Source organism: Sardina pilchardus, chromosome 24, assembly GCF_963854185.1.
Source record: "Sardina pilchardus chromosome 24, fSarPil1.1, whole genome shotgun sequence".
In the NCBI taxonomy this organism is placed as follows: Eukaryota; Metazoa; Chordata; class Actinopteri; order Clupeiformes; family Clupeidae; genus Sardina; species Sardina pilchardus.
Genome location: NC_085017.1, coordinates 1994378 through 2066466, shown reverse-complemented (window position 1 = coordinate 2066466; position 72089 = coordinate 1994378). Strand labels below are relative to the sequence as shown.

The following is a 72089-nucleotide window of genomic DNA, read 5'->3' as shown; positions in this document are numbered from 1 at the left end:
CGCAAGTGCAAACTCAAGTCAACTAAACTCAGTAGCATACAGTCAACATTATGTAGATTGCATTTGCATTCATTGATATTCTGTGTCACTTAAGGCTATAGGGTACTGTCAGTTTGAACAATTCACGTATTAATACATAATAAAGACGTTAAGCTTGTGTGTGAGAGTGTGTAGTGATAATGGTAATGGTTAAAATAAATTGTTTAAAAGGTTATTACACATTTTTCACGTCCATTGGTTTATCATTGAGACAGACTGTAGCTATAAGGGGGGAAAATACAGTAACTCATTAGATAATATTAGAAGTCAGTGAGTTTAGGATCTAAGTGGTGAGTAACAATAGCACACAAAGTGTACAAAGTAATTTTTATTTACACTGCCATTACTGCTGCACGATTGCCATCAGGTCAGATAGACATAACATAACACCGGTCCACGTCCAAGGTGTCAACTTTGGTTGTGATGAAGTTTTCCTGGCCAATGGGAGGTTTCACCCAGAATTCGTGATGAGCGTCACACTACAGAGGAAAGAGGCTTTTTGCATGCCGGTCGATGGTCTGCTGCGTCAACGGTAGCGTTCTGTCAGGAAGGAGACAGAGGCTCTGGTCGAAAAGGATGCACAGCAGTTTTTACTGTTTCAAACAGAGCCAGAATGTACACATAATGGGGCGAGGACATCATCAAAAGACCCAACAAATTCTGCATTTACTTGCAGGTTATGGACATTACATACACTACATTCTTCAGAGAAGGTTAACTGACAAACATGGGCTTATTAATTATTTAAACCTCACATTCCAGATCTACTGGTAGGTGAAAACATAACATAGCCTCCACATTGCATTTTTTTCTTCAAATGCCTCACAAACAAGGAAGGAGCGGATCGTTAAAGTTTATGTAGTCTTGTAAACCGAGGTAAGTTGTGTTGTGTAGAGGGGGGCTTTCAAAGTGGGTGCCGCGTAATGGTCCAAAACTTGGATCAATTAACATTTCTTTAAGCCATAATAATTATATAAATTAAAGTTTTCTTTGCAGCACAAACAACAATAGGCTACAGTTAAGACACTGAATGCTGAACCTAGATGCTTTCTATCGTGCGTGTGGCTCGTCTTTTCAGTTGCCGATTTGCTAAATCTTTATCACTTTAGCAGAGTCGCTCATTCTGGCCTGTAAATGGTTTAAGTAATGCTAAAGGCCAGATGCTGCAAAATAAATGGAAAAACTCCACTGGCCAGTTGGCATTGCACGCTGATCGCTATAACGTGAGATACGTGGAAGAGGACACATTTTCAGATAATTTTATTTGGCAAAGAACTAGACAACCATGCTACCGGAGATGAGATGAGTGTTGCATTGGGAAGCTCTAACTGTAAAACAAAATGATGCCTCCAGGCCTTGTTTTGAATTATGGCGTAAAAATAGTTAATTATAGTCAAGCCTAGCTTACGTTAAGTCACGTCCCCTTCAAACACAATGATTCACTATCCTCTGCAGTGAAATAGGTATCCCATATATCACAAGGTTAAATAAAATGCATGATGCACAAATGTTCAGGGGTGCCGTGAGCCAGAAAAGTTTTGTGAACCACAGCATGCTATCTTAGTTACAAAATCAGGTGATTACGGCACAACATTGCGTATTACTTACAGTGGAGAAGTTGAGCCTGCCAACTCTGCACGACCATGGAATGGGATAAACTTAAAACAGAGACAAATTTGACATTTTAACCGATGTAGTTTCAGAATTGAGCTACCACGACATTTGAGAATAGAATGACCAGGGCCCGACTTCCGTTTTCTGGAGTTGTGAAGTGAATTACTTCCGGGTTACATATCGAAAAATCTATTATTTTGGAATAGGATGAGTATGCCTACCTTTAAGTGGACATCGAGCTGGAGCTCATGTATTACACCATTTCTTAAAAGAGAAATGTTTAATTCATCGTAGTGTACAACATGGTCAAATCATAGCTAGGGTCACATACACAACAAACACTTGAGAATTACTTCCGTGTCATTGAAATATGGGCTGGGGTTGTATCTTTTAGGTTACTGTCTATGGTGTGAATAGATGACGTAGGCTAAATCAAAATCAGCACCAATCATTAGGTCAAGGAACGCAAATAAGCAACACCGGCAAATGACAGCAGGCTGTAGCGCTTCCTTTGCAAACATCATAAGTAATGACAAAGACGACACACTGGAATTTTTGCACATAAACATTACGTTTTGATCATAACTTCATAACTATCAGACGCCTTTGTCCAAGCGACATACAAATAAATAACAATATAAATTGAATTAGTGGACAATTACAAAATGGGGAGAATAGCAATATTATCAATAAAACTGTATAACACAATCATTTTAAGCACTAACCTAATGAGACATAAATCAATGAATATGAGAATAGCAATTAAAAATCAATCAATCAGATAACAATAACTATGGCATGGTAGGCTAAATAATAATACAAATATATAAATTCTATCAATGGACAAACTACAACAAAAACAATGCTATTATATAAACCATAACACACAAGAAACACTCAAAAGACTAAGTGCATATTAAACAATTATGCGATGTTAAATTGTTGTGTCCACACTGAATTTTAATAAAAAGTCATTTCATTACATCCACTTTACTCTCATATAATTATTATGGAGGACCTCCAGAAAATAACCATATGTGCCACTTTTGCATATATTTTAGTAAGATAAAAAACTAAAACATCTCGAGGTATAGGCCTATAGCAGACTGCCTCAAAGTGCATGAAAAGGCCACGAACCTCAAAGTGTTACAGTCTACATATTATGTCATTGTTTGTAAATGATCAATATGATTCAATGACACAGCATTTACATTTGTGCAGGTTGTTTAGGGTTCTTGACTTGCAATACTTAAGGTTTTTGCTATTTTTTTTTCATTCTATCCCACTGAACAGGTAGGGGCCAGCACGATCTACTTGACTGATGACAATAATGGAGCCATTTTCCCCCAGGAAAATAGCCATTTTCCTACGGGGAACTTACTAAATCGGGGCCATTACGAAGTAAATGGGGAGCCAGACAGTAGTGGCCCTGTGGCCCATACCCCCTCTGCTCCTGTCCCCTTCTCATTTGCCATACCTACCACCTCCACAACTGGCCAGAGAATGCCGCCACGGGCGTCTGGCTTCGGGCGGGCATTCCAAAGGTATGCTATTTTGTCATATTATGAAATCTGCTCTAAAGGTAGTTAAATAGCATTTTAATGTAGATATGTCAACACTCTGATCCATTCAGATCCATACATCTGGGGGAGGTGATGGGGAACCGCCTGGTCTCCTCCAAGACGGTGGTGATTAGATTTTCAGAGGCCGAGGCAAACTTGGAGGGAGTAACTGCCAAGGTGCGGGAAGCCCTTGGCAGTGAAGAGGACGTTGTCCTGACTGACAGTCAGGGCAACGCAATAGTGGAGTCGGAGGGGACTAGAAGTAAGTAGCTAAAGCCACTGGTGTCATTTATAATAATAACTAGATGTACCGCAAAGCGCTACACAATATGACCGCCGCTCAGTCCTGCACATTCTCTCCGCAAATATCAATCACGCTTGTGTTTCCATCGCCTACTCCATCCCTACTGCAACTTTTATGTATGTAAATGAGTGTGTGCATGTGTGCGCTTGCTTTTGTGTATGAGTGCTTCTCTGTCTAGTGTGAGTGTGTGTCTGCTTGTGTGTGTGTTTAATGTGTCTCTGAGTATATGTTCACTGTGTTCTCTGCCGTCACTGTCACTCCAATATCAGATAACACACACACACACACACACACACACACACTCACATGCGCACGTGTGCACACACACACACACACACATACACAGGCACACACTCACACACGCACACACACACACACACACACACACACAAACACACAGGCACACCCAGAGAGAGAGAGAGAGAAAGAGAGAACACACACAGAATACACACAAATAACACAGACACAGAGAGAGAGAGAGAGAGAGAGAGAGAGAGAGAAAGAAAGAGAACACACACAGAACATGCACATACACACATATACACACATGCAAACACACAGATGGGCACACAGAAACGCACCCACACACACAGGCTATAGTACATCACACACACATTCACTTCTCAGCTCCGGTGGTCTCACAAAATGTACTCAAAGATGTGTGTGTGCATGTGTGTGTGTGTGTGTGTGTGTAGGTGTGTGTAAGGGTGTATGTGTGCATGCGTGTGGGCGTGTTTGTGCATGTGTTTGTATAATGTTTTATGTACATGTGTGTATGTAGTGGTGCGTGTGTGTGTAGGTATGCGTGTGTGTGTGTGTATTTATGTGTGTGTGTGTGTGTGTGTGTGTGTGTGTGTGTGTGTGTGTGTGTGTGTGTGTGTGTGTTCCTGCATGTTTGTTGCACCCAGAGCAACCATTCTCTTTTAAAACATATTTGGAAACTAGTTGATTAAAGGTTTCTAATGGTGTCACTTATATGTTTCTAGGACAAAAACTAGCAGAGATTGAGATGTTTGGAACAGTTTTTGAAATCCCCAGGGGGGGATTTAGACTCCAGATAATACCACCATCTACTGGCCGATGGGTATACAGTCCTGAATGTACACATAAATCCATTTATTTTATAGCCCCCCATGGATGAAATTCCACAAAACTTGGCATACTCCCAGAGGGTGTCAGGTTAATCATACACATGAAATTTGGTGCAGTTCATAACATCTCATCTGAAGATAGGGGCAATTAAAGCAATATTACATTGCATTTTCAATTTTTACGATGGGGGGGCAAATCAAAAATGACTGGTTATAAGCTAAGTTGATGCAAGCTCTAGAGAACAACATACCATAAACATTTGATCATCCTCGGTGCCACGGTTCAGGTAGTTATGTAGGAAAAACTGTCATTTTTGGGCTTCGGGCGGGGGCAGCGCGGGGGTGGAGTGACCCCCGGGGACGAAACGAAAATTTTCCATAGAACTCTACTGGGGCTACATGCCCACCAAGTTTCATGCGCTCCGGTGTTACGGTGTCCCGGGAATCGTTGACGAAAAATGACGGGAAAAAAGAATAAAAAAAAAAATTAAAAAAAAACTTTGACAACAACTATATGACCGCTTCGCTAGCTACGCTAGCGGCGGTCATAATAATAATAGGGGAGACCGGGTATAGTTGTAACACAGGGATAGTTGTAACATCACCATTTCCACAGAACAGGAATACGATATTGGACATATGATCATATCAGCACGTCCACCACTCCACCACTATCCCACATGGTGATTTTTAAGCCTATAATGTCACCCGTTCTCAAAGGAAAAGGTGATGTTGGCATAATAAAGTGAACATTTTCACCACGGCTATATTTTTCTTAGTACTTTTACCATCATACAATCATACCCGGTCTCCCCCACACAAATATCAGTCAGTCAGCAGAATTAACTTACGTTTTCTCGTACTTCAGCCTCGCATTACTGGAGGCAAAATTCAAGAAAGGTGTTTGCCCTGACGGAGGAGGCTCTAGAGGAGTTTCAGCAAGGGCGGAGGGCAAAATCCAGGTATTCAACATCTTTCAACAGTTCTGCTTTTCTGTGACCAATCATACAGTTCGCAGCACTTATTTCCATGATATGCATTCTGTATTTTCAGTCGCAGAGGTGAAGACAGCTCTGCGGTTCTTGAGAGGGTGGAGGAGCTCAAGGCTGCAGCTGAAAGCCTACAAGGAGTCACCCAGGCCATACAGCAGTTGGCAGAAACGGCCAGGGCTAATCTGGCAAGACCTGCCTTGCCTCTGGCAATAGAGGCATTGACCTGCCTCGTCTGCAAAGGTATATGTGTAACACAAAATGCACTTACATTTTGCCTGTTCTAGTGTTGAGGTATTTCAATTGCACTGGTTTAATGCTTTAAAGAACTTGAATTATGAATGTGTTTTTTAAGAAAATCAAAAATGGTTAAATAATTTCACTTTTATTTACACATCTGCAGCTTTAATGGAGGACCCTATGTTTGCTGTATGCTGTGGGTCAATGGTAGGGTGCAGGGTCTGCACAGACCGATGGCTGGAGACAGCGGACACTTGTTTCAAGTGCAGGGCGGAGAATTTTACAGACCACCTCCACGCGGTGAGGGGCCTGTCCCCTGCACTGTCTTTTTTCAAAGACTTCGAGTGAATGTTTAATTTCTGTTCTTGTTCTGTCTTGTTTTGTTAGCTGTTATTTGCTGTTTGTTCACTGTTTGTTTTGTTATTAGCTGTTTGTTCTTGTTAGTTGTTCTGTTTTTTTAAGTAAAGATTTTTTAAACATTGTCCTGATACCATTTTGGAAGCATTTTCTTTCTCATTGTCTTCAGACTGAAGTTGAATCTTGACCTGTTCACATTAGGTCATTAATGTAGTAAGGGAAATGGGGCCTTTCTTAAGTTCAATAATTGCGAAATAGTAGTTAAATAGCATTTTACAGTTTTTTCTGAATGCTAAAGCACTAATCGTGATCCTTGTAGCACAATTTAACTATTAACACATACAGCAAAACCACTCACTGAGTTTGCAAAAACTAAAAGCACAAACACTGCTTTGAACTCAGTTTGCAATTAATTTTGTAACACACACTTTGCAAAACTGTAGGCACAATTCACTGCACAACACTCTTTTTGTGGAACTTTAAACACAACTCACTGCTTACACTCAATTACGAGCGAGAGGGAGAGGACGACAAGGAGAAGGAGCCCGGTGCCTTGGACAGGAGGACATTGCATGCAATGTACTGTAGATGAAATTTGTGGCCGTACCCAGAGAGATGTCATGATGTAGACAGATATGTCAACACTCTGATCCATTCACGTCCATTCATCTGGGTGAGGTGGTGTTAATTTTTTGTACTTTAAACCGTGTGTAGTATTTGCTTGCGAGCTTGTATGTAAACAACCATGAAACCGAATATGAAATATTGTGCTCTTGTCAGGTAGCGTCTTGAAACTTTCTCCTGTCAACTTAAAGTCCGATCAAACTTCATTCAAAGGTGGTCCATAATTCAAATGAAATAGTTTGCTAACGAAAAAGACCAAAACATTGGCCTCTAGAGATGTATTGAAGCGTTTTTTTTATTATTATTATTTTTTATGTATGACAGACCTGTCCGCAACATCGGAGATGTTTTGACCACAGTGCATTTGCTTAGGCCTATCATTCTATAAGTGCATAACCTATAGGGCCTATCCTGATCCTGGAAGTCACTTTGCTGCTGCTGAAGCTCATCTTGGCGGCAGACATCAATTCACGGATGGGTAGGCCTATTTTTTCCAGCGCGGGCACAAATATACCACTATCCGGGAATTTAGGCTAATTGATCACGTTAGTTGAAGATAAGCCATTCTATGCCATTGCATGGTTAAGGCTGAATTAAAATATCTAGTCACAGATAACATCAGTCCTATTAGAGCAGTAACAAGCTCCTCTGTTCCGCGATTAGGTCATAAAAAAAAGCAAGCTTAAAGGTTAACACTATAACTCACACTCTTAAAACGAATATGTTGGATAGCACAGATGATCTCAGCAACTGCTCGATCTACCTGAAGAGTTGTCTTGAGTTGCAGTACATTATAAAATAATAATGTGACCGGACCAATGGATGGTTGTCGACTACGCCACCCTGGATCTAGTGTCCAGGGACCCCAGACCAATATCAAGCATACAAATTACACCTTAAATTGCACAGGTCCAAATACAACAGGCAGAGACGTGAATTCCAGTACAATCAAACGTTTCTTTATTGAAAAAGACTGGTTAGGGGAGGGGAGAGGGAGTGTGATGTTTGTACTGAAAAGAACTGGCATGGGTTAGAAAGATATAAAAATATATTTTATTATTATTATTATTTTCTTACTGTACTGCATGCTATTGCAGCACAAAGACGTAAGTTGAAGGCTAACAATTGATCTTAAGACATGGACTGGGAATGCAGCACTAAATGAAAACAGAAAATTATACCGGCAGGTAGGGCTTACCTGGAGGGGGCAGCAGGCTATCTGAAGGGGGTGTCCACACGTGCACTCTCACTGCAGAAAAGTGTCACACCACTGTCACAGCAAGCCACCACCAGCACTCCTTAATACACTCAGTAATAGGTCTACACTCCAAGGTGAGATTCAAAAAGCCCACCACCAGGTGACTAGCTACCCCCGGCAAAGATAAACCACAGACCTGCCAAAAACATAAACTGATCAAAAGAAACAGCAGCAAACACGCATGCATAACATACGTAAGGGATGAAGAGAGCTGTTGAGATTACATGGGTAAACACCCTAGCAGCGATACATGCATGCAACATTCAATGAAAATAAAGCTTCACACGGCAAACAAAACCAAACAAAACAAACGAGCACACACAAACACACAAGCCGAAAGAAAGCACACAAGCAACCTAGACAGACACGCCAGGGAAATCCCAAGCAAGCACACGCAAGCACCACAAACCCAGAAAACCTACCGCAACGCGGAGGAGCTGTAGCGTAAACACAAGAAATTAACCTACTACTAACGCTATGGACAAGACAGCAGCGTGACCACACTAAACAGACAAGCGGGGCCGAGCCATGCCACCTGTAAGGGAAATAGTAAATCTTCAGATCTATCGTATATACAACAAAGCTGAAACAGCATTCAGGTTTCATACATACCAACACTCATGGCCATTGATCTATGCCGTGAAGGACACTATGCGAACACACCGGGCCGTATACATAGACAATGACAAACAAGACTCTGTGTAACTAGTTATGGGAGATAAGTATTTTGAACATGCATACCTGCAGAGGAGAGACAACTAGGGCTACGTGCCGGTCGGGTTCCATATGGCAAAGCCCGAGTGGGCTACAGGTGGAAAGGGGAAAGCGTTAATGCTTAAGCATAAATAACTTAAACTATTCAGCGGAATCTTGACATACCTTGCGATAGACTCCTGCATGAAACCCAGGGACAGATCGGGAAGGAGACAGAGGAAGGTGGTCTTCTTCTTCTTCTTCTTTAGTTTTTATTGGCGGTTGGCATCCAACTTGGTGCATTACCGCCACCAACTGTTGATTAGGTGTGGAGCTTCAATGTAGCTTTAGACGTTTATGTTTGTGTATTAAAAGGAAAGGAGAGAAAGGGGAGAGCAAAAACAAAAACAAAAACAAAAACAAAACAAAACAAAAAAGAAAAGTGAAATGAAAACTGTCTGCTAAATCCTCTCATACACTTTGGTTGACTTTAAAAATGTTATGAGTAAATTCCAGGCTGACGGTTTAACAGTTGAGAATGAAAGTAAATTTACCAGTGTAAGATTTGCATATCCAAGTGGTTTGATATTTTCTAACATGATGTTTCTTTCAGTGTGATATGATGGACATTCTAACAAAACATGCTCTACAGTTTCTCTTTGATTTTGATTGCATGATGTGCATTGACCAGTGTTATGTTTTCCTATTATGTTAAGATTATGATTAAGACTTGTGTGACCAAGTCTCAATCTAGTCACTACTGACTCTCCTTTCCTATTCAAACACCCCTGCCTTTTAGAGGGGACCTGCCTCTGAATGTTATGTAGAAACCTCCCCTTTGTGTTTGTGTTCCAATGTTCTTGCCACATTATATTAACTTTGGTTTTAATTATGGCTTTGATTTCACCTCGACTTAGAGGAACACTCAGGTTGTCTATATTTAGTTTGAGGGCTTTTTTGGCCAGACAGTCCACAACCTCATTACCTATTTCTGAATGTGAGGGAACCCACATAAAACATACAGATATATCCCTCTGATGAAGCCTGTATAAACTTTGAAATATATCATACAATATATCAGGTCTACAGGTAGATTTTAGATTTGAAATGCTAACTAATACTGCCATGGAGTCTGAACATATTACAAATTGTCTAGATCTAGCATCTTCAATCCACAGATGAGCTAACAAAATAGCTAACATTTCAACAGAGTAAACTGAAAGATGATCAGATGTTCTTTCCTTGATAGACTTATCAAACTGTGGAATATATACACCTGCTCCTGTCCTTCCAGTATCTGGATCTTTTGATCCATCTGTAAATATTTGAACCACACCATTGTATGTAGTATTTATATACTGTTGTACCATAAAACCAATCCCACCAAATTCATTATTCTTAGGTATATTAGAGATTTCAAAGTCCACTTTGGGCATGGGGAATAACCAAGGGGGAGTAATTGACAGTGCCACTGTGCAACTATGAGAAATTCTAGACAGACCCAATCTCTCAGCCTCATTATTACCAACCCATCCAAAGCTATTAAAATGTTTACGCCCATGCTCCCAACATTTATCTAAAATTGATTTGGCTGGATGGTCCAGTTTGTGTCCCTGTAAAGTTGACCAATATGTCATACTTAGCTGAGTACGCCGCAATGATAACGGCATTTCTCCAACCTCCACCTGTAACGCTGGAACTGGAGATGTCTTAAATGCCCCACAGCACAAACGTAATGCCTGTGCCTGAATCACATCAAGTTTGTGCAAATGTGTTTTAGCAGCAGATCCATATGCAATACATGCATAGTCTAAAGCTGACCTAATTAAGGCAGTGTAGATGTGTCTAAGAGATCTCATCCTTGCACCCCAGTTACTTCCTGAGAGGCATCTCATAACATTAATAGCCTTTTTGCATTTAATTATGACCTTCTGAATATGTTGTCCATAAGTCAACTTATGGTCCATCCATACTCCTAAAAATCTAAGACAAGGAACTTGCTTAACTGGTTGCCCATAAAGAGTAATCTGTATTTTAGGGTTAACCCTGTTTTTAGAAAAACATATTGCTTGAGTTTTGTCAATAGAAAAATGGAAGCCCCATTTATTACCCCATTGTTCCACAGTGTTTACAGCTGCTTGTAGTCTCTTTCCCACAAATGTAGCATTACGACCTCTTATCCACAGTGCCCCATCATCTGCATATAATGATCTGCCAATGCTAGCATCAACCCCTGAGAAAACATCATTAATCATAATATTAAAAAGGAGAGGGCTGCACACACTACCTTGGGGGGTTCCATTTTCTATATTATAGATACTAGAGTGAGATGTCCCAACTCTTACCTCAATACTCCTGTCCCTCATAAAATCCATCACCCAATTATACATTCTCCCTCCTACACCCATAGATTCTAATTTGATGAGAAGGCCATCTTTCCATAGCATGTCATATGCCTTTTCCACATCAAAAAATACTGCATTTACCAATTCCTTGTTGGCCTGAGCCTTCCTAATCTCATTCTCCAGGCATACAACAGGGCCCATAGTGGTCCTTCCTTTCCTGAAACCACTCTGATAACAGGTAATTAAATTCCCTTTTTCCATTACATATGTTAGTCTGTCTGTAACCATACGTTCCATAATTTTACACATATTGGAAGTTAAAGCAATAGGTCTATAACTAGTTACCTCACACTTATCCTTCCCAGGTTTTCCAATGGGAATAATGACTGAGTGCTTCCAAGCCAATGGTAATGTCCCTGATTCCCATATCTTATTAAATAATTTTAAAACTACAACCTGAGCTTCAGGGGTTAAACTTTCCACCATCTTATAACAAACTTCATCCTTTCCAGGAGATGTTGTTCTAACCCCAGCCAGAGCTCTTTTCAGTTCAAAAGGTGAAAAGGGAACATCTAATGTTCCATTAACATCAGTCCTTTCCTTATGAATGTTAGGATAAGCTGCCAGAGTTTCCTTCCTAGCTGCCCTTGCATCTGCAGTCAAATTATCATTACTATGAATTTTTACAAAGGTTCTTGCTAAAGCTTCTGCCTTATCTTTATTACTGATCATAATATCATTATTATACCTTATGGCTGGAATTGTGAACTCTCTTCTAATACCATTCATTTTCCTAATCATGCCCCACACAGCACTAATTTGAATTTCCCTTCCAATCTTATTACAAAAACGTTGCCACTGTTGTCGCTTAGCTTGTCTAATGACTCTTCTAACAACTGCTTGAGCTTTTTTATACTCCACCAAATCATTAAAACAGAATGTGGCTTTAACCTTCTTAAATGCTTTATTCCTAGCTTGTATTGCCTTTTTGCATTCATCAGACCACCAGGGAACCATTTTACATCGTCCTAATCCACTCCCTTTACCAATTACCCCTATTGCAGTAGAATGCATGACTTCTGTAATTTTTGCATTAAAAACATCCACACTATTGAAGCTGTTTGTATTTAATTCTTGCAACCTCTCACTACATGTCACATTATATGCTGCCCAATTAGCATTTTTTAATTTCCACCTAGGATAGCTTGCTTCCTCCAGTTGAACTGGCCCTACTCCAATTTCACAGATTATCGGGTAGTGATCACTACCTACTGTGGTATCCTCAAAAACATCCCATTTAGAGATGCTGGCTATTTGTTCAGACACTAAAGTGAGGTCTATAGATGATTCCAACCCTCTTGCTACATCTATTCTAGTCCCTCTTCCATCATTTAAGCATACCAACCCCTCATCTTCTAAAAATTCTTCCACTACACTACCATTGATATCTGTGTTTGTACTACCCCAGAGAGTACTGTGCGCATTAAAATCTCCACACCATACTGTTTTATTTGTTCCTTGACCATTTATATTATCAAATACCTCTTTACTTAGTCTCCCACATGGATTATAAAAATTCACTATCAATACATTTGTATTACCTACCCAAACCTCCACTACAATTGCCTCTGACTCTTTATTTATATTTATAATCCTGTAACCCAGTCCCTGCTGAATGAAGGTTGCTACACCACCTCCAGAACCAACTTGAGGAAGGTGGTCTTACCTACCAGTCTCCTTTATACTAAATCATGGCCTAGTACCGGGAACTGAATGAATGAACCTGTGTTTGCCCCGCCCCCCTCGTTAGTGGGGATCAGTTTGTAGGGGAAGCAGAAAGGGACAGACAGAGCAGGAATGCAACTGGCTACAATCATAATAATGATAATAATAATTACATTTACTCAATTAGCCTAGGCCTACTTATAAGTCGCTCTTAGCTACTTGCGATAGGGCGTAGTTGATTATGACGGAGAAAGGCTCAATGAATGTCTGTGCCGAATCATTTCAACAAGCAAATGCAACTGCATTAGTCATAATACAAGAAATGAACACAATCACAAGAACTTTTGTACGGCTATAACAATATTTAATAGGCTACATCGCTCCTCGTCTGGTGATGTCAATCAGACACTGCACTGCACTTTGGAAGTGCGTGTAGTTGCGGTTCACCACAGCTTGATGCAGAGCCTGCATATCAAATTGGGACCCGAAATGTCCCTCTGCCCATTGCCGGGTCTCAGCAGTGGGGAAGGGGTCTGTGGCAAACAGAGATTCTCGTCTCAGCGTCGCTCCTCCACCCATTTCCTGCTCATAAAGTTCAGCAGCTACACTGCCAAGGGGGAGAAGGTGCTCAGCCACTTTTTTTGAACACCCTTGCCCACAGAGGATGTTTGGGATGCCCTTCCCTGAGAAAGCGAGACAGGGAAATGTGTTGGTAATGGTCTAGCCTATTAAGTCAAGCAAATAAAAGCAAACAAAAAAATAAAAACCGCTAGAATTCAGTGTCAGACCTGGAATTCTGTGGGCATTCCATGACTCCACCACATTCTGCATGCCTATTCTGGCCACCTGTTGGGTCAAGCTTGAGACACAGAATTTGGAGAGGTTGTCGTCCATGTCCAGATCCTCCTGGTCGGTCATCTGGACCAGAGCGGTCTTCAGGGGGTAGTTGACCCGCTCGTTGACCTCAACCCACATCCGCTCAATCACATGGTTCTGTTGAAGTGAAAGGTCAACAGGGTTAACTTGCAACCCCCTGAGAGAAAAGATAGACTCTGATCTGTTGTATGTGTTGTTTAGCCTTACCCTTGTCGAGGGAGTTTGCAGGTATGGTTGCCTGTTCAGGTTATACCTATGGGCAGCCAGCTTCTCCTGAACATACAGGGTGAGGTAGAACTCCCGTCCACAATCGACCCTCACCTGATCCCACATGCCATATGAAATGACAGCAGGTCTGAGGAAAATAGATAAACAAAACTTACAGATTTAAAACTAACATATTAAACTTATAACACAAACATAATAATCTTCAAAAATATCATCACATTTAATGCATTGCTAAATGCACTTCACTGTCCAGAATTAATACTATTGCTTAGAAATTATTACTGAGGAAATGTAAGTGTTTGTGTATTTGTGTTTGTGTATTTGTTCACCTGTACACTTCCTCATATTTTTATGTTGTTTTTCATGGGCATAGTGCAGTGTCCCACCACCTTCTTGCTATACCCATCAATGGCCATCACATGGGTCACTCCAAACATGACCAGCTTCTCATTCTGGTCCATGTGAAGCTTATGACCCATGTACTCTGCATTGTATGGTACAGGGTTAAGGTTTCTGGACCCCTAGAGAAATTAAAGGGAAGTTATAAAGTTATAAAGTCAGTGACATTGCAATGAACAACAACTGAACAACAATTGTCAAGCAGCCGGGCTATTCTGAAATGCACAAAGCCTATATGACTCACTGCTTGTCGTGCTGCGTGATATGGCTGGTGGATCTTTTGCAACACTTTACCCACTCGGCCCTCAGAAGCTTTGACCCCTTTCGTGGCAAGGTATCCTGTCATCATCTTCCTGCCGAAAGATGGCCCATTCTGTAAAGGAAGGACATGTACGTTTACTGGAAGAAGGCTGTTAAGAGTGGGTCTCAAAACCGGATTATGATCATGCTTATTTTAGGCCCATATATTATTTCTTTTTTGATGCGCGCTATAAGCGTCCATCTCTCACGGGTGGAGTTTTGAACATTGCAAGGCCTATTTATGGTCAAATCTTCATCTTCTAGGCTAATCAAAAACCATCAGTAGGGCTAGACTATAACCTCCAGACATGGCAGATGGGATGCCAAACTGAATTGAAGATCTAGTAGAAAAAAAAAGTCCAAGCTATTTCAAATTAGATTATAGGCTACCACTGCTTGGTCAAATTTCCTATTGTGATGCGCTATTTGGAACGTGCATTATTTATGAAGTAGCCTAGTTCCCTTCTTTTGGGCTTATTAGAGGGGATGCATCCCCTCTATTGAAATCCGGTCGCTTCTTATTAGAGGGGATGCATCCCCTCTATTGAAATCCGGTCGCTTCTTATTATTACAGTGCATGAAAATGCACTGTACTGTTCTTCCTAGTCTTCTTATTATTACAGTGCATGAAAATGCACTGTACTGTTCTTCCTAGACTTCTTATTACAGTGCATGAAAATGCACTGTACTGTTCTTCCTATTCTTCTTATTATTACAGTGCATGAAAATGCACTGTACTGTTCTTCCTAGGCTTCTTCTTCTTATTATTCTTCTTCTAACGCACGCAAATCAGCTAGAACCGTTTAACGTAGAAACTTCATTCAAACTGCGTTACGTAGGTCTTACTTACGACATGTGTGCTATGACTTTTCAACTTTGTAACTTTTATACTTTTTAAACTATTAGTTAAAAACTATTACAATTTCCCCCATAGACTTAACATGGCTCATTATGACATCACGGCAGCAATTAGAATCTTACTCCAGCTGGTCAGCCACCTGGGCACCAACTGTCAGTTTCTCTCATGCTAGAGCATACAATCTCATACAAGTGCATACAATCGCTCTGAAGACTACATATTCTGTTCCCCTGTATCCTCTGCGCACAACAGTATCAAAATAAGTCCTCCTAATTCCATTCAACTTTATATCCATTCATCTTCTTCAAACCATTCACTCATCCACCCATTCTAAACAGTCTGCCTATCAACATCAATTAGACGCTCTACATTCAACTTTTAAACAATCTACTCTGTCTCAGGCTGGCTCTCTTAAGACTAGCCAGTTAAATTGATTACACCTGTATCTGTATCCACTACTCTCAGTAGAGAGCTGTGTCTCTCCATTCTACAAGAATATAAGGCACATTCCATCCAACATTCTATCCATTCATCTTCTTCAGACCATTCACTCATCCACCCATTAAACTGTCTATCAACATCTATTAAACAATCTGTCTATCAACATCCATTAAACTCTCTGTCTATCAACATTAATTAGACTATCTACATTCAACTTTTAAATTATTTACTCTGTCTCAGGCTTTAAGAGTACTCTGGCTCTCTTAAGACTAGCCAGTTAAATTGATTACACCTGTGTCAACTACTCTCAGAGAGCTGTAGTGTCTCTCTTAACAAGAATATAAGGCACATTCCATCCAACCTTCTATCCATTCATCTTCTTCAGACCATTCACTCATCCACCCATTAAACTGTCAATCAATATCTATTAAACAATCTGCCTATCAACATCCATTAAACAGTCTGTCTATCAACATTAATTAGACTATCTACATACAACTTTTAAAGTATTTACTGTGGGTCCCTCTCAAGCAGCGTTTATATGTCCTCCCTCGCTCCTCGATCCACAATGATCTACATAAAGAAAGATAGAAGAAGGGCTAGACTATCCCATTGTTGCCGCTCCATCATTCTTCATGTAGATCAGTGAGGAGCGAGAGAGGACGCGTAAACGCTATATGAGAGGCACCTTCTGTCTCAGGCTTTAAGCATACAATCTCATTAAGACTACAGATCCTGTTTCACTACGTCCTCTGTCCACAACTGTTTCAAAATAAAGGTCCTCACTGCAATAATACACTATTAAATCATTTAACCATTAAAAACTACTCAACTATTGAACTGTTCAACCATTCCAACTGTCAGTTATCATCCACTATGCCTCCAGTCAACTACATGAAACCTCCATGTACCTAGCAACCAACATAGCAACCATTAAAATTAAGTGTTTATGACCGTTTCCATAGCAACCAACATGATTATACTGCAGTAACTTCTTGTTTCCTGATAGTGGCCACCATGGATACCCTAGCAACAAATGTTTCAAAATAAAAGTCCTCACTAGCAAGTTAGCTAGTTAGCATGGTTAGCATTGTTAGCATTTTTAGTATAACTGCAAAAAATCATCAATTAAGTTAGCTAATCAACCTGGTTAGCATTGTTAGCAAATTTAGCATTGTTAGCATTTTTAGCATTACTGCTAGAAATCATCGGTTAAGTTAGCTAATCAACCTGGTTAGCATTGTTAGTAAAGTTAGCATTGCTAGCATAATAAGCATTTTTAACGTAACTGCTAGAAATCATTAGCTAAGTTAGCTAATCAACATTTTAACATGAATAGAAATCATTAGTTAAGTTAGAACTGGAACGTTTCATCTTTAAAACGTCTACCTTCACACTATCAACTCTCTGTAAACTATGCAACCACCATGTTTACCCTAGCTACACCTTAGTAACCATATCTACATTATCTATCTATTTTTGCATTTTCATGCACTGGTAATTCCTTGGAATTGCATTTCTAGTTATTATTAAACTTCTTCTTCTAACGCTCGCAATTCAGCTTCAACCGTTTAACGTAGAAACTTCATTCAAACTTTGTTGCGTAGGTCTTGCTTATGCCATATGTGCTTTATATTTTTCAACTTTGTAACTTTTATACTTTTTAAACTATTAGTTAAAAACTATCACCATTTCCCCCATAGACTTAACATTGCTCATTATGACATCACGGCAGCAATTAGAATGTTACCCCAGCTGGTCAGCCACCTGGGCACCAACTGTCAGTTTCTCTCAGGCTCCTCTCTGAAGACTACATATTCTGTTCCCCTGTATCCTCTGCGCACAACAGTATCAAAATAAGTCCTCCTAATTCCATCCAACTTTATATCCATTCATCTTCTTCAAACCATTCACTCATCCACCCATTCTAAACAGTCTGCCTATCAACAACATCAATTAGACGCTCTACATTGAACTTTTAAACAATCTACTCTGTCTCAGGCTGGCTCTCTTAAGACTAGCCAGTTAAATTGATTACACCTGTATCTGTATCCACTACTCTCAGTAGAGAGCTGTGTCTCTCCATTCTACAACAATATAAGGCACATTCCATCCAACATTCTATCCATTCATCTTCTTCAGACCATTCACTCATCCACCCATTAAACTGTCTATCAACATCTATTAAACAATCTGTCTATCAACATCCATTAAACTCTCTGTCTATCAACATTAATTAGACTATCTACATTCAACTTTTAAATTATTTACTCTGTCTCAGGCTTTAAGAGTATTCTGGCTCTCTTAAGACTAGCCAGTTAAATTGATTACACCTGTGTCAACTACTCTCAGAGAGCTGTATCAGTGTCTCTCTTAACAAGAATATAAGGCACATTCCATCCAACCTTCTATCCATTCATCTTCTTCAGACCATTCACTCATCCACCCATTAAACTGTCAATCAATATCTATTAAACAATCTGCCTATCAACATCCATTAAACATTCTATCTATCAACATTAATTAGACTATCTACATACAACTTTTAAAGTATTTACTGTGGGTCCCTCTCAAGCAGCGTTTATATGTCCTCCCTCGCTCCTTGATCCTCAATGATCTACATAAAGAAAGATAGAAGAAGGGCTAGACTATCCCATTGTTGCCGCTCCATCATTCTTTATGTAGATCAGTGAGGAGCGAGAGAGGACGCGTAGACGCTATGAGAGGCACCTTCTGTCTCAGGCTTTAAGCATACAATCTCATTAAGACTACAGATCCTGTTTCACTACTTCCTCTGTCCACAACTGTTTCAAAATAAAGGTCCTCACTGCAATAATACACTATTAAATCATTTAACCATTGAAACTACTCAACTATTGAACTGTTCAACCATTCCAACTGTCAGTTATCATCCACTATGCCTCCAGTCAACTACATGAAACCTCCATGTACCTAGCAACCAACATAGCAACCATTAAAATTAAGTGTTTATGACCGTTTCCATAGCAACCAACATGATTATACTGCAGTAACTTCTTGTTTCCTGATAGTGGCCACCATGGATACCCAAGCAACAAATGTTTCAAAATAAAAGTCCTCACTAGCAAGTTAGCTAGTTAGCATGGTTAGCATAGTTAGCATTGTTAGCATAGTTAGCATTTTTAACATAACTGCAAAAAAATCATCAACTAAGTTAGCTAATCAACCTGGTTAGCATTGTTAGCAAATTTAGCATTGTTAGCATAGTTAGCATTTTTAGCATTACTGCCAGAAATCATCGGTTAAGTTAGCTAATCAACCTGGTTAGCATTGTTAGCATAGTTAGCATTTTTAGCATTGCTGCTAGAAATCATTGGTTAAGTTAGCTAATCAACCTGGTTAGCATTGTTAGTAAAGTTAGCATTGCTAGCATAATTAGCATTTTTAGCGTAACTGCTAGAAATCATTAGCTAAGTTAGCTAATCAATATTTTAACATGAATAGAAATCATTAGTTAAGTTAGAACTGGAATGTTTCATCTTTAAACAGTCTACCTTCACACTATCAACTCTCTGTAAACTATGCAACCACCATGTTTACCCTAGCTACACCTTAGTAACCATATCTACATTATCTATCTATTTCTGCATTTTCATGCACTGGTAATTCCTTGGAATTGCATTTCTAGTTATTATTATTCCGCTTACCACTTTTTCTGACCGCAATTTCTCTTCAACCGTTTAACTTAGAAACTCCATTCAAACTTTGTAACGTAGGTATTCTAATGGATCGGGTTGCTATGACTTTTCAACTTTGTAACTTTTATACTTTTTGAACTATTAAATAAAAACTATTAAAATTTCCCCATAGACTTAACATTGGCCTCTATGACATCACAATCGGGTCGTTGAGCAATTAGAATCTTATGCCAGGTGGCCAGCCCCACCTGCAGCAGCCCTCTCTCTCTCAGGCTTTCAGCATACAATCTCTCTGTGAAGACTACATATCCTGTTAACTGTTTCCTCTGTCCACAACTGTTTCAAAATAAAAGTCCTCACTGCAATAATACACTATTAAATCATTTAACCACTGAAACTACTCAACTATTTAACTGTTCAACCATTTCAACTGTCAGTTATCATCAACTATGCCTCCAGTCAACTAAATGAATCCTACATGTACCTAGCAACCAACATAGCAACCATTAAAATTAAGCATTTTTGACAGTTTCCATAGCAACCAACATGATTATACTACAGTAACTTCTTGTTTCTTGATAGTGGGCACCATGGATACCCTAGCAACTACTGTTTCAAAATAAAAGTCCTCACTAGCAAGTTAGCATTGATAGCATGGTTAGCATTGTTAGCATTTTTAGCATAACTGCTAACAATGATTAGCTAAGTTAGCTAATCAACCTGGTTAGCATTGTTAGCATAGTTAGCAGTTTTAGCACAACTGCTAAAATGATTAGCTAAGTTAGCTAATCAACGTGGTTAGCATTGTTAACATAGTTAGCATTTTTAGCATTACTGCTAGAAATCATCAGCTAAGTTAACTTATCAACCTGGTTAGCATTGTTAGCATAGTTAACATTTTAGAATACCTGTTAGAAAGTATTAATTAAGTTAGAACAGGAATGTTTAAGCTTTAAAATGTCTACCTTAACACTATCAACTCTCTTTAAACTATGCAACCACCATGTTTACCCTAGCTACACCTTAGCAGCCATATCTACATTTTTTTGCATTTTCATGCACTGGTAATTCCTTGGAATTGCATTTCTAGTTTTCTTTATTATTATTCCGCTGACAGCTTTTTCTAACCGCAATTTCTCTTCAACCGTTTAACTTAGAAACTTCATTCAAACTTTGTAACGTAGGTATTCTAATAGATCGGGTTGCTATGATTTTTCAACTTTGTAACTTTTATACTTTTTGAACTATAAATTAAAAACTATTAAAAATGTCCCCATAGACTTAACATTGGCCTCTATGACATCACAATCAGGTCGTTGAGCAATTAGAATCTTATGCCAGGTGGCCAGCCCCACCTGCAGCAGCCCTCTCTCTCTCAGGCTTTAAGCATACAATCTCTCTGTGAAGACTACATATCCTGTTAACTGTTTCCTCTGTCCACAACTGTTTCAAAATAAAAGTCCTCACTGCAATAATACACTATTAAATCATTAAACCACTGAAACTACTCAACTATTTAACTGTTCAACCATTCCAACTGTCAGTTATCATCAACTATGCCTCCAGTCAACTAAATGAAACCTCCATGTACCTAGCAACCAACATAGCAACCATTTAAATTAAGCGTTTTTGACAGTTTCCATAGCAACCAACATGATAATACTACAGTAACTTCTTTATTCCTGATAGTGGGCACCATGGATACCCTAGCAACTACTGTTTCAAAATAAAAGTCCTCACTAGCAAGTTAGCATTGTTAGCATGGTTAGCATAGTTAGCATTGTTAACATAGTTAGCATTTTTAGCATAACTGCTAAAAATGATTAGCTAAGTTAGCTAATCAACCTGGTTAGCATTGTTAGCATTGTTAGCATTTTTAGCACAACTGCTAAAATGATTAGCTAAGTTAGCTAATCAACGTGGTTAGCATTGTTAACATAGTTAGCAATGTTAGCATAGTTAGCTGATGATTTCTAGCAGTAATGCTAAAAATGCTAAGTTAACTTATCAACCTGGTTAGCATTGTTAACATAGTTAACATTTTAGAATACCTGTTAGAAATTATTAGTTAAGTTAGAACAGGAATGTTTAAGCTTTAAAATGTCTACCTTAACACTATCAACTCTCTTGAAACTATGCAACCACCATGTTTACCCTAGCTACACCTTAGTAGCCATATCTAAATTTTTTTGCATTTTCATGCACTGGTAATTCCTTGGAATTGCATTTCTAGTTAGAGGGGATGCATCCCCTCTATTGAAATCCGGTCGCTTCTTATTATTATAATTATTATTATTATTCTTTTTACCTTTTTGTGCGCGCTATTCAGCCCGAACCGCTTAACGTACAAACTTGGTTGAAACACCGTTCTGTAGATCTTCCAAATATCTACTAGACAATCTATTTGACATTTTTGAGAAGTTTATACTTTTTGAGATATTTGTAATTAAAAGTGTATTTTTCCCCCATAGACTTTAATGGAGAATGTGATGTCATAATGAGCCAGAACTCTCAGTTCCCAGTCTAGTTAGAACACTGCCCTGTGAATCCAACTGTCACTTTTAATCAAAGATTCTAGAACAGAGTTCCACTTTAGAATGTTTGGCTTTAAGCATCTCTCTCTCTCCCTGAACTAAACATCCTATTGAAGTGTTTCCTGTGTGTCAAAATAAAAGTCTACCCAACAGATTGCATCCCCTCGTGTAATTCCTCGGGAATTGCATTTCTAGTTACAGTGCATGAAAATGCACTGTACTGTTATTCCAAGTCTTCTTATTATTATTAAACTTCTTCTTCTAACGCAGCCAATTCAGCTTCAACCGTTTAACGTAGAAACTTCATTCAAACGTTGTTGCGTAGGTCTTGCTTATGCCATGCCTGCTTTATATTTTTCAACTTTGTAACTTTTATACTTTTTAAACTATTAGTTAAAAACTATTACAATTTCCCCCATAGACTTAACATTGCTCATTATGACATCACGGCAGCAATTAGAATCTTACTCCAGCTGGTCAGCCACCTGGGCACCAACTGTCAGTTTCTCTCAGGCTTTACAATCTCTCTGAAGACTACATATTCTGTTCCCCTGTATCCTCTGCGCACAACAGAATCAAAATAAGTCCTCCTAATTCCATCCAACTTTATATCCATTCATCTTCTTCAAACCATTCACTCATCCACCCATTCTAAACAGTCTGCCTATCAACATCAATTAGACGCTCTACATTCAACTTTTAAACAATCTACTCTGTCTCAGGCTGGCTCTCTTAAGACTAGCCAGTTAAATTGATTACACCTGTATCTGTATCCACTACTCTCAGTAGAGAGCTGTCTCTCCATTCTACAAGAATATAAGGCACATTCCATCCAACATTCTATCCATTCATTTTCTTCAGACCATTCACTCATCCACCCATTAAACTGTCTATCAACATTTATTAAACAACCTGTCTATCAACATCCATTAAACTCTCTGTCTATCAACATTAATTAGACTATCTACATTCAACTTTTAAATTATTTACTCTGTCTAAGGCTTTAAGAGTACACTGTGGCTCTCTTAAGACTAGCCAGTTAAATTGATTACACCTGTATCAACTACTCTCAGATAGCTGTATCAGTGTCTCTCTTAACAAGAATATAAGGCACATTCCATCCAACCTTCTATCCATTCATCTTCTTCAGACCATTCACTCATCCACCCATTAAACTGTCAATCAATATCTATTAAACAATCTGCCTATCAACATCCATTAAACATTCTGTCTATCAACATTAATTAGACTATCTACATACAACTTTTAAAGTATTTACTGTGGGTCCCTCTCAAGCAGCGTTTATATGTCCTCCCTCGCTCCTCGATCCTCAATGATCTACATAAAGAAAGATAGAAGAAGGGCTAGACTATCCCATTGTTGCCGCTCCATCATTCTTTATGTAGATCAGTGAGGAGCGAGAGAGGACGCGTAAACGCTATATGAGAGGCACCTTCTGTCTCAGGCTTTAAGCATACAATCTCATTAAGACTACATATCCTGTTTCCTCTGTCCAAAACTGTTTCAAAATAAAAGTCCTCACTGCAATAATACACTATTAAATCATTTAACCATTGAAACTACTCAACTATTTAACTGTTCAACCATTCCAACTGTCAGTTATCATCAACTATGCCTCCAGTCAACTACATGAAACCTCCATGTACCTAGCAACCAACATAGCAACCATTGAAATTAAGCGTTTATGACCGTTTCCATAGCAACCAACATGATTATACTGCAGTAACTTCTTGTTTCCTGATAGTGGCCACCATGGATACCCTAGCAACAAATGTTTCAAAATAAAAGTCCTCACTAGCAAGTTAGCTAGTTACCATGGTTAGCATAGTTAGCATTGTTAGCATAGTTAGCATTTTTAGCATAACTGCTAGAAATGATTAGCTAAGTTAGCTAATCAACCTGGTTAGCATTGTTAGCAATTTTAGCATTGTTAGCATTTTTAGCATTATTGCTAGAAATCATCAGTTAAGTTAGCTAAACAACCTGGTTAGCCTTGTTACCATAGTTAGCATTGCTAGCATAGTTAGCATTTTTAACATAACTGCTAGAAATCATTAGCTAAGTTAGCTAATCAACCTGGTTAGCACTGTGAGCATAGTTAGCATAGTTAACATTTTTACCATAACTGCATGAAATCAGTAGCTAAGTTAACAATCAACCTGGTTATCATAGTTACCATAGTTATCATTTTAACAGGAATAGAAATCATAAGTTAAGTTAGAAGTGGAATGTTTCAGCTTTAAACTGTCTACCTTCACACTATCAACTCTCTGTAAACTATGCAACCACCATGTTTACCCTAGCTACACCTTTGTAACCATATCTACATTATCTATCTATTTTTGCATTTTCATGCACTGGTAATTCCTTGGAATTGCATTTCTAGTTCTTCTTCTAACGCACGCAATTCAGCTTGAACCGTTTAACGTAGAAACTTCATTCAAACTGTGTTACGTAGGTCTTGCTTATGCCATGTGTGCTTTGTATTTTTCAACTTTGTAACTTTTATACTTTTTAAACTATTAGTTAAAAACTATTACAATTCCCCCCATAGACTTAACATTGCTCATTATGACATCACGGCAGCAATTAGAATCTTACGCCAGGTGGCCGGCCACCTGGGCACCAACTGTCAGTTTCTCTCAGGTTTTAAGCATACAATCTCTCTGAAGACTACACATATCCTGTTAAACTGTTTCCTCTGTCCACAACTGTTTCAAAATAAAAGTCCTCACTGCAATAATACACTATTAAATCATTTAACCATTGAAACTACTCAACTATTGAACTGTTCAACCATTCCAACTGTCAGTTATCATCCACTATGCCTCCAGTCAACTACATGAAACCTCCATGTACCTAGCAACCAACATAGCAACCATTAAAATTAAGTGTTTATGACCATTTCCATAGCAACCAACATGATTATACTGCAGTAACTTCTTGTTTCCTGATAGTGGCCACCATGGATACCCTAACAACAAATGTTTCAAAATAAAAGTCCTCACTAGCAAGTTAGCTAGTTAGCATGGTTAGCATAGTTAGCATTGTTAGCATAGTTAGCATTTTTAACATAACTGCAAAAAATCATCAACTAAGTTAGCTAATCAACCTGGTTAGCATTGTTAGCATAGTTAGCATTTTTAGCATTACTGCTAGAAATCATCGGTTAAGTTAGCGAATCAACCTGGTTAGCATTGTTAGTAAAGTTAGCATTGCTAGCATAATTAGCATTTTTAGCGTAACTGCTAGAAATCATTAGCTAAGTTAGCTAATCAACATTTTAACATGAATAGAAATCATTAGTTAAGTTAGAACTGGAATGTTTCATCTTTAAACTGTCTACCTTCACACTATCAACTCTCTGTAAACTATGCAACCACCATGTTTATCCTAGCTACACCTTAGTAACCATATCTACATCATCTATCTATTTTTGCATTTTCATGCACTGGTAATTCCTTGGAATTGCATTTCTAGTTATTATTATTATTCTTTTTACCTTTTTGTGCGCGCTATTCAGCCCGAACCGCTTAACGTACAAACTTGGTTGAAACACCGTTCCGTAGATCTTCCAAATATCTACTAGACAATCTATTTGACATTTTTGAGAAGTTTATACTTTTTGAGATATTTGTAATTAAAAGTGTATTTTTCCCCCATAGACTTTAATGGAGAATGTGATGTCATAATGGGCCAGAACTCTCTGTTCCCAGTCTAGTTAGAACACTGCCCTGTGAATCCAACTGTCACTTTTAATCAAAGATTCTAGAACAGAGTTCCACTTTAGAATGTTTGCCATACAATCTGCATACAAAGCATACAATCTAGCTCTCCCTGAACTACACATCCTATTGAAGTGTTTCCTGTGTGTCAAAATAAAAGTCTACCCAACAGATTGCATCCCCTCGTGTAATTCCTTGGGAATTGCATTTCTAGTTACAGTGCATGGAAATGCACTGTATTGATATTCCTTCGTTTTTTCTTTTTATTATTACAGTGCATGGAAATGCACTGTATTGTTATTCCTAGGCTTTTTCTTTTTATTATTTTTATTTTTATTATTATTCTTCCAGGCCCTAATTTGACTCTAACCGCTTATTGTAGGAACTTGGTTCAAACTTTGTCACGTAGCTCTTGCATCAAAGATTCGGCCTATTACTTTTCATATTTCTACGACTTTTACTTTTTGAAATATTGAATAAAAACTAAACTTAATTTTGCCATAGACTTAACATTGGCTTTGTGACATCATAATTAGCTTTTAAAGAAATAGAATGGAATCAACTTTGCCAGTGTTCTCTCACTGACTTCAGCAACTTCAATGGAACTTCTTCTCTGTGTGTCTCTCCATTGAACTGGATAGCTCACTTGTCATCCCCACTTTCTTTCACTTCTTTTTCTTCACTTCCTCTCACTTTCTCTATCACTCTCTCTATTTCTCCCAACTTCAATAACTTTTCAAAACTATATTTAAAATAACACTTTTTATAGCAAAGCAACCACTATAATTACTTAGTAACAACCTAGCAACCACTTCCATAATGACACCCTGGCAACCACCTTAGCAACCAATGTGATTTCCCTAGCAACCAACGTGATTTCCCTAGCAACCAACCTAGTAACCACTTTTTATAGAATAGTAACCACTTTAATTAGCCTAGCAACACCTTAGTAATCACTTTAAGTAGCCTACCCTAACATAATCCTTGCAATAACTTTCCATGCACTGGTATTTCCTTCAGGAAATGCTTTTCTAGTTATTATTATTCTTCCAGGCCCTAATTTGACTTGAACCACTTATCGTAGGAACTTGGTTCAAACTTTGTCACGTAGCTCTTGCATCAAATTTTCAGTCTATTACTTTTCATACTTTTACGACTTTTACTTTTTGAGATACTAAATAAAAACTAAACTTAATTTTGCCATAGACTTAACATTGGCTTTGTGACATCATAATTAGCTTTTAAAGAAATAGAATGGAATCAACTTTGCCAGTGTTCTCTCACTGACTTCAGCAACTTCAATGGAACTTCTTCTCTGTGTGTCTCTCCATTGAACTGGATAGCTCACTTGTCATCCCCACTTTCTTTTGCTTCTTTTTCTTCACTTCCTCTCACTTTCTCTATCACTCTCTCTATTTCTCCCAATTTCAATACATTTTTTAAACTATTATTTAAAATAACACTTTTTATAGCAAAGCAACCACTATAATAACTTAGCAACAACCTAGCAACCACTTTCATAATGACACCCTGGAAACCACCTTAGCAACCGACATGATTTCCCTAGCAACCAATGTGATTTCCCTAGCAACCAACCTAGTAACCACTTTTTATAGAATAGTAACCACTTTATTTAGCCTAGCAACACCTTAATAATCACTTTAAGTACCCTAGCATAATCCTTGCAATGACTTTCCATGCACTGGTATTTCCTTCAGGAAATGCTTTTCTAGTTACAGTGCATGAAAATGCACTGTACTGTTCTTCCTCGGTCTTCTTCTTCTTCTTCTTCTTCTTCTTCTTATTATTCTTCTTCTAACGCACGCAAATCAGCTTCAACCGCTTAACGTAGAAACTCCATTCAAATTTTGTCGCGTAGGTCTTACTTACGCGATGTGGGCTTTGTATTTTTCAACTTTGTAACTTTTATACTTTTTAAACTATTAGTTAAAAACTATTACAATTTCCCCCATAGACTTAACATTGTTCATTATGACATCACGGCAGCAATTAGAATCTTACGCCAGGTGGCCGGCCACCTGGGCACCAACTGTCAGTTTCTCTGGCTTTAAGCATAGGCCTACAGTCTCTCAGAAGACTACACATATCCTGTTAAACTGTTTCCTCTGTCCACAAATGTTTCAAAATAAAAGTCCTCAATGCAATAATACACTATTAAATCATTTAACCATTGAAACTACTCAACTTTTGAACTGTTCAACCATTCCAACTGTCAGTTATCATCCACTATGCCTCCAGTCAACTACATGAAACCTCCATGTACCTAGCAACCAACATAGCAACCATTAAAATTAAGTGTTAATGACCGTTTCCATAGCAACCAACATGATTATACTGCAGTAACTTCTTGTTTCTTGATAGTGGCCACCATGGATACCCTAGCAACAAATGTTTCAAAATAAAAGTCCTCACTAGCAAGTTAGCTAGTTAGCATGGTTAGCATTGTTAGCATAGTTAGCATTTTTAGCATAACTGCAAAAAATCATCAACTAAGTTAGCTAATCAACCTGGTTAGCATTGTTAGCAAATTTAGAATAGTTAGCATTTTTAGCATTACTGCTAGAAATCATCGGTTAAGTTAGCTAATCAACCTGGTTAGCATTGTTAATAAAGTTAGCATTGCTAGCCTAATTAGCATTTTTAGCGTAACTGCTAGAAATCATTAGCTAAGTTAGCTAATCAACATTTTAACATGAATAGAAATCATTAGTTCAGTTAGAACTGGAATGTTTCAGCTTTAAACTGTCTACCTTCACACTATCAACTCTCTGTAAACTACGCAACCACCATGTTTACCCTAGCTACACCTTAGTAACCATATCTACATTATCTATCTTTTTTTGCATTTTCATGCACTGGTAATTCCTTGGAATTGCATTTCTAGTTATTATAGTGCATGAAAATGCACTATATTGTTCTTCCTAGGCTTTTTCTTATTACAGTGCATGAAAATGCACTGTACTGTTCTTCCTAGGCTTTTTTACAGTGCATGAAAATGCACTGTACTGTTATTCCAAGTCTTCTTATTACAGTGCATGAAAATGCACTGTACTGTTATTCCAAGTCTTCTTATTATTATTATTAAACTTCTTCTTCTAACGCAGCCAATTCAGCTTCAACCGTTTAACGTAGAAACTTCATTCAAACGTTGTTGCGTAGGTCTTGCTTATGCCATGCCTGCTTTGTATTTTTTAACTTTGTAACTTTTATACTTTTTAAACTATTACTTAAAAACTATTACCATTTCCCCCATAGACTTAACATTGCTCATTATGACATCACGGCAGCAATTAGAATCTTAGGCCAGGTGGCCGGCCACCTGGGCACCAACTGTCAGTTTCTCTGGCTTTAAGCATACAGTCTCTCAGAAGACTACATATCCTGTTAACTGTTTCCTCTGTCCACAACTGTTTCAAAATAAAAGTCCTCACTGCAATAATACACTATTTAATCATTTAACCATTGAAACTACTCAACCATTGAACTGTTCAACCATTCCAACTGTCAGTTATCATCCACTATGCCTCCAGTCAACTACATGAAACCTCCATGTACCTAGCAACCAACATAGCAACCATTAAAATTAAGCGTTTATGACCGTTTCCATAGCAACCAACATGATTATACTGCAGTAACTTCTTGTTTCCTGATAGTGGCCACCATGGATACCCTAGCAACAAATGTTTCAAAATAAAAGTCCTCACTAGCAAGTTAGCTAGTTAGCATGGTTAGCATTGTTAGCATAGTTAGCATTTTTAGCATAACTGCAAAAAATCATCAAATAAGTTAGCTAATCAACCTGGTTAGCATTGTTAACAAATTTAGCATTGTTAGCATAGTTAGCATTTTTAGCATTGCTGCTAGAAATCATTGGTTAAGTTAGCTAATCAACCTGGTTAGCATTGTTAGTAAAGTCAGCATTGCTAGCATAATTAGCATTTTTAACGTAACTGCTAGAAATCATTAGCTAAGTTAGCTAATCAACATTTTAACATTAATAGAAATCATTAGTTAAGTTATAACTGGAATTTTTCATCTTAAAACAGTCTACCTTCACACTATCAACTCTCTGTAAACTATGCAACCACCATGTTTACCCTAGCTACACCTTAGTAACCATATCTACATTATCTATCTATATCTGCATTTTCATGCACTGGTAATTCCTTGGAATTGCATTTCTAGTTATTATTACAGTGCATGAAAATGCACTGTACTGTTCTTCCTAGGTTTCTTATTATTCCAACTTCTTCTAACGCTCGCTATTCAGCTTGAATCGTTTAACGTAGAAACTTGATTCAAACTTTGCTACGTAGGTCTTACTAAGGAGACCTGTGCAATGTATTTTTCAACTTTGTAACTTTTATACTTTTTAAACTATAAATTAAAAACTATTACAAATTTCCCCATAGACTTAACATTGCTCATTATGACATCACGGCAGCAATTAGAATGTTACGCCAGGTGGCCAGTCCAGGTGCAGCAGCTCTCTCTCTCTCTCAGGCATTAAACAAACACTGGCTCTCTTGAGACTACATTTTCTGTTCCCCTGTATCAACTGTATCAACATAAGTCTTCCTAATTCCATCCAACTTTCTATCCATTCATCTTCTTCAAACCATTTACTCATCCACCCATTCTAAACTATCAACTATCAACTGCCTATCAACATCAATTAGACGCTCTACATTCAACTTTTAAACAATCTACTGTGTCTCAGGCTGGCTCTCTTAAGACTAGCCAGTTAAATTGATTACACCTGTATCTGTATCCACTACTCTCAGTAGAGAGCTGTGTCTCTCCATTCTACAAGAATATAAGGCACATTCCATCCAACATTCTATCCATTCATCTTCTTCAGACCATTCACTCATCCACCCATTAAACTGTCTATCAACATCCATTAAACAATCTGTCTATCAACATCCATTAAACTCTCTGTCTATCAACATTAATTAGACTATCTACATTCAACTTTTAAATTATTTACTCTGTCTCAGGCTTTAAGAGTACACTGGCTCTCTTAAGACTAGCCAGTTAAATTGATTACACCTGTGTCAACTACTCTCAGAGAGCTGTATCAGTGTCTCTCTTAACAAGAATATAAGGCACATTCCATCCAACCTTCTATCCATTCATCTTCTTCAGACCATTCACTCATCCACCCATTAAACTGTCAATCAATATCTATTAAACAATCTGCCTATCAACATCCATTAAACATTCTATCTATCAACATTAATTAGACTATCTACATACAACTTTTAAAGTATTTACTGTGGGTCCCTCTCAAGCAGCGTTTATATGTCCTCCCTCGCTCCTTGATCCTCAATGATCTACATAAAGAAAGATAGAAGAAGGGCTAGACTATCCCATTGTTGCCGCTCCATCATTCTTTATGTAGATCAGTGAGGAGCGAGAGAGGACGCGTAGACGCTATGAGAGGCACCTTCTGTCTCAGGCTTTAAGCATACAATCTCATTAAGACTACAGATCCTGTTTCACTACTTCCTCTGTCCACAACTGTTTCAAAATAAAGGTCCTCACTGCAATAATACACTATTAAATCATTTAACCATTGAAACTACTCAACTATTGAACTGTTCAACCATTCCAACTGTCAGTTATCATCCACTATGCCTCCAGTCAACTACATGAAACCTCCATGTACCTAGCAACCAACATAGCAACCATTAAAATTAAGTGTTTATGACCGTTTCCATAGCAACCAACATGATTATACTGCAGTAACTTCTTGTTTCCTGATAGTGGCCACCATGGATACCCAAGCAACAAATGTTTCAAAATAAAAGTCCTCACTAGCAAGTTAGCTAGTTAGCATGGTTAGCATAGTTAGCATTGTTAGCATAGTTAGCATTTTTAACATAACTGCAAAAAAATCATCAACTAAGTTAGCTAATCAACCTGGTTAGCATTGTTAGCAAATTTAGCATTGTTAGCATAGTTAGCATTTTTAGCATTACTGCCAGAAATCATCGGTTAAGTTAGCTAATCAACCTGGTTAGCATTGTTAGCATAGTTAGCATTTTTAGCATTGCTGCTAGAAATCATTGGTTAAGTTAGCTAATCAACCTGGTTAGCATTGTTAGTAAAGTTAGCATTGCTAGCATAATTAGCATTTTTAGCGTAACTGCTAGAAATCATTAGCTAAGTTAGCTAATCAATATTTTAACATGAATAGAAATCATTAGTTAAGTTAGAACTGGAATGTTTCATCTTTAAACAGTCTACCTTCACACTATCAACTCTCTGTAAACTATGCAACCACCATGTTTACCCTAGCTACACCTTAGTAACCATATCTACATTATCTATCTATTTCTGCATTTTCATGCACTGGTAATTCCTTGGAATTGCATTTCTAGTTATTATTATTCCGCTTACCACTTTTTCTGACCGCAATTTCTCTTCAACCGTTTAACTTAGAAACTCCATTCAAACTTTGTAACGTAGGTATTCTAATGGATCGGGTTGCTATGACTTTTCAACTTTGTAACTTTTATACTTTTTGAACTATTAAATAAAAACTATTAAAATTTCCCCATAGACTTAACATTGGCCTCTATGACATCACAATCGGGTCGTTGAGCAATTAGAATCTTATGCCAGGTGGCCAGCCCCACCTGCAGCAGCCCTCTCTCTCTCAGGCTTTCAGCATACAATCTCTCTGTGAAGACTACATATCCTGTTAACTGTTTCCTCTGTCCACAACTGTTTCAAAATAAAAGTCCTCACTGCAATAATACACTATTAAATCATTTAACCACTGAAACTACTCAACTATTTAACTGTTCAACCATTTCAACTGTCAGTTATCATCAACTATGCCTCCAGTCAACTAAATGAATCCTACATGTACCTAGCAACCAACATAGCAACCATTAAAATTAAGCATTTTTGACAGTTTCCATAGCAACCAACATGATTATACTACAGTAACTTCTTGTTTCTTGATAGTGGGCACCATGGATACCCTAGCAACTACTGTTTCAAAATAAAAGTCCTCACTAGCAAGTTAGCATTGATAGCATGGTTAGCATTGTTAGCATTTTTAGCATAACTGCTAACAATGATTAGCTAAGTTAGCTAATCAACCTGGTTAGCATTGTTAGCATAGTTAGCAGTTTTAGCACAACTGCTAAAATGATTAGCTAAGTTAGCTAATCAACGTGGTTAGCATTGTTAACATAGTTAGCATTTTTAGCATTACTGCTAGAAATCATCAGCTAAGTTAACTTATCAACCTGGTTAGCATTGTTAGCATAGTTAACATTTTAGAATACCTGTTAGAAAGTATTAATTAAGTTAGAACAGGAATGTTTAAGCTTTAAAATGTCTACCTTAACACTATCAACTCTCTTTAAACTATGCAACCACCATGTTTACCCTAGCTACACCTTAGCAGCCATATCTACATTTTTTTGCATTTTCATGCACTGGTAATTCCTTGGAATTGCATTTCTAGTTTTCTTTATTATTATTCCGCTGACAGCTTTTTCTAACCGCAATTTCTCTTCAACCGTTTAACTTAGAAACTTCATTCAAACTTTGTAACGTAGGTATTCTAATAGATCGGGTTGCTATGATTTTTCAACTTTGTAACTTTTATACTTTTTGAACTATAAATTAAAAACTATTAAAAATGTCCCCATAGACTTAACATTGGCCTCTATGACATCACAATCAGGTCGTTGAGCAATTAGAATCTTATGCCAGGTGGCCAGCCCCACCTGCAGCAGCCCTCTCTCTCTCAGGCTTTAAGCATACAATCTCTCTGTGAAGACTACATATCCTGTTAACTGTTTCCTCTGTCCACAACTGTTTCAAAATAAAAGTCCTCACTGCAATAATACACTATTAAATCATTAAACCACTGAAACTACTCAACTATTTAACTGTTCAACCATTCCAACTGTCAGTTATCATCAACTATGCCTCCAGTCAACTAAATGAAACCTCCATGTACCTAGCAACCAACATAGCAACCATTTAAATTAAGCGTTTTTGACAGTTTCCATAGCAACCAACATGATAATACTACAGTAACTTCTTTATTCCTGATAGTGGGCACCATGGATACCCTAGCAACTACTGTTTCAAAATAAAAGTCCTCACTAGCAAGTTAGCATTGTTAGCATGGTTAGCATAGTTAGCATTGTTAACATAGTTAGCATTTTTAGCATAACTGCTAAAAATGATTAGCTAAGTTAGCTAATCAACCTGGTTAGCATTGTTAGCATTGTTAGCATTTTTAGCACAACTGCTAAAATGATTAGCTAAGTTAGCTAATCAACGTGGTTAGCATTGTTAACATAGTTAGCAATGTTAGCATAGTTAGCTGATGATTTCTAGCAGTAATGCTAAAAATGCTAAGTTAACTTATCAACCTGGTTAGCATTGTTAACATAGTTAACATTTTAGAATACCTGTTAGAAATTATTAGTTAAGTTAGAACAGGAATGTTTAAGCTTTAAAATGTCTACCTTAACACTATCAACTCTCTTGAAACTATGCAACCACCATGTTTACCCTAGCTACACCTTAGTAGCCATATCTAAATTTTTTTGCATTTTCATGCACTGGTAATTCCTTGGAATTGCATTTCTAGTTAGAGGGGATGCATCCCCTCTATTGAAATCCGGTCGCTTCTTATTATTATAATAATTATTATTATTCTTTTTACCTTTTTGTGCGCGCTATTCAGCCCGAACCGCTTAACGTACAAACTTGGTTGAAACACCGTTCTGTAGATCTTCCAAATATCTACTAGACAATCTATTTGACATTTTTGAGAAGTTTATACTTTTTGAGATATTTGTAATTAAAAGTGTATTTTTCCCCCATAGACTTTAATGGAGAATGTGATGTCATAATGAGCCAGAACTCTCAGTTCCCAGTCTAGTTAGAACACTGCCCTGTGAATCCAACTGTCACTTTTAATCAAAGATTCTAGAACAGAGTTCCACTTTAGAATGTTTGGCTTTAAGCATCTCTCTCTCTCCCTGAACTAAACATCCTATTGAAGTGTTTCCTGTGTGTCAAAATAAAAGTCTACCCAACAGATTGCATCCCCTCGTGTAATTCCTCGGGAATTGCATTTCTAGTTACAGTGCATGAAAATGCACTGTACTGTTATTCCAAGTCTTCTTATTATTACAGTGCATGAAAATGCACTGTACTGTTCTTCCTAGTCTTCTTCAACTTCTTATTATTCTTCTTCTAACGCACGCAATTCAGCTTCAACCGCTTAACGTAGAAACTCCATTCAAACTATGTCACGTAGGTCTTATTTACGCGATGTGGGCTTTGTATTTTTCAACTTTGTAACTTTTATACTTTTTAAACTATTAGTTAAAAACTATTACAATTCCCCCCATAGACTTAACATTGCTCATTATGACATCACGGCAGCAATTAGAATCTTAGGCCAGGTGGCCGGCCACCTGGGCACCAACTGTCAGTTTCTCTGGCTTTAAGCATACAGTCTCTCAGAAGACTACATATCCTGTTAACTGTTTCCTCTGTCCACAACTGTTTCAAAATAAAAGTCCTCACTGCAATAATACACTATTAAATCATTTAACCATTGAAACTACTCAACTATTGAACTGTTCAACCATTCCAACTGTCAGTTATCATCCACTATGCCTCCAGTCAACTACATGAAACCTCCATGTACCTAGCAACCAACATAGCAACCATTAAAATTAAGCGTTTATGACCGTTTCCATAGCAACCAACATGATTATACTGCAGTAACTTCTTGTTTCCTGATAGTGGCCACCATGGATACCCTAGCAACAAATGTTTCAAAATAAAAGTCCTCACTAGCAAGTTAGCTAGTTAGCATGGTTAGCATAGTTAGCATTGTTAGCATAGTTAGCATTTTTAGCATAACTGCAAAAAATCATCAACTAAGTTAGCTAATCAACCTGGTTAGCATTGTTAGCAAATTTAGCATTGTTAGCATAGTTAGCATTTTTAGCATTGCTGCTAGAAATCATCGGTTAAGTTAGCTAATCAACCTGGTTAACATTGTTAGTAAAGTTAGCATTGCTAGCATAATTAGCATTTTTAGCGTAACTGCTAGAAATCATTAGCTAAGTTAGCTAATCAACATTTTAACATGAATAGAAATCATTAGTTAAGTTAGAACTGGAATGTTTCATCTTTAAACAGTCTACCTTCACACTATCAACTTTCTGTAAACTATGCAACCACCATGTTTACCCTAGCTACACCTTAGTAACCATATCTACATTATCTATCTTTTTCTGCATTTTCATGCACTGGTAATTCCTTGGAATTGCATTTCTAGTTATTAAACTTCTTCTTCTAACGCAGCCAATTCAGCTTCAACCGTTTAACGTAGAAACTTCATTCAAACGTTGTTGCGTAGGTCTTGCTTATGCCATGCCTGCTTTATATTTTTCAACTTTGTAACTTTTATACTTTTTAAACTATTAGTTAAAAACTATTACAATTTCCCCCATAGACTTAACATTGCTCATTATGACATCACGGCAGCAATTAGAATCTTACTCCAGCTGGTCAGCCACCTGGGCACCAACTGTCAGTTTCTCTCAGGCTTTACAATCTCTCTGAAGACTACATATTCTGTTCCCCTGTATCCTCTGCGCACAACAGAATCAAAATAAGTCCTCCTAATTCCATCCAACTTTATATCCATTCATCTTCTTCAAACCATTCACTCATCCACCCATTCTAAACAGTCTGCCTATCAACATCAATTAGACGCTCTACATTCAACTTTTAAACAATCTACTCTGTCTCAGGCTGGCTCTCTTAAGACTAGCCAGTTAAATTGATTACACCTGTATCTGTATCCACTACTCTCAGTAGAGAGCTGTCTCTCCATTCTACAAGAATATAAGGCACATTCCATCCAACATTCTATCCATTCATTTTCTTCAGACCATTCACTCATCCACCCATTAAACTGTCTATCAACATTTATTAAACAACCTGTCTATCAACATCCATTAAACTCTCTGTCTATCAACATTAATTAGACTATCTACATTCAACTTTTAAATTATTTACTCTGTCTAAGGCTTTAAGAGTACACTGTGGCTCTCTTAAGACTAGCCAGTTAAATTGATTACACCTGTATCAACTACTCTCAGATAGCTGTATCAGTGTCTCTCTTAACAAGAATATAAGGCACATTCCATCCAACCTTCTATCCATTCATCTTCTTCAGACCATTCACTCATCCACCCATTAAACTGTCAATCAATATCTATTAAACAATCTGCCTATCAACATCCATTAAACATTCTGTCTATCAACATTAATTAGACTATCTACATACAACTTTTAAAGTATTTACTGTGGGTCCCTCTCAAGCAGCGTTTATATGTCCTCCCTCGCTCCTCGATCCTCAATGATCTACATAAAGAAAGATAGAAGAAGGGCTAGACTATCCCATTGTTGCCGCTCCATCATTCTTTATGTAGATCAGTGAGGAGCGAGAGAGGACGCGTAAACGCTATATGAGAGGCACCTTCTGTCTCAGGCTTTAAGCATACAATCTCATTAAGACTACATATCCTGTTTCCTCTGTCCAAAACTGTTTCAAAATAAAAGTCCTCACTGCAATAATACACTATTAAATCATTTAACCATTGAAACTACTCAACTATTTAACTGTTCAACCATTCCAACTGTCAGTTATCATCAACTATGCCTCCAGTCAACTACATGAAACCTCCATGTACCTAGCAACCAACATAGCAACCATTGAAATTAAGCGTTTATGACCGTTTCCATAGCAACCAACATGATTATACTGCAGTAACTTCTTGTTTCCTGATAGTGGCCACCATGGATACCCTAGCAACAAATGTTTCAAAATAAAAGTCCTCACTAGCAAGTTAGCTAGTTACCATGGTTAGCATAGTTAGCATTGTTAGCATAGTTAGCATTTTTAGCATAACTGCTAGAAATGATTAGCTAAGTTAGCTAATCAACCTGGTTAGCATTGTTAGCAATTTTAGCATTGTTAGCATTTTTAGCATTATTGCTAGAAATCATCAGTTAAGTTAGCTAAACAACCTGGTTAGCCTTGTTACCATAGTTAGCATTGCTAGCATAGTTAGCATTTTTAACATAACTGCTAGAAATCATTAGCTAAGTTAGCTAATCAACCTGGTTAGCACTGTGAGCATAGTTAGCATAGTTAACATTTTTACCATAACTGCATGAAATCAGTAGCTAAGTTAACAATCAACCTGGTTATCATAGTTACCATAGTTATCATTTTAACAGGAATAGAAATCATAAGTTAAGTTAGAAGTGGAATGTTTCAGCTTTAAACTGTCTACCTTCACACTATCAACTCTCTGTAAACTATGCAACCACCATGTTTACCCTAGCTACACCTTTGTAACCATATCTACATTATCTATCTATTTTTGCATTTTCATGCACTGGTAATTCCTTGGAATTGCATTTCTAGTTCTTCTTCTAACGCACGCAATTCAGCTTGAACCGTTTAACGTAGAAACTTCATTCAAACTGTGTTACGTAGGTCTTGCTTATGCCATGTGTGCTTTGTATTTTTCAACTTTGTAACTTTTATACTTTTTAAACTATTAGTTAAAAACTATTACAATTCCCCCCATAGACTTAACATTGCTCATTATGACATCACGGCAGCAATTAGAATCTTACGCCAGGTGGCCGGCCACCTGGGCACCAACTGTCAGTTTCTCTCAGGTTTTAAGCATACAATCTCTCTGAAGACTACACATATCCTGTTAAACTGTTTCCTCTGTCCACAACTGTTTCAAAATAAAAGTCCTCACTGCAATAATACACTATTAAATCATTTAACCATTGAAACTACTCAACTATTGAACTGTTCAACCATTCCAACTGTCAGTTATCATCCACTATGCCTCCAGTCAACTACATGAAACCTCCATGTACCTAGCAACCAACATAGCAACCATTAAAATTAAGCGTTTATGACCGTTTCCATAGCAACCAACATGATTATACTGCAGTAACTTCTTGTTTCCTGATAGTGGCCACCATGGATACCCTAGCAACAAATGTTTCAAAATAAAAGTCCTCACTAGCAAGTTAGCTAGTTAGCATGGTTAGCATAGTTAGCATTGTTAGCATAGTTAGCATTTTTAGCATAACTGCAAAAAATCATCAACTAAGTTAGCTAATCAACCTGGTTAGCATTGTTAGCAAATTTAGCATTGTTAGCATAGTTAGCATTTTTAGCATTGCTGCTAGAAATCATCGGTTAAGTTAGCTAATCAACCTGGTTAACATTGTTAGTAAAGTTAGCATTGCTAGCATAATTAGCATTTTTAGCGTAACTGCTAGAAATCATTAGCTAAGTTAGCTAATCAACATTTTAACATGAATAGAAATCATTAGTTAAGTTAGAACTGGAATGTTTCATCTTTAAACAGTCTACCTTCACACTATCAACTTTCTGTAAACTATGCAACCACCATGTTTACCCTAGCTACACCTTAGTAACCATATCTACATTATCTATCTTTTTCTGCATTTTCATGCACTGGTAATTCCTTGGAATTGCATTTCTAGTTATTAAACTTCTTCTTCTAACGCAGCCAATTCAGCTTCAACCGTTTAACGTAGAAACTTCATTCAAACGTTGTTGCGTAGGTCTTGCTTATGCCATGCCTGCTTTATATTTTTCAACTTTGTAACTTTTATACTTTTTAAACTATTAGTTAAAAACTATTACAATTTCCCCCATAGACTTAACATTGCTCATTATGACATCACGGCAGCAATTAGAATCTTACTCCAGCTGGTCAGCCACCTGGGCACCAACTGTCAGTTTCTCTCAGGCTTTACAATCTCTCTGAAGACTACATATTCTGTTCCCCTGTATCCTCTGCGCACAACAGAATCAAAATAAGTCCTCCTAATTCCATCCAACTTTATATCCATTCATCTTCTTCAAACCATTCACTCATCCACCCATTCTAAACAGTCTGCCTATCAACATCAATTAGACGCTCTACATTCAACTTTTAAACAATCTACTCTGTCTCAGGCTGGCTCTCTTAAGACTAGCCAGTTAAATTGATTACACCTGTATCTGTATCCACTACTCTCAGTAGAGAGCTGTCTCTCCATTCTACAAGAATATAAGGCACATTCCATCCAACATTCTATCCATTCATTTTCTTCAGACCATTCACTCATCCACCCATTAAACTGTCTATCAACATTTATTAAACAACCTGTCTATCAACATCCATTAAACTCTCTGTCTATCAACATTAATTAGACTATCTACATTCAACTTTTAAATTATTTACTCTGTCTAAGGCTTTAAGAGTACACTGTGGCTCTCTTAAGACTAGCCAGTTAAATTGATTACACCTGTATCAACTACTCTCAGATAGCTGTATCAGTGTCTCTCTTAACAAGAATATAAGGCACATTCCATCCAACCTTCTATCCATTCATCTTCTTCAGACCATTCACTCATCCACCCATTAAACTGTCAATCAATATCTATTAAACAATCTGCCTATCAACATCCATTAAACATTCTGTCTATCAACATTAATTAGACTATCTACATACAACTTTTAAAGTATTTACTGTGGGTCCCTCTCAAGCAGCGTTTATATGTCCTCCCTCGCTCCTCGATCCTCAATGATCTACATAAAGAAAGATAGAAGAAGGGCTAGACTATCCCATTGTTGCCGCTCCATCATTCTTTATGTAGATCAGTGAGGAGCGAGAGAGGACGCGTAAACGCTATATGAGAGGCACCTTCTGTCTCAGGCTTTAAGCATACAATCTCATTAAGACTACATATCCTGTTTCCTCTGTCCAAAACTGTTTCAAAATAAAAGTCCTCACTGCAATAATACACTATTAAATCATTTAACCATTGAAACTACTCAACTATTTAACTGTTCAACCATTCCAACTGTCAGTTATCATCAACTATGCCTCCAGTCAACTACATGAAACCTCCATGTACCTAGCAACCAACATAGCAACCATTGAAATTAAGCGTTTATGACCGTTTCCATAGCAACCAACATGATTATACTGCAGTAACTTCTTGTTTCCTGATAGTGGCCACCATGGATACCCTAGCAACAAATGTTTCAAAATAAAAGTCCTCACTAGCAAGTTAGCTAGTTAGCATGGTTAGCATAGTTAGCATTGTTAGCATAGTTAGCATTTTTAACATAACTGCAAAAAATCATCAACTAAGTTAGCTAATCAACCTGGTTAGCATTGTTAGCATAGTTAGCATTTTTAGCATTACTGCTAGAAATCATCGGTTAAGTTAGCGAATCAACCTGGTTAGCATTGTTAGTAAAGTTAGCATTGCTAGCATAATTAGCATTTTTAGCGTAACTGCTAGAAATCATTAGCTAAGTTAGCTAATCAACATTTTAACATGAATAGAAATCATTAGTTAAGTTAGAACTGGAATGTTTCATCTTTAAACTGTCTACCTTCACACTATCAACTCTCTGTAAACTATGCAACCACCATGTTTATCCTAGCTACACCTTAGTAACCATATCTACATCATCTATCTATTTTTGCATTTTCATGCACTGGTAATTCCTTGGAATTGCATTTCTAGTTATTATTATTATTCTTTTTACCTTTTTGTGCGCGCTATTCAGCCCGAACCGCTTAACGTACAAACTTGGTTGAAACACCGTTCCGTAGATCTTCCAAATATCTACTAGACAATCTATTTGACATTTTTGAGAAGTTTATACTTTTTGAGATATTTGTAATTAAAAGTGTATTTTTCCCCCATAGACTTTAATGGAGAATGTGATGTCATAATGGGCCAGAACTCTCTGTTCCCAGTCTAGTTAGAACACTGCCCTGTGAATCCAACTGTCACTTTTAATCAAAGATTCTAGAACAGAGTTCCACTTTAGAATGTTTGCCATACAATCTGCATACAAAGCATACAATCTAGCTCTCCCTGAACTACACATCCTATTGAAGTGTTTCCTGTGTGTCAAAATAAAAGTCTACCCAACAGATTGCATCCCCTCGTGTAATTCCTTGGGAATTGCATTTCTAGTTACAGTGCATGGAAATGCACTGTATTGATATTCCTTCGTTTTTTCTTTTTATTATTACAGTGCATGGAAATGCACTGTATTGTTATTCCTAGGCTTTTTCTTTTTATTATTTTTATTTTTATTATTATTCTTCCAGGCCCTAATTTGACTCTAACCGCTTATTGTAGGAACTTGGTTCAAACTTTGTCACGTAGCTCTTGCATCAAAGATTCGGCCTATTACTTTTCATATTTCTACGACTTTTACTTTTTGAAATATTGAATAAAAACTAAACTTAATTTTGCCATAGACTTAACATTGGCTTTGTGACATCATAATTAGCTTTTAAAGAAATAGAATGGAATCAACTTTGCCAGTGTTCTCTCACTGACTTCAGCAACTTCAATGGAACTTCTTCTCTGTGTGTCTCTCCATTGAACTGGATAGCTCACTTGTCATCCCCACTTTCTTTCACTTCTTTTTCTTCACTTCCTCTCACTTTCTCTATCACTCTCTCTATTTCTCCCAACTTCAATAACTTTTCAAAACTATATTTAAAATAACACTTTTTATAGCAAAGCAACCACTATAATTACTTAGTAACAACCTAGCAACCACTTCCATAATGACACCCTGGCAACCACCTTAGCAACCAATGTGATTTCCCTAGCAACCAACGTGATTTCCCTAGCAACCAACCTAGTAACCACTTTTTATAGAATAGTAACCACTTTAATTAGCCTAGCAACACCTTAGTAATCACTTTAAGTAGCCTACCCTAACATAATCCTTGCAATAACTTTCCATGCACTGGTATTTCCTTCAGGAAATGCTTTTCTAGTTATTATTATTCTTCCAGGCCCTAATTTGACTTGAACCACTTATCGTAGGAACTTGGTTCAAACTTTGTCACGTAGCTCTTGCATCAAATTTTCAGTCTATTACTTTTCATACTTTTACGACTTTTACTTTTTGAGATACTAAATAAAAACTAAACTTAATTTTGCCATAGACTTAACATTGGCTTTGTGACATCATAATTAGCTTTTAAAGAAATAGAATGGAATCAACTTTGCCAGTGTTCTCTCACTGACTTCAGCAACTTCAATGGAACTTCTTCTCTGTGTGTCTCTCCATTGAACTGGATAGCTCACTTGTCATCCCCACTTTCTTTTGCTTCTTTTTCTTCACTTCCTCTCACTTTCTCTATCACTCTCTCTATTTCTCCCAATTTCAATACATTTTTTAAACTATTATTTAAAATAACACTTTTTATAGCAAAGCAACCACTATAATAACTTAGCAACAACCTAGCAACCACTTTCATAATGACACCCTGGAAACCACCTTAGCAACCGACATGATTTCCCTAGCAACCAATGTGATTTCCCTAGCAACCAACCTAGTAACCACTTTTTATAGAATAGTAACCACTTTATTTAGCCTAGCAACACCTTAATAATCACTTTAAGTACCCTAGCATAATCCTTGCAATGACTTTCCATGCACTGGTATTTCCTTCAGGAAATGCTTTTCTAGTTACAGTGCATGAAAATGCACTGTACTGTTCTTCCTCGGTCTTCTTCTTCTTCTTCTTCTTCTTCTTCTTATTATTCTTCTTCTAACGCACGCAAATCAGCTTCAACCGCTTAACGTAGAAACTCCATTCAAATTTTGTCGCGTAGGTCTTACTTACGCGATGTGGGCTTTGTATTTTTCAACTTTGTAACTTTTATACTTTTTAAACTATTAGTTAAAAACTATTACAATTTCCCCCATAGACTTAACATTGTTCATTATGACATCACGGCAGCAATTAGAATCTTACGCCAGGTGGCCGGCCACCTGGGCACCAACTGTCAGTTTCTCTGGCTTTAAGCATAGGCCTACAGTCTCTCAGAAGACTACACATATCCTGTTAAACTGTTTCCTCTGTCCACAAATGTTTCAAAATAAAAGTCCTCAATGCAATAATACACTATTAAATCATTTAACCATTGAAACTACTCAACTTTTGAACTGTTCAACCATTCCAACTGTCAGTTATCATCCACTATGCCTCCAGTCAACTACATGAAACCTCCATGTACCTAGCAACCAACATAGCAACCATTAAAATTAAGTGTTAATGACCGTTTCCATAGCAACCAACATGATTATACTGCAGTAACTTCTTGTTTCTTGATAGTGGCCACCATGGATACCCTAGCAACAAATGTTTCAAAATAAAAGTCCTCACTAGCAAGTTAGCTAGTTAGCATGGTTAGCATTGTTAGCATAGTTAGCATTTTTAGCATAACTGCAAAAAATCATCAACTAAGTTAGCTAATCAACCTGGTTAGCATTGTTAGCAAATTTAGAATAGTTAGCATTTTTAGCATTACTGCTAGAAATCATCGGTTAAGTTAGCTAATCAACCTGGTTAGCATTGTTAATAAAGTTAGCATTGCTAGCCTAATTAGCATTTTTAGCGTAACTGCTAGAAATCATTAGCTAAGTTAGCTAATCAACATTTTAACATGAATAGAAATCATTAGTTCAGTTAGAACTGGAATGTTTCAGCTTTAAACTGTCTACCTTCACACTATCAACTCTCTGTAAACTACGCAACCACCATGTTTACCCTAGCTACACCTTAGTAACCATATCTACATTATCTATCTTTTTTTGCATTTTCATGCACTGGTAATTCCTTGGAATTGCATTTCTAGTTATTATAGTGCATGAAAATGCACTATATTGTTCTTCCTAGGCTTTTTCTTATTACAGTGCATGAAAATGCACTGTACTGTTCTTCCTAGGCTTTTTTACAGTGCATGAAAATGCACTGTACTGTTATTCCAAGTCTTCTTATTACAGTGCATGAAAATGCACTGTACTGTTATTCCAAGTCTTCTTATTATTATTATTAAACTTCTTCTTCTAACGCAGCCAATTCAGCTTCAACCGTTTAACGTAGAAACTTCATTCAAACGTTGTTGCGTAGGTCTTGCTTATGCCATGCCTGCTTTGTATTTTTTAACTTTGTAACTTTTATACTTTTTAAACTATTACTTAAAAACTATTACCATTTCCCCCATAGACTTAACATTGCTCATTATGACATCACGGCAGCAATTAGAATCTTAGGCCAGGTGGCCGGCCACCTGGGCACCAACTGTCAGTTTCTCTGGCTTTAAGCATACAGTCTCTCAGAAGACTACATATCCTGTTAACTGTTTCCTCTGTCCACAACTGTTTCAAAATAAAAGTCCTCACTGCAATAATACACTATTTAATCATTTAACCATTGAAACTACTCAACCATTGAACTGTTCAACCATTCCAACTGTCAGTTATCATCCACTATGCCTCCAGTCAACTACATGAAACCTCCATGTACCTAGCAACCAACATAGCAACCATTAAAATTAAGCGTTTATGACCGTTTCCATAGCAACCAACATGATTATACTGCAGTAACTTCTTGTTTCCTGATAGTGGCCACCATGGATACCCTAGCAACAAATGTTTCAAAATAAAAGTCCTCACTAGCAAGTTAGCTAGTTAGCATGGTTAGCATTGTTAGCATAGTTAGCATTTTTAGCATAACTGCAAAAAATCATCAAATAAGTTAGCTAATCAACCTGGTTAGCATTGTTAACAAATTTAGCATTGTTAGCATAGTTACCATTTTTAGCATTGCTGCTAGAAATCATTGGTTAAGTTAGCTAATCAACCTGGTTAGCATTGTTAGTAAAGTCAGCATTGCTAGCATAATTAGCATTTTTAACGTAACTGCTAGAAATCATTAGCTAAGTTAGCTAATCAACATTTTAACATTAATAGAAATCATTAGTTAAGTTATAACTGGAATTTTTCATCTTAAAACAGTCTACCTTCACACTATCAACTCTCTGTAAACTATGCAACCACCATGTTTACCCTAGCTACACCTTAGTAACCATATCTACATTATCTATCTATATCTGCATTTTCATGCACTGGTAATTCCTTGGAATTGCATTTCTAGTTATTATTACAGTGCATGAAAATGCACTGTACTGTTCTTCCTAGGTTTCTTATTATTCCAACTTCTTCTAACGCTCGCTATTCAGCTTGAATCGTTTAACGTAGAAACTTGATTCAAACTTTGCTACGTAGGTCTTACTAAGGAGACCTGTGCAATGTATTTTTCAACTTTGTAACTTTTATACTTTTTAAACTATAAATTAAAAACTATTACAAATTTCCCCATAGACTTAACATTGCTCATTATGACATCACGGCAGCAATTAGAATGTTACGCCAGGTGGCCAGTCCAGGTGCAGCAGCTCTCTCTCTCTCTCAGGCATTAAACAAACACTGGCTCTCTTGAGACTACATTTTCTGTTCCCCTGTATCAACTGTATCAACATAAGTCTTCCTAATTCCATCCAACTTTCTATCCATTCATCTTCTTCAAACCATTTACTCATCCACCCATTCTAAACTATCAACTATCAACTGCCTATCAACATCAATTAGACGCTCTACATTCAACTTTTAAACAATCTACTGTGTCTCAGGCTGGCTCTCTTAAGACTAGCCAGTTAAATTGATTACACCTGTATCTGTATCCACTACTCTCAGTAGAGAGCTGTGTCTCTCCATTCTACAAGAATATAAGGCACATTCCATCCAACATTCTATCCATTCATCTTCTTCAGACCATTCACTCATCCACCCATTAAACTGTCTATCAACATCCATTAAACAATCTGTCTATCAACATCCATTAAACTCTCTGTCTATCAACATTAATTAGACTATCTACATTCAACTTTTAAATTATTTACTCTGTCTCAGGCTTTAAGAGTACACTGGCTCTCTTAAGACTAGCCAGTTAAATTGATTACACCTGTGTCAACTACTCTCAGAGAGCTGTATCAGTGTCTCCCTTAACAAGAATATAAGGCACATTCCATCCAACCTTCTATCCATTCATCTTCTTCAGACCATTCACTCATCCACCCATTAAACTGTCAATCAATATCTATTAAACAATCTGCCTATCAACATCCATTAAACATTCTGTCATCAACATTAATTAGACTATATACAACTTTTAAAGTATTTACTGTGGGTCCCTCTCAAGCAGCGTTTATATGTCCTGTTTCACTACTTCCTCTGTCCACAACTGTTTCAAAATAAAGGTCCTCACTGCAATAATACACTATTAAATCATTTAACCACTGAAACTACTCAACTATTGAACTGTTCAACCATTCTAACTGTCAGTTATCATCCACTATGCCTCCAGTCAACTTCATGAAACCTCCATGTACCTAGCAACCAACATAGCAACTATTAAAATTAAGTGTTTATGACCGTTTCCATAATAACCAACATGATTATACTGCAGTAACTTCTTGTTTCCTGATAGTGGCCACCATGGATACCCTAGCAACAAATGTTTCAAAATAAAAATCCTCACTAGCAAGTTAGCTAGTTAGCATTGTTAGCATTGTTAGCATTTTTAACATAACTGCAAAAAATCATCAACTAAGTTAGCTAATCAACCTGGTTAGCATTGTTAGCAAATTTAGCATTTTTAGCATAGTTAGCATTACTGCTAGAAATCATCGGTTAAGTTAGCTAATCAACCTGGTTAGCATTGTTAGTAATGTTAGCATTGCTAGCATAATAAGCATTTTTAGCGTAACTGCTAGAAATCATTAGCTAAGTTAGCTAATCAACATTTTAACATGAATAGAAATCATTAGTTAAGTTAGAACTGGAACGTTGCATCTTTAAACTGTCTACATTCACACTATCAACTCTCTGTAAACTATGCAACCACCATGTTTACCCTAGCTACACCTTAGTAACCATATCTACATTATCTATCTATTTTTGCATTTTCATGCACTGGTAATTCCTTGGAATTGCATTTCTAGTTATTAAACTTCTTCTTCTAACGCAGCCAATTCAGCTTCAACCGTTTAACGTAGAAACTTCATTCAAACGTTGTTGCGTAGGTCTTGCTTATGCCATGCCTGCTTTGTATTTTTTAACTTTGTAACTTTTATACTTTTTAAACTATTACTTAAAAACTATTACCATTTCCCCCATAGACTTAACATTGCTCATTATGACATCACGGCAGCAATTAGAATCTTACGCCAGGTGGCCAGCCACCTGGGCACCAACTGTCAGTTTCTCTCAGGCTTTACAATCTCTCTGAAGACTACATATTCTGTTCCCCTGTATCCTCTGCGCACAACAGTATCAAAATAAGTCCTCCTAATTCCATTCAACTTTATATCCATTCATCTTCTTCAAACCATTCACTCATCCACCCATTCTAAACAGTCTGCCTATCAACATCAATTAGACGCTCTACATTCAACTTTTAAACAATCTACTCTGTCTCAGGCTGGCTCTCTTAAGACTAGCCAGTTAAATTGATTACACCTGTATCTGTATCCACTACTCTCAGTAGAGAGCTGTGTCTCTCCATTCTACAAGAATATAAGGCACATTCCATCCAACATTCTATCCATTCATCTTCTTCAGACCATTCACTCATCCACCCATTAAACTGTCTATCAACATCTATTAAACAATCTGTCTATCAACATCCATTAAACTCTCTGTCTATCAACATTAATTAGACTATCTACATTCAACTTTTAAATTATTTACTCTGTCTCAGGCTTTAAGAGTACTCTGGCTCTCTTAAGACTAGCCAGTTAAATTGATTACACCTGTGTCAACTACTCTCAGAGAGCTGTATCAGTGTCTCTCTTAACAAGAATATAAGGCACATTCCATCCAACCTTCTATCCATTCATCTTCTTCAGACCATTCACTCATCCACCCATTAAACTGTCAATCAATATCTATTAAACAATCTGCCTATCAACATCCATTAAACATTCTGTCTATCAACATTAATTAGACTATCTACATACAACTTTTAAAGTATTTACTGTGGGTCCCTCTCAAGCAGCGTTTATATGTCCTCCCTCGATCATCGATCCTCAATGATCTACATAAAGAAAGATAGAAGAAGGGCTAGACTATCCCATTGTTGCCGCTCCATCATTCTTTATGTAGATCAGTGAGGAGCGAGAGAGGACGCGTAAACGCTATATGAGAGGCACCTTCTGTCTCAGGCTTTAAGCATACAATCTCATTAAGACTACAGATCCTGTTTCACTACTTCCTCTGTCCACAACTGTTTCAAAATAAAGGTCCTCACTGCAATAATACACTCTTAAATCATTTAACCATTGAAACTACTCAACTATTGAACTGTTCAACCATTCCAACTGTCAGTTATCATCCACTATGCCTCCAGTCAACTACATGAAACCTCCATGTACCTAGCAACCAACATAGCAACCATTAAAATTAAGTGTTTGTGACCGTTTCCATAGCAACCAACATGATTATACTGCAGTAACTTCTTGTTTCCTGATAGTGGCCACCATGGATACCCTAGCAAAAAAATGTTTCAAAATAAAAGTCCTCACTAGCAAGTTAGCTAGTTAGCATGGTTAGCATTGTTAGCATAGTTAGCATTTTTAGTATAACTGCAAAAAATCATCAACTAAGTTAGCTAATCAACCTGGTTAGCATTGTTAGCAAATTTAGCATTGTTAGCATAGTTAGCATTTTTAGCATTACTGCTAGAAATCATTGGTTAAGTTAGCTAATCAACCTGGTTAGCATTGTTAGTAAAGTTAGCATTGCTAGCATAATAAGCATTTTTAGCGCAACTGCTAGAAATCATTAGCTAAGTTAGCTAATCAACATTTTAACATGAATAGAAATCATTAGTTAAGTTAGAACTGGAACGTTTCATCTTTAAAACGTCTACCTTCACACTATCAACTCTCTGTAAACTATGCAACCACCATGTTTACCCTAGCTACACCTTAGTAACCATATGTACATTATCTATCTATTTTTGCATTTTCATGCACTGGTAATTCCTTGGAATTGCATTTCTAGTCTTATTAGAGTGCATGAAAATGCACTCTACTGTTATACTGTTTATTCTTATTATCGATATTATTCTTCTTCCACACTTTTTGTGCGTTCAATTCAGCTTCAACCGTTCGACGTAGAGACTTCATTCAAACTGCGCTGCGTAGGTCTTACTTAGGTGACTTCAGCTATGTAAATTTCATCTTTGAAAACTTTATCGTTTATTTTATATGAATTTTTAAAAACATTTTTTCTCCCATAGACTTAACATTGGATTATGACATCACAATGAAGTCGTTAAGCAATTAGAATCTTAAGCCAGGTGTTCAAAGCCACCTGGCAGCAACTCTCTGTCTCAGGCTTTCTGGCTCTCTTAAAGAGTACATATCCTGTTCAACTGTTTCCTCTACCCACAACTGTTTCAAAATAAAAGTCCTCACCATTTTTGCATTTTCATGCACTCGTAATTTCCTTGGAATTACATCTCTAGTTCTTATTAGAGTGCATGCAAATGCACTCTACTGTTATCCGACATCTTCTTCTTATTTTCGGCGATATTCTTCTAACGTTTTTTGTGCGTTCAATTCAGCTTCAACCGTTCGACGTAGAGACTTCATTCAAACTGCGCTGCGTAGGTCTTACTTAGGTGACTTCAGCTATGTAAATTTCATCTTTGAAAACTTTATCATTTATTTTATATGAATTTTTAAAAACATTTTTTCTCCCGTAGACTTAACATTGGATTATGACATCACAATGAAGTCGTTAAGCAATTAGAATCTTAAGCCAGGTGTTCAAAGCCACCTGGCAGCAACTCTCTGTCTCAGGCTTTCTGGCTCTCTTAAGAGTACATATCCTGTTCAACTGTTTCCTCTACCCACAACTGTTTCAAAATAAAGGTCCTCACCATTTTTGCATTTTCATGCACTCGTAATTTCCTTGGAATTACATCTCTAGTTATTATTCTTCTTCTAACGCAGCCAATTCAGCTTCAACCTCTTAACGTAGAAACACCATTCAAATTTTGTCGCGTAGGTCTTACTTACACGATGTGGGCTTTGTATTTTTCAACTTTGTAACTTTTATACTTTTTAAACTATTAGTTAAAAACTATTACAATTTCCCCCATAGACTTAACATTGCTCATTATGACATCACGGCAGCAATTAGAATCTTACTCCAGCTGGTCAGCCACCTGGGCACCAACTGTCAGTTTCTCTCAGGCTAGAGCATACAATCTCATACAAGTGCATACAATCTCTCTGAAGACTACATATTCTGTTCCCCTGTATCCTCTGCGCACAACAGTATCAAAATAAGTCCTCCTAATTCCATCCAACTTTATATCCATTCATCTTCTTCAAACCATTCACTCATCCACCCATTCTAAACAGTCTGCCTATCAACATCAATTAGACGCTCTACATTCAACTTTTAAACATTCTACTCTGTCTCAGGCTGGCTCTCTTAAGACTAGCCAGTTAAATTGATTACACCTGTATCTGTATCCTCCACTACTCTCAGTAGAGAGCTGTGTCTCTCCATTCTACAAGAATATCAGGCACATTCCATCCAACTTTCTATCCATTCATCTTCTTCAGACCATTCACTCATCCACCCATTAAACTGTCTATCAACATCGATTAAACAATCTGTCTATCAACATCCATTAAACTCTCTGTCTATCAACATTAATTAGACTATCTACATTCAACTTTTAAATTATTTACTCTGTCTCGGGCTTTAAGAGTATTCTGGCTCTCTTAAGACTAGCCAGTTAAATTGATTACACCTGTGTCAACTACTCTCAGAGAGCTGTATCAGTGTCTCTCTTAACAAGAATATAAGGCACATTCCATCCAACCTTCTATCCATTCATCTTCTTCAGACCATTCACTCATCCACCCATTAAACTGTCAATCAATATCTATTAAACAATCTGCCTATCAACATCCATTAAACATTCTATCTATCAACATTAATTAGACTATCTACATACAACTTTTAAAGTATTTACTGTGGGTCCCTCTCAAGCAGCGTTTATATGTCCTCCCTCGCTCCTCGATCCTCAATGATCTACATAAAGAAAGATAGAAGAAGGGCTAGACTATCCCATTGTTGCCGCTCCATCATTCTTTATGTAGATCAGTGAGGAGCGAGAGAGGACGCGTAAACGCTATGAGAGGCACCTTCTGTCTCAGGCTTTAAGCATACAATCTCATTAAGACTACAGATCCTGTTTCACTACTTCCTCTGTCCACAACTGTTTCAAAATAAAGGTCCTCACTGCAATAATACACTATTAAATCATTTAACCATTGAAACTACTCAACTATTGAACTGTTCAACCATTCCAACTGTCAGTTATCATCCACTATGCCTCCAGTCAACTACATGAAACCTCCATGTACCTAGCAACCAACATAGCAACCATTAAAATTAAGTGTTTATGACCGTTTCCATAGCAACCAACATGATTATACTGCAGTAACTTCTTGTTTCCTGATAGTGGCCACCATGGATACCCAAGCAACAAATGTTTCAAAATAAAAGTCCTCACTAGCAAGTTAGCTAGTTAGCATGGTTAGCATAGTTAGCATTGTTAGCATAGTTAGCATTTTTAGCATAACTGCAAAAAAATCATCAACTAAGTTAGCTAATCAACCTGGTTAGCATTGTTAGCATAGTTAGCATTTTTAGCATTACTGCCAGAAATCATCGGTTAAGTTAGCTAATCAACCTGGTTAGCATTGCTAGCATAATAAGCATTTTTAGTGTAACTGCTAGAAATCATTAGCTAAGTTAGCTAATCAACATTTTAACATGAATAGAAATCATTAGTTAAGTTAGAACTGGAACGTTTCATCTTTAAACTGTCTACCTTCACACTATCAACTCTCTGTAAACTATGCAACCACCATATTTACCCTAGCTACATCTTAGTAACCATATACATTATCTATCTATTTTTGCATTTTCATGCACTGGTAATTCCTTGGAATTGCATTTCTAGTTATTATTCTTCTTCTAACGCACGGTATTCAGCTTCAACCGCTTAACGTAGAAACACCATTCAAATTTTGTCGCGTAGGTCTTACTTACACGATGTGGGCTTTGTCTTTTTCAACTTTGTAACTTTTATACTTTTTAAACTATTAGATAAAAACTATTACAATTTCCCCCATAGACTTAACATTGCTCATTATGACATCACGGCAGCAATTAGAATCTTATGCCAGCTGGTCAGTCCAGGTGCAGCAGCTCTCTCTCTCTACTCTGTCTACACGCTCTCTTAAGACTAGCCAGTTAAATTGATTACACCTGTATCTGTATCCACTACTCTCAGTAGAGAGCTGTGTCTCTCCAGTCTACAAGAATATAAGGCACATTCCATCCAACTTTCTATCCATTCATCTTCTTCAGACCATTCACTCATCCACCCATTAAACTGTCTATCAACATCTATTAAACAATCTGCCTATCAACATCCATTAAACTCTCTGTCTATCAACATTAATTAGACTATCTCATTCAACTTTTAAATTATTTACTCTGTCTCAGGCTTTACTGGCTCTCTTAAGACTAGCCAGTTAAATTGATTACACCTGTATCAACTGCTCTCAGAGAGCTGTATCAGTGTCTCTCTTAACAAGAATATAAGGCACATTCCATCCAACCTTCTATCCATTCATCTTCTTCAGACCATTCACTCATCCACCCATTAAACTGTCAATCAATATCTATTAAACAATCTGCCTATCAACATCCATTAAACATTCTGTCTATCAACATTAATTAGACTATCTACATACAACTTTAAAGTATTTACTGTGGGTGCCTCTCAAGCAGCGTTTATATGTCCTCCCTCGCTCCTCGATCCTCAATGATCTACATAAAGAAAGATAGAAGAAGGGCTAGACTATCCCATTGTTGCCGCTCCATCATTCTTTATGTAGATCAGTGAGGATCGAGGAGCGAGAGAGGACGCGTAAACGCTATATGAGAGGCACCTTCTGTCTCAGGCTTTAAGCATACAATCTCATTAACTCTACAGATCCTGTTTCACTACTTCCTCTGTCCACAACTGTTTCAAAATAAAAGTCCTCACTGCAATAATACACTATTAAATCATTTAACCAATGAAACTACTCAACTATTTAACTGTTCAACCATTCCAACTGTCAGTTATCATCAACTATGCCTCCAGTCAACTACATGAGACCTCCATGTACCTAGCAACCAACATAGCAACCATTAAAATTAAGTGTTTATGACCGTTTCCATAGCAACCAACATGATTTTGCTACAGTAACTTATTTACTCCTGATAGTGGCAGCCATGGATACCCTATCAACAAATGTTTCAAAATAAAAGTCCTCACTAGCAAATTAGCTAGTTAGCATAGTTAACATTGTTAGCATAGTTAGCATTTTTAGCATAACTTCTAGAAATCATTAGCTAAGTTAGCTAATCAACCTGGTTGGCATTGTTAGCAAAATTAGCATTGTTAGCATTTTTAGCATAACTGCTAGCAATCATCAAGTTGGCTGATCAACCCGGTTAGCATTGTTAACATAGTTAGCATTTTTGCCATAACTGTTGGCTGATCAACCCGGTTAGCATTGTTAACATAGTTAGCATTTTTGCCATAACTGTTAGAAATCATTAGCTAAGTTAGAACTGGAATGTTTAAGCTTTAAACTGTCTACCTTCACACTATCAGCTTTCTTTAAACTATGCAACCACCATGTTTACCCTAGCTACACCTTAGTAACCGTATCTACATTATCTATCTATACATTTTTTTTTGCATTTTCATGCACTGGTAATTCCTTGGAATTGCATTTCTAGTTATTATTATTCTTTTTACCTTTTTGTGCGCGCTATTCAGCCCGAACCGCTTAACGTACAAACTTGGTTGAAACACCGTTCTGTAGATCTTCCAAATATCTACTAGACAATCTATTTGACATTTTTGAGAAGTTTATACTTTTTGAGATATTTGTAATTAAAAGTGTATTTTTCCCCCATAGACTTTAATGGAGAATGTGATGTCATAATGAGCCAGAACTCTCAGTTCCCAGTCTAGTTAGAACACTGCCCTGTGAATCCAACTGTCACTTTTAATCAAAGATTCTAGAACAGAAAGATTCTAGAACAGAGTTCCACTTTAGAATGTTTGGCTTTAAGCATCTCTCTCTCTCCCTGAACTACACATCCTATTGAAGTGTTTCCTGTGTGTCAAAATAAAAGTCTACCCAACAGATTGCATCCCCTCGTGTAATTCCTCAGGAATTGCATTTCTAGTTACACTTGAACATTAATTCGCCAATGTGAATTTAACTGTAAAAACAGCAATGTTGTATCTAAGACAGCGGCAATATAAACGAAAATGATAGTAGCAGTGGTATAAGCGGGATAATCAACTCCACGCGCCGTGCGTTTATAGGAAAATAATGCACTTATCGAAGTGTAAAGTCCCCTCCGCCTGCGGCGCGTCGTTGATTATTCCTTAGGCTACATAAAAACGCCGTGTAGGCCTATCATTCATAGGTTTTATTGTTAGGTCTAGCAAATACTATATGTACAACTGGCTGAAGTAAGGAAGTTATTATTATTTTGGGAAAATGGACATAGGCTAGGCTTCATCAAGAACCTTGATCGGCAGCCTAACCAGCAGCGAATCTTAATTCGCTGCGCAAACAGCGCGCTGGTCGCGGGTAGCCTAGTGCAATGTGACTTTTTAGTTTTTTACTTTTTACTTTTTATAGACGTAGCGACGAGGTGACTGCAATGACATGAAAATGAATATGAAATGAATATGAAAATGTGTCTACACTTGACAGGATAAGCCTACCTCTTCGATACCTTTCGCAACCTCACATTCGAGGCGGCTGTCGGGACACAAGTCCCTCATCAGCCCCTGTTCCCTGCACCACTGTTGGACATTTCTCTCAGAAAACCCCCTCTGGTTCCCAAAAGACGATACCAGTTTTGTTGACACTTCCACACAGGACAGTCCAGAAGTGATATTAGTACGGATAAAATCACCGAACAAATCAAGAGCCATATCTATTAAGCTATTAGGCTATTATAGTCTGTTAAAACAACCGCAACCGACTGCAACCGCAAACTGATGAACTGCGTTCAAGTTCAAGTTCAAGTTCATATTTCAAACTAGGCTATAAGTGTTCCGGGTCAAATATAAAGATGTTAATTCAAGATCGGTTATGAAAATACGACCCAGGTAATCCTATTTCCTATTTCCAATTATACACACATCAAACAAAATCAGAAAACAACTCGTTATCCGATTTTCATTTTGAAATCGGAAATCGGAGAACAAAACCGAGTCATTTCTCGTTTTTCGTTTTCTGATTTCAAAACGAAAATCGGAGAACGAGTCGTTTTCCGATTTTTGATTTTCCATCTCAGAACGGAAATCGAATGGCGGCGACGTACACGGACCCATCTCCCCACTTGCTTTTACAATGGCAATGGAGGTCATTATTAGGGCATCAAAATGGGTAGTGGGTGGGGAGAGACTGCAGGGAGGGCTACGCCTCCCCCCAGTTAGGGCTTTCATGGACGACATGACAACTATGACGTCTACCGTCCCATGCACCAACAGGTTATTGGATAAGCTAAATAGCAATCTGCAGTGGGCTAGAATGAAGGTGAAGCCTAGTAAGTCTAGGAGTCTCTCAATTGTCAAAGGGAAGGTAGTAGATAAGAAGTTTGTTATTGATAAGGAGGTGATGCCCACAGTTATGGATAAGCCAGTGAAGAGTTTGGGAAGATGGTATGATGCAAGCCTTAATGATAAGGTACAGGTTGAAGAATTAAGACAGGTCACTAGGCAAGGTATTACAAAAATTGACAAGTCAGGACTACCAGGTAAGCTTAAGTTGTGGTGTTTGCAGTTTGGCTTATTGCCCCGGCTAATGTGGCCATTGACAGTCTATGAAGTTCCTCTGTCAAAGGTTGAAAGGTTAGAAAAAATGATCAATTCCTTTGTGAGAAAATGGCTTGGAGTGCCTCGCTGCTTAAGCAGTGTAGCCTTGTACGGGAAGGGCATTGTGGAGTTGCCAATATCTAGTCTGACAGAAGAATTTAAGTGTGCTTAAGGCTAGATTGGAAATGACTCTTACTCAGTCTAAGGACCCAGTGGTGAGGAAAGTTGCACCTACAGTTAAGGCAGGGAGGAAGTGGAACCCAGAGCAGGCAGTTAAGCAAGCTCAATCAGCATTGAGGCATAGAGACATAATGGGTCATGTGCAGCATGGGCGGGGGGGTCTAGGTTTAGACATAAGAAAACCTTTGTGGAGCAAGGCTTCTGCAGGAGAAAGGAGGAAAATGGTTGTGGAGGAAATGCATAGGCAGGAGGAGACTGTTAGATGTACCAAGGCAGTATCTCAGGCAAGACAAGGGCAGTGGGTAAACTGGGAAGGGGTGGAAAAAAAGCAGATTAAATGGAAAGATCTATGGGGCATGGATGCTGGCAGGATTAGATTTATGTTAGGTGCTACATATGATGTGCTCCCATCTCCCAAGAACTTAAGTCAATGGTTTGGTGAGGATGATAAATGTACACTTTGTTCGTGTGTGGGCAGCCTCCACCATATCCTATCAGGGTGCAAGGTAAGCCTCACCCAGGGGCTCTATACATGGCGTCACAACCAAGTACTGAAATGCTTAGCAGCAGCAATTGAGGATAAGCGGAGAGAAGTTAATTCATTAGCAGCAAGTAAGGATGGTAGGCAAATTAACTTTGTACGTCAGGGGGGTCAACAGCGTTCCACGAAGGCCAGGGGGGTACTTCACAAAACCAAGATAGGGGATTTAGACAGGCTTACTGGGTTATCCTGGATGAACATAGCCTTGACTTGGTTTCACAGAAGAGATCACATATAAGTTACCATGGGAATTTATACTTGGAAGCTAGCCTGCTCCCGACCAGGCTAACAGCCAAGCTAAGTTAATTCTAATGGTAATTACATTATCTGATTGGTTCTGCTAGCTGTCATTCAAATCAGACCTCCATGCGATTTTTTCAAAGAGCTGTATTCCATTTATATATTATTTGCTACTTGCATTTACTCGCAAAACATAGCAGAATGTCTGCCTAATACCATATGATGTCATGTAAATTATGGTGGCCTTATAATTAATAACATACTCGTTGTTTGCTTCTTTTTTGACGGACGTTTGATGAATAGCCTTCTGTAGTTGATTGGAAGTGGAGGGGACATTTTTTCGAAGGTGTTTTCAACTAATTCGGCTTTTAAGACAAATTAAGATATATATAGTCATGTGTGCATCTTTGCGGTGGCGCAGTGCTTCCTTAATGACGTTGCGTGCCGAGACAAGGAAGCTCTCACACGTGGGCGCATACGTATATTTGCATTCACTTGGTCTGCCACACCCACTCCCGATATGTAATAGAAATACTCATGATTCCCATCCAAAAAAGTACAACTTTACCTCGTTGTTGGTCTATATCAAAAGCGGTTGTTCACTTTGTGTGCAAGACGCTATTTTTCGCGTCTTTTTTATTCCCACCGTGAGTTATTTGGGGGAGAAACGAGAACGCGCACACATACCGAATAACTTACACCTGGCTTGACCTAGCCGCCTCAACTCATCTGCGCTCAGCATTAGTGAAACGTATTTAGCATGTTTACTTTGACCAGGCTTGGTCAACCGCGTGTGTCGTCACTTATCTTGGATCTACTTACTCTGGTTTTGTGAAATAGGCCCCAGGTGTAAAAACGGCTCTTTAGCTAATGGAGCGGGGTGGGAAATGAAGGTTGATCTAGGCCAGCAGATGGCAGTACCTTCGCATATAGTGAGCACTAGGTTGCGACCCGACTTGCTGCTGTGGTCTGATAGAGATAAAGTGGTTATCCTGGTCGAGCTAACTGTACCTTGGGAAGACAGAGTAGAAGAGGCCAATGAGTTAAAGAGAGCAAAATACAAATAGCAGAGGAGGCAGCGCAGCGAGGTTGGAGTGTGAGATTAAGGCCTATTGAAGTCGGTGCACGAGGGTTTGTGGCCAGATCTGCTATTGGCTTGCTGTCTGAGTTGGGCATTCGTGGACGAAGTCTAAGGCAAGTGGTTAGTAACATGTCTTTGGCAGCAGAACGAGCAAGTGAATGGTTGTGGGTAAGGAGAAACTCTACTTCCTGGGGTAAGGTAAGTTAGCTGGCTTATTTGTTTTGTGTTTGAGACAAGGTGCCTAGGTTTATGGTGTGTTGGTTAAGGTTTTCAAGCTGACCAGTAAGTTGGCTTGTTGCGCAAGCTAAGACCAGCAAGTCGGCTTGTTGCAATGTGGTAGTATGGGTGTGTGTGGTGTGTTGGTTAAGGTTTTCAAGCTGACCAGTAAGTTGGCTGGTTGCGCAAGCTAAGACCAGCAAGTCGGCTTGTTGCAATGTGGTAGTATGGGTGTGTGTGGTGTGTTGGTTAAGGTTCTTAAGCTGACAAGCAAGTTGGCTTGTTGCGCAAGCTACGACAAGCAAGTCAGCTTGTTGCAATGTGGAAATGTGGAAGTATGGAGGCAGCATGTGGTGGTAGCATGTAGCGTAACAAAAGCTAAACTAGTGGTAGTATGGAGGCAGCATGTGGTGGTAGCATGTAGCGTAGCATAAGCTATACTAGCTGGTTTGTTTGTTGCAATGTGGTAGTATGGAGGCAGCATGTGGTGGTAGCATGTAGCGTAGCACAAGCTAAACTAGCTGGTTTGTTTGTTGCAATGTGGTAGTATGGTGGCAGCATGGAGGGGAGTGACTCCAGGACGCTGGTTTCACTGTTAAGCCTTCATGAGGTGTCGTGGGCCTAACTTAACGAAACATCGGTGAATGAGGGTGCCCACTTGATAACTCCAATGACATGCTGTATACCATATACTGCTGTGGGATTGGCCATCTGTCTTGTGTTTGTGACCATTGGTTAACAGAGTGGTGGTTAGCCTGCTTCTTTAAGTTAATTTTGGACAGGGGCTTCTTAATGTGTGTTTGCCTTGGATTTTGGCACAAGGGATTTTAACATCTAATCCTGTGTATTAATGTAATTGTGTTAATGTTTTAAGACTTACCTTAGACAAATGCAAAGACGTTCAGCTGGGCTGATGGCTTCTCTAAATGTGGTGTCTGCTTTTTGTAACTTTGGTGCAATCATTTGCAACAAAGTATCAAACTGCTGTGTGTTCAGGCGACCATACATGGAGGAACGGTCGTCTGCTAGTGGGGTACGAATTGTCATGAAATAATGGTCCCGTAGGATTTTTTTGCTAAAATTGTTTTTTTTGTTTTGTTTTGTTTTGTTTGTTTTATTTGCTTAATTTGGGGTTCTACTGTTGAAAAATGACGGACCCCGTTTTGCCCCGTCGGGGAGGGGGGGGGGGGATATACTGACTGCATACATACATCTACTAATGGTCACATTTTCACAATCTTAGTGTCAGTTTAGGGGTTATTGAGGATGCTGAGTCCATTAATGACAGTTTCATTGTGATCAGAAGTTGCAATAATAAAGGCAAATCCAATGGGGCAAAGTCGCCAAACAGTAAGTGACCTCATATCTTGGGAACACTTTGATGCAGTGCCGGTTCAGCCCTCCATGGGGCTCTAAGCAAAATCTTGCTAAGGGGCCCTCCACCTGGGCCAAAATTTAACCATTTTTTTTACAGTCGCACCTGATACCTCAGTGTTCCCAATTCAATCATCCCACCCCATCTTGTCAACAAAAGTTACCAAATATAGTGTTTTGCCCATTAAGGACTAGGAGAAAGAAAATAATTGTAAACATAATTGAAAGAAAAATAATTGTATGTGATTGAATCACCTTCACAGCTATAAAAGCAGTTTTAGGGTCTGGGCTGCTTGATTGTGCTAGTAGCCTACTCACTGAGGCTGACCTGTGTCTGTCAAAGACTATTTAAACAATCATGTTAATACTTCATATAGGCCCTACCCTAGGCCTAATTCACGATGTGCATCTATTGTCCAGTATGCAGCACAGAAAATTGTTAATAAAGTTAACAAAGTTAATCCATTAGGCTACTTTCCATTTTGCATGTTAAGTAAGAAGGCTATCTAAACCAAAGAAAGCTTGACTGATATTGTAAAACAGTAAAAGCATTTACTGGTTTTAAAAATGTATGGGAAGAGTGAAATCATCGATTAGGGTAGCCTACTTTCATCTCGAGCACACACGTTATTTAAGATACGGTTAGTAGGCTATTAGGATACCTCCACCTTCATTGGTGTTTGTTTGTGTGTTAGCAAGATAACTCCAAACGTTATGGAAGGATTTTGAATTCAGGAAAGGTCTGAAATGACTCAAGGAAGGATTACATGTTGGGAGTAATGCGCACTTGGGCGGAGGTCTGCGCTCTTCGAGTGCTTATAATTTATTTATTTATTTCAAAATGTAGCCAGTCGCCGCGACATTCCAAAAAACGCAAATTGTGGTTATATTTCACAACTTTTGCAAAGTAGATTGCTCTGACTGGGAAAGGCTAGCAAGCAAGCCACAGACAGATCAGGGGATTCACTGCCCTGTTAGGCCAGCAACACGCGCATCAGAGATGCAAACAAATGGATCAATTTGGCTACTCAGATTATTTGTTGACATTAAACCGAGGAACGAACACGTTTACCCGACTGCTGTTCCCGCTGTTCATTCTCGTAACGTTTCTTCCTCTGTTTGTAATTCGGTTTCATGATGATTGTCACTATAATAACTGTACAGTAGCCTACCTGTCGCTTGACTCAGGGGAGACGGGGGAGAGGGCCTTCATTAACTTGTGGGGCCCTACGCAACTTGCGTAGTGTGCGTATAGGGAGAACCGGGCCTGCTTTGATGTATGTTTAACGAAACTTGACAACTGACCACCTCCCAAGGGTACACAAAAAAATGGTGTAATTCGGCCACTATAATTAGCGAACCTGCATTTAGGGGTTACAGCATACACTATTCCAGCACAAACTTTATGGGCGCTGCCATCTTGAATATCGCCATTACTGCGTGCCTGCGAGCAGGGTTGCCGATACCGCTTATTATAAGCGACTTTGGGCTTGCTTTTTTGTGAAGTCGCTTGGAAAAATCAGAAGTCGCGGGTTGCGGGTTCTTGGGCTTGTTTTTCCCGAGTTGTGACTTCTTTATAATTAGCTCCGTACACCGTCCCCCTTTGCCCTGTATACAATCTTAATGCACCACATAGGCTACATACAATTCCTATGCACCACGCACAAACACAAGCGTACACACAGCTCTGACAACGATCAAGGGATCTCGTAGCAGCCTTTTTAATAACTTACGGACGACCTGTCTTTGCATTGGCCATTTCAGAGGTCATTTTTGGGGGTTTTTTTGGGTTTTTTTGGTTGTCGGTCGCTTGTTTTGGGCTTGTTTTCAAGGTCCAGGTAGCTTTTTTCCCTGGCAAAGTCTGGCAACACTGCCTGCGAGTATGACGAGTGACACTTGCCTGTGCTTTTCAATGAAAGGATCCTGTCAGAGAATGTCTAACAAGAGATCCCGCTCAAGAAAGAAAATGTCAGGTGAAAGGGAACATTGGATCAATGATGCCAAAACTTACCGATGAAGGTAATTTATTAACAATATAAGGTATTAAGACGTGTATTAATGTCAGCTAACCTCTGCAACAGCCGCCTATGGAACCAAGGGGCTAATTTCTTAGCAGCCAGCCACGCAGTTATGGCGGCGCTGTGTTACTTCCGTGCAGTGTTGCCAGATTGGGTTGACTGAAATCCGCCCAATCACCCCGCCGCCTTCAGCAAAAAAACGCCCGATGACGTTTTTCTCATAGAGAACCATTGAACTCAAAATGTTATTTACCCGCCGACAGCTTATTTCCCCCCGCCGAACGATATTAAAGAAGCCCAATTGGGCGGGCCCAATCTGGCAACACTGCCTCCGTGTTTCGCCGGATTAGTGTATAGGGAACCTAAGTCTCCACCCCTTGTGGTCGGTCCACTGGACCTAAGATCGGGAAAAAAATGAATGATAGTCTATGGAGAAAGATAAATTATTTTCCGGTCCCGATCCTCTTGTGCCATGAATTACACATATGATGTTTGTCAATTTTAAAGACAAATTTTCATGTAAAGACATTTGCAGTTTATTTCGTAACTAGTAAATAGTTGTAGTAAGTAGTTCACATTGTGAAAGATCGTAATTCCAAGGACTACAAACACATCAGTCGCATTAGTGACGTTAGCCCACTTACTTCACATGAAGGCACCAACAGGTCTGAGCTTCCCTTGCCGGTGAAAATACCATGAGTCAGAAGATTAAACACTCCAAATAAGTTGTATTCGTTCATAGATTGTACATAAACTACTGGTAAGTGACATAGTTGGCAGCAAGATGTAACCGCTAACTAGCATGACAGCTAGCTAAATTGCGAGCCTCTCGTTTGGGCCTTCATGGCCAATATGGCCGTAACGCGTAGGCCCATGTGCTTTTAAATTATCCTTGCCATGAACCATTAAAGGCTTTTTATATTTATAAAAATCTCGGAGTGCCTCTACTAACCCTTTTTTTCCTTTGGATTCTAACCTCACCCGTAGCAGAATAGAATAGAATAGAATAGAATAGAATATATACTTTTTTGATCCCGTGAGGGAAATTCTTTTCTCTGCATTTAACCCAATTTAACCGAATTAGTGAACACACACACACACACAGTGAGGTGAATCACACACTAACCCAGAGCAGTGAGCTGCCTGCCCAACCAGCGGCGCTCGGGGAGCAGTGAGGGGTTAGGTGCCTTGCTCAAGAGCACTTCAGCCGTGGTGGACTGGTCGGGGATCGAACCGGCAACCCTCCGGTTACAAGCCCGATGCGCTAACCAGTACACCACGGCTGCCCCAGAAGAGCACCTGAGTAGATTTATAGACTCCTGAGCGCCTGTCGTGGAAAATTGTTCCACTATGCGAATCCAATTATCACTAATTAATACTTAACACTTAACTATATACTAAATAGCACTCCGGAACAAAGCGTCCGTAGGAGACAATACAGACAGGAGACTTCTGTAGACTGTTGATCTTTATTCCCCATATTGCAATGATAGTACAGCGAAAACAAAGTTTCAGGCTGACAGTCAAGACAATAGGGAGAAGGTGAGGTGTCATCCGCTGGGGATCCCGATGAACGTCCTACCGAAGATGGCGGGGTCTCATCTTATATACCTAAAGCACACTTCTTGGCGTCCCCGCTCGCATCACCCCATATTCTTTTAGCCAATCAGCGTAAAGTTTATGTCATTTTCCTCGGACCTTGTGTTCTTGTGTTTCTTTGCTTTGATATGCCAGGGGATGATATAGACTCTCTCTCAGACACTTTCTTCTTGACATTTCTATTATGGATGGTTGTTCCAAATTAGTTGTGTGGCGAGTTTTCTGGTAGGCCTACCTCAGACAGTGTGCCTCCCATTGTCCTCTATCGGACCCCGCCAGCTCAGACCCCGCCAGCGGATGACATCCCCTCTCCCTTGATCATGAAGATTCACCTGGTCCTTTCTCGGACCCGACCAGCGGATGACCTCCCCTCTCCCTTGGAACATGAGGGTTCAGCCCTAATATGGCTTTCCGTCCCATATAACTCTTTGGTTTGCTTAGATGGTCAGTTAAGATATTCTAGATGAAAGTGCATTCAGCAAAACCAGATGCTAATGCTGGTGCTGATGTTTGCAGAAAAATGCCAGACACAGGAACACACAAGAACATACAGTACTGTATGCAGTAGGCCCCATGTTACAGCTTATGAACCACACTAAGATCAAAGGCAGTAGGCCCAATTTTAAAGCTTATGAACCATGAATGCATCCTGTGAATTCTGACTAAAATATCACATATAATCTGAAAACCACCACATATTCCCCCCTTTGAGGCTAAACTAGCCTCACTCCACAGTTGACAGCATATACGATGCGCCATGTGACTGAATATACTGTCATGGCATTACATCAAAACGCGTGAACATGCACTGGGGAACACCACATATAATTGTCCCCTGAAACAAGTGATGATTATAGTAACTATAAAACGTAATATACCATGACTTCAGGGAATTAAATGATGACAAGACATTATTAATATGAATAATGGTCATATACAAACATCATGTAGGAATTGTCACAAGTTTTTTTTTTTTTTTTTTCCAACTGGCTTACACCCATCCGTGTGTGCCCAGACAAGTACCCTTCTGAAAAAATGGTTAAACGATTCCATAAACATACATAATTAATATCAAGCATGTGTAAATAGTAATATGACCCATATTATGTTAGGCTATGTGTGAATACTAATACTATCAAGATTATGTTTTGTGTAATGTGTGCAATACTTTTAAGGTTATATTATGTGTAACTATTAATACTAATGATCAAACCTGGGACGCCCAGATCGGGTGACAGAAAGACCAATTTCCTGCTATGAACAATGGCTAGGACCCGAGACGGATTTGTCCCTAGAAGTGACTGGTAAGTTAGTCCTTCTAAACATAAAATACAATTTTATGCAACGGCCATCATGCCAAATCAGTGGTTCTTAACAATGTCATGAGTATTTTTGTCCCTAATCTGACAATCCGTTCGCTACGACTATATGTGATATAATCAGTAGATATGTTGATTATATATCGATTATAGTTTGGTTATACTACCTACATGCTCCACCCGCCTGTTGTCCCGTAGCATCACCCCCCTTGGATATCTCACAAGTACCACCACATACATGCCCCTTTCGGGCTGGGTGGGCGTCACTGGTCGCAAGTGTACGCCACACCATGGAGAAGTGCTGCCAGTACCCTGTCTAGGTGGCCCCTGCTGACCAAAGTGGGGTCCTACCCGTCCTTGGGTACTGTCGGAGCCACAAACTCCACCATATCTTCAGGCGGTCGGGGTGAGCATATGGCAGGCCGGGGTGAGAGCATCTTTTTGTAGGTTCCAAGCAAGCATTACAAGCAAGAGTTATCCAACTCTGCTGGATGGCCTTGCAAATGAGGGCTAATCCTCCACAACTCTAAGTTCCATCTACTAAATAATAATAAGAGTAATAAGTATTTGTTTGCGCGGCTAAAGTTTTTGGGGCGACTTATTCGTTTCAGGTCACAGCCCATGACTCCTATTTTTTCCTCTGTCACCTGGGCGTGCAGGTACATGTCTTGTGAGTTACCTGTCAGTGTCGTGCGGGGGTGTGTGTACAAAAAATAGCACTTGTGTTATCTACCATTATAGTGTGGGCGTGTGTGATCAGTATGTGTTTAAGTGTGTATATGTGCGAACAAAATATTTATGTATTTTGTGTGTAGCGGTAGGTGGTTCTCAAGCCGCTGCCCCTTTTAAACTGAACCGGTGGACGGGGAACCACCTCACTAATGTTTGGGATACTCTCCATAAGTTCATACTCAGCCTCCACGACCATCAGTTGTTTGGCCACTGTTTTTGAGAGGAATCTTCCACAGCATTGGGTGAAACAGCAGACCAGTCCTACCACAAGGGCTGCCCCAAGTAGTATCTTTACAAGAATCGCCACAATCTGTGCTCCCACTGACCCAAAGGTGTTCTTCAGCCATTGAGTCACCGGTCCAAAAACACTTGACACATCGCCTATGTTGAACGTCAGTCCTTTTCCGGAGTTTGCGTGAGCTTCTTTGTTTAGATCTTTAATTCTGTTCATCGCCGTCGTGAAATCCTCCATGTCTCCATCTTCTCCAGGGATATACGTGCAGCATGACTCTGTCCCCACCATGGCACAAACTCCTCCTTCTTTGGCCACCAGCCAGTCTAGTACCATCCTGTTCTCTATTACCATCCTGGTGGTTCTATTCAGCCTGCGGTCCACTGCATTAAATGCATCCGAGGTGGCATTCATAAACCGCAGATGGTTGTAGTGGATTGCATTGATCCATTCTGCGTTCTTAGCAATTCCTACGGCTGCTCCATAGATTGGGATGACAGCCGCCTCGAATCCTGCGACCACCTCGTCACGTACTTTGAATTCTTTTGGAATGTTCTTTGGCTGTCCAAGTAGATTCCTCCAGAGGTGGCTGCTCTAGGCTTCCTTTTCAGGCTGCCTTTCAGACTCTTTGTTCGTTTTTGGGAGTCTTTGAGAGTTGTTCTGATCGGCGTGGGAGTTGTTGTGGTTGGCTTGGGGATTTTATTGGTCACTGTCCCATTGCTTTGCTTCCAGGTGATGATGTGGGCCGTCTGGGCCAGCATCACTCGGGCGCATTTTCCGGTCCAGTATAAGGGGAGTGTGTTTCGCGCTCCCCTCTCTCGTCCACACACCCACCAGGCGTCTGCTAGAGGAACGTCTTGTGGATAGTAAGAGAATATTCTCGTGGTTGCATTGTCTGGGGGTGCGACTGTCCATTTTTGTCCACTTTTTTTTTAACTAAGCGGAATGTGAAATCCTTTGGCTGGCGAACCCACTCTGCTGACCAGTTTCCGTCGAATACTCCTACCTCCTCCATTTTTATTTGTGGTCCTTTTCCTTCATATTTGGAATGGCTTTCATTATATTTTTTATTGCCTTTGTCATAATCCTTGCTGCTTTACTTGCTGTGCCTGATGGCATTTTTAATGGGTCGTGTTGGAGGCTCAGTGTGCCTTTTCGTCCATAGGGGCTCTCAAAGCACTCAAACTGTGCATCTTCTGGCACCTTGATGTACTGTATGGGTGGGTTGTCTGTATTGTTGTGGTTCCCAATCCTGGGTAGTCCTTTGCACATCTCTCACCGTTATTCTTCGCTAGATTTTTGTCACCTTGGCGGTAGTGGTGGCTTTATCCTCACTCTATGCTGCTGTCTCATTTAGTCTTCGCCCTCTTCGGCTCCCCATTATCATAAGGCAATGAAACGGGGAGAAGCGGTCCTGTAGAAACGTTTTCCCTGATCTCATGTCGGCTACAATTTCTTCGCATGTTCCAGCCATGGGCAGCACTGTCAGTTTTGGTGCTATGGTCGAGCACACATAGCAGTTTCCCTCTGGCTGTATTGTCTTAGCGGTGTATTCGGCCCATTTCATCCATGAATTGCCTTCCCAGTCTCTCCAATCTTTTATCTCCCTCTTCTTCCTTTTCCTGGTCTGACTTTCATTGGCATGGCTTCTTTTACCCTCCTCCTGAGCCTGGGGAGGTAATGGTGATGTCTCCTACTGGTGGGGTTATATTATTTACAGCTGTGCTATTTACACTTGTGATTATGCTATTGTTCCCATGTTCTGATTCTTCACCTGATCCCTCAGGCTGAGTTTCTGTCTCATTTAGTCCTATATACATAGCACTATCACTCTGTTCTTCTGTGTGTAGGGGGAACCATTCTCTAGTGTTTTCATAGCTGAAGTCTTCTGTTGAGGCTCTGTTACTGGGAAGACCAAGAGAGTACCAGGTGTTCCAGTCGATTGTGCTTTCTTGTTGGTGTGGGGGTGGCGACCACGGCGCTTCCCCTCCTTCTTCCGGTCCTCGTGCTCCTTCCGGTTCCGTTTCTTCTGATCCTGACGCTCCTTCTGATCCTGACACTCCTTCCGATCCTGTTCCTTCTGATGCCGATGCTCCTTTCGATCCTGTTTCTTCTGATCCCGACGCTCCTGACGTGAAGTTGGCTGCAGGCATTTCAGAACTGGCTGTAGGGTAGTTGGCTGTTGGGATGGCAAAGGAGTGGTTGGCTGTCGGGATGGACGTAGGGACGCTGGCTGTTGAGTTGGACGTAGGGACGCTGGCTGTTGAGTTGGACGTAGGGACGCTGGCTGGGGTTCGGGAATGGCTTCAGCATCGGGTGAATGTGTCCACCTCCTCCTGTCTGGACCTGGTATGATCCCCTTATCACCAGCACCTGCAGAAACAGATAGGGGAGAGAGAACACTACGCCTCCTAGGCACATCATGCTGTTCTGGAGGTGGCCTGGGTTACTCTGTAGGGTCCTCTGCTCTGGGTCCCCTCCGGTCTCCTTTCCCTTCTCCTCCGTTCTCTGAAAATTGCCCTGTGAACTTGAGAAAGTTGTTTAATATGGCTGCTCACTTCCTCCTTTAAAATGTCTTATTGCGCTGGTGTGATAATGTTTCAACACATGAGTAATACAATCTCGACGTCATGGTGCCCAACACCCTCTGTCCAGAATCTGCTGCCTAACCTCCCCCCTTGCGCAATGATTAACATCATGCGCACCATGAATAAGGAGATCAAGCAGCTGATTCAAGACCACCATCCTTCAATCATGATTTTTCCACACCCCATCAAACCATATTACGTTACCATTACATGAAACAGCCTAGTTCTGGAGGAAACATCCTTATTGTGTTCAAATAGTAATTTCGATGGAGTAACTCTTTCTAATTGAATCAAGTAAGGTAAACATATTTACTATGGGTAAAAGGAAAAGATTGATGTCATATTTACTAAACCACAAAACATTAATTTAAACAACAATGATGTTACGTGGAACTAAAATATTTTGCCACAACACTGAATTCATTCAACAAAATCATGTTAGTGTGAAGCACCTAAGTACTGAACCAATAAGACGAATGAATACATGGGATGCCTTGGTGTCACCATTACATTGTGTTCCCATGAGTCTTTGCAAGAACACTGAGATAATAATACATCTAACCGTGTTGCCAAAAGGTTTCACATGAGTTTCTTAAGGAGGACTATCATGCTTAGAGACCAGTAGAATTTAGAGTCGAGATTTATCTTATATTATGCTATGAGATGAACCTTGCTTTGTTCCTACTTTCTACCATGAATGTGTTAGGTATTGAGCATGCACAAAGTAAGTGGTTCCACAGTATTTGAGTGAACTTCAAAGAATGCTTCTTAACACTGTTGCACACTATGCTTAAATATTCTAATTGTTCTGTAACATTTATGTTGCTATACCAAGTACACTTGAGTGTTTACTACTGTATTACACAATGACGTTGAAATTACATAAATACTTCCTTCTGTCCCTGGGGCCCTGCATCCATAATTTTGATCACCTGTGGGACTCCCCACACAGTGACCGGGTTGTCCAGTTTTATTCTGAACATTGGGCCGCTTTCTGGGTCGTTGGCCGTCTGGAATCGATCATTCAAGGTGTATTTCCACTTAGCACATCGAGCTCTGAGCATTGCTGGGCCTATCTGTCTTGCTCTGTACCCAACTGCCACCCTCAGGGTGATATGTGGCATTGTTCCAGGCATGTCAAAATGCATGCCTATATCCCATCCTTTCACGAATTTCACTAGAGCAGCGACTCCCTCTTTGGCCACTACTATTGCAAATATGTCCAGTGGGATACGTTTCCATTCGCCCATCTCTCTGTTCCAGTTTTCCTCTCTCTGCTCGTTTGGCGTCTGGTCAAACTTGATTGTGCAGTGAAAAGGACATCTTGGTGCTCGTAGGCGGCCATGGAGGTTGTTTATTCGATATTTATGCTTGTTGTAGATCTCTTGTTCCAGGTCTGGTTCCAACTCACTGAGCCAGTAAACTTGCTGAACGTGGTTTTGTGGGGGGTCGTGTATCATCATAGCCATCTGGGTTGCTAAACCTGTTATCTGTGTTCCTGACGGGGAACATTCAATTTGGTGCCTGAGATTACACAATGCGTCTCGTCCCAGCAGTTTGACAGGTGTGTGTTCCGCTATTAAAACTGGTATCCTAATTTCCCTCTGGAGGTGTTGGGCATCATTTGGGTTTGGGTGAAGACAAGTGTATTGCTGTGTTGCTGTCGTGTCCACTAGACATTTAACCTCTCTGCCCTGTATTAGAACCTGCAGCATCGGTTCTGTATCAGCTCCCTTTGTCAGAGCGGGGAACTGACCCTCCCATGGGTTTTCCGGACTTCGTAAATAGTAGGCTGCCCCATAGGGAGAAGCCAGGCCAGACTGAGTCTGTCCTTGTGGTGGATTTCCTCCATAGTGGGTCACCTGGTTTCCGGACTGGGCTTGGCTTAGTGCTGGATGTCCTCCATAATTCATAGGGGCCTGACCACTCTGTCGAATTTGCCATTGTGGTGGTGGTGCTGGTCCCCCTTGGCTGTTAGCCCTAGTTGGGCATTCCCTGGGAATGTGTCCTACTCCTCCGCACACCCAGCATTGGATGTCACTTTGTCCTTGATTTTGTTGATTCCATTGTTGTCCTCTTCTGTAGTCTCCTCTTCCTTGTCCAGATCCTCCTCGGAGGGGCCCACCTCGGCCTCTTGACTGCTGGTACCATTGCTGATCTTGCTGTTGTATAGGCCCATACATCACTGGTTGAAGTGTCTGCCCTATCAGTGGCATTGGCTGTGACTGTACTATAACTGGCTGCTGTAACACCACCGGTGTTAGCTGTTGCTGTTGGGCAGGAGCTTGGCCAGCCGGCACAGGGTCTGTGACTGGCATCACTGGGGCTTGGGTGGCAGCCTTCTTTGTGCTTTTTGTCTCTTGTAGCTGCATTTGGATGAGTTTTCGCATAACCTCCTTCTCCTGTTGCCCCTTTTTTTCCTCTCTTTGTCTGTAGAGTGTCACATGGTGTGCTACTGCTAGCCTGAACTCATCCCTTGTCATGCACCTGAGGCGCCAGTCTTTTTCCAGCTGTGCTTTTACTGGTCTTGGCAAAACGTCCATAACGGCCTGTCTGAATTGTATTGTGGATGCGTATGAGTCCTCCGGCCGCTGCTCCATCCTGGCGGTCCATTCTTGGGCTGCCCGCTCCACAAAGGCTGTTGGGTTATCATCGTCCTTGAGCTTCTCAAAGTAGACAGCTGTGGGGCTGTACTGATTTGGGTAGGCTGCTCTTAAGGCCTTCCATATTCGGTGCCGATAGCTATCGAAGTCCCTTGCGTCTAGGCTGCTGTCTGTCATCAAATACCCTAACTTTTCTCTTTCTAGCACAACCTCTGTCTCCGCCTTTCCCAGCACCATACTGAGTACATATTTGATGTCTCCTACCGCCAACGTACGGCCTTGGACCTGAGTTTCGAACTGAGAAATCCAGTGCCCTCCGGCCTCGTGTAACACTGGAAGCCGTGCTAGGAGACCGCTTACGTCCGAGTGGGCCCATGGTTGGTAGTACGATTTTCTCTCTTTTATTATTAGTGGTGCCATCACATGTGTTTCTTCT

At 39.1% G+C, this 72089-nt stretch overlaps 1 long non-coding RNA gene and 1 pseudogene across 1 annotated transcript; both read right to left on the bottom strand.

Moving 5' to 3' along the window:
* Window positions 1-354: 354 nt before the first annotated feature.
* Window positions 355-1792, bottom strand: LOC134072938 (uncharacterized). The gene is made up of 2 exons (XR_009937231.1): window positions 1648-1792; window positions 355-579 (listed from the first exon to the last, which is right to left on the bottom strand). It is a non-coding gene; the product is annotated as an uncharacterized LOC134072938 (long non-coding RNA).
* Window positions 1793-13199: 11407 nt separating this feature from the next.
* LOC134073158 (uncharacterized) lies at window positions 13200-55903 on the bottom strand (annotated as a pseudogene).
* Between the last annotated feature and the right edge of the window lie 16186 nt (window positions 55904-72089).